We start from the raw sequence: 72,089 nt of genomic DNA, 5'->3' as shown, positions 1-72,089 counted from the left end.
GGCGGATCACAAGGTCAGGAGATCGAGACCACAGTGAAACCCCGTCTCTACTAAAAATACAAAAAACTAGCCGGGCACGGTGGCGGCGCCTGTAGTCCCAGCTACTAGGAGGCTGAGGCAGGAGAATGGCGTGAACCTGGGAGGCGGAGCTTGCAGTGAGCCGAGATCGCGCCACTGCACTCCAGCCTGGGCAACAGCGTGAGACTCCGTCTCAAAATAAATAAATAAATAAATAAATAAATAAATAAATAAATAAATAAATAAATAAATAAATGCCTAGAGTGCTAGCTGCTCAGGGCTGGCCGCACTAACAAACTTTTCTTGGTGTGCAGGTGCTCGGACACTCAGCTGGACTGGCAAAGCAGAATATCTACGTGTCAGTTTATGATTCATTCTTCCGTCATTTGGGTCAGCGTCTGTGGACCGACCCCTACAGCTAGTGCCCCCTTGTGGGGAGCAATAACTGACAAAGGAGTGGTAACTCTTTTCAATAGAGAGGTCTTGGCATGGTGTGTTCACTCTAGAGAGGGAAGCTACTCTCTGCAGGCAAGTCTTTTGGATGTCTCTGCAGGTCTCTGAAGCTCTCTGCTGCAGCTGCTGCTCTCAGCGGAGAGGGTACTGCTCTAATCCCATTGTCTGCAGCTATCAGCCCGAAGGTTACTCTTTTCTGTAGCAGACTGGCTTTTTAGTGCCTTCATAAGATCCTTCACAGAGCGGCAGTTTTTATTTTTGATGTGATCCAGCTTATCAGTTTTCTTTTTATGCCTTATGCATTTGGTTTCAAATGTAATAACGTTTTGCTGCAACTAAGAGGCTTGAATTCTCTTATGATTCTTTTTGTCTGAAAATGTTGTATAGAATGTGCTATAATTTTATATTACCCTGAAGTTCATGAGCCATTTTAAGTTAATTTCTTTGAAGTAAGGTTTATGTTAAGGCTTTATTTCTTAAATTTATGGATGTCCACCTGTCCTAGCACCACTTGTTGAAAGGTTGTTTTTCCTCCACTGATTTTTGCATGCCAGATTTATGTCATATCACTTGGCCATATCCACACCAGTGTGGCTCTATTCCTGAATTTTCTCTTCTGCTTCATTTTTATATGAATCCATCTCTATACCAATACCAAACTGTCATGATAACTTTAGCTGTGTGATAAGTCTTTGAAAGGTTGTTGATGGAGTTCTCCCACTTATATAAGTATACTTATATACTCATAATTGTCTTAGCTATCCTTGTGAGTAAGTAAGTTTGTTTGGACTGCAAAAAATCATTGCTGAGATATTGATAGGAATTGCATCAAATATAATAGATCAAGTTGCAGAAAATTAACATGATATGTTATGTCTTTATATCCATTAACAGTGTGTCTCTCATTATTTCTATTTGATTTCTTAAACCAGGGTTTTATGTTTCAGCCTACAGATCTCATACCTGTTTTCTTTTGTTTAAATGAATATCAAAATATTTGATGTCTTTGGAGCAGTTGTAGATGGTACAGTTGCTAATTCGGGGTCCTGCTGACCTGTAGTGTGGGGAAACAGCAGAATGCTAACTAGTATAGATTTATTGCAGCTATTTAGTTTCTGGGAAGGTGGATGGTGGTAGATGGTTAACGCCCCACTGAAGTCCGCTGACAGGGTAGTGTAGAGGAGGGTAGTGGGGAGGGCAGGCAAGACACACAGTGCAATCAGTCCTACTTAGCTCTGGCTTTTTAAAAACTGTTGTTGTTGGGTCAACCTGGGTGATCGGCTTGCTACTGGAGTCTGTTGACACAAGGCAGTTGGAATGCTCTCCTCTGCTTTCTCCAGGAGGGTGATAGAAGATTCTCTCTGGCTGCGAACCATGGCCCACACCTGTAATCCCCACACATTGGGAGGCCAAGGTGGATGGATAACCTGAGGTCAGGAGTTAGAGACCAGCCTGACCAACATGGAGAAACACCATCTCTACTACAAATGCAAAATTAGCCAGGTGTGGTGGTACATACCTGTAATCCCAGCTACTTGGGAGGATAAGGCAGGAGAATCACTTCAACTCAGGAGGTGAAGCTTCGAGTGAGCTGAGATTGCATACCATTGCACAGCAGCCTGTGTAACATAAGAGAAACTCCATCTTAAAAAAAAAAATTGTCTTGTACATGGCTCCACAGAAAGCAATACACTTTTTTTTTCTTTTTTCTTTCTTTTTCTGATAGTGTTTGGAATAACTTCGTTATTAACCTAGAAGTGTTTTCTGCAATTGTGTGTGGTTAGGTCATCCTCTCCCAGTCCTTTGGCTGAGAGAGAACAGGATTTCCTTGCCGTTCTTTTCATCTTTGAATATTGGAGATTCTGGATTGGAAGCTTCTACAGTCCATCATCTGGGGTACATGGAAAACAATAGGAAAACCCAGTAAAGTGACCATGTTATCACCTTCAAGTCCTAAAGTCCCCAGACAAACTGTCTTCCTCTTTCTACATTTCAAAGCCTGTCCTTGTTTTTTGTCATTATATCTGTGGTGATTTAGTTGTTCAGAGGAAACACTGGGTTGTTGCACTGTAACTGGAAATCCCAGGAAGTAAACCGTTTAGAAGGGATTTTTAAGCACCACACAAACCAAATCTCATAATGCAAAATATGGGGGGATATGATTACAGAGAATGACATGATATGATTTACCTAATATAAAGTGGTTTTATAAAATAAAGTTTTCACCCAAATTAAATAATCTCAATGAACTCTACTGAGACCAGCTCGGTCGTGGAGACGCAAACTTAGTGGAGCTAGAGGAATTAAAGACACACACACAGAAATATGAAGTGCAGAGCGGGAATCTGTGGACTGAGAGTCCTCAGAGTTGATTGTCATGAAAAGAGTTTTACCCACGTATTCACTGACAGCAAGTCAGTGATAAGCATTGTTTCTATAGATTTTAGATTCAGTAAAATGAAAGAAAAAGGGATGGGTTCTCACTAGTTATCTGAAGCAGGAATATGTCCTTGAGGCAGAGATGGCTCATGATATTGTTTGTGGTTGAGGAATGCCCTAAGTGATTTTCTGCCCTTCAAGTACTCCTGTTCCTGGCGTTAATATCAAGTATGCCTGGGATACTTTAAATATTTATTCTTTTTAGTTTCGCAATATCCAAAGACATGTTTGTAGAATATCCTTCTGGATGCTTTTTTATTCTTTCCCAAATTTTGGTCTTATTAAGATCCATTAATAGTTTTCACAAATCCTTATACATAGCTCCTTGAGCAGGCCATATGATTTGATGTTGAGGTGTCAATATACCGGCATGGTTAAAGAGGAACTCTTGCCATACTTCTTATCATTTCTACCATTGTGCTAGTTTGTTTAGACCACCTGAACATAGTGTGGCTTGGCTCACAGACTGAGAGGTACAATTTAAGTTAAACACCTTTTTAGGGGACCATTCAATAATGATTCCATAGGAATGGTTGCACAGTACCTTTGCCTGTCCTGCAATGCAATTTTCCCAAACCGGTACATTCATTTTCTCTGGTTATGTCCAATTCTGTTTACAAATAGGTCTTTAAGGGTGATATGCTTCAGTTATAGGAGCAGATTTATTATGATAAATAATGAAACTAGAAGGCATGTATAACTGTGACAGCCCTTCTAAAGGAAAACTCATGGCAATGGTGATCACTGCTATCAGAGCTATCATTAAATTAATCATTGTGACTGGTTGTCCCACTTTCCTCAGGTTTGCTTCTGCCGTTGATGGCATATTCTTGATCTGCCCGCAGGTAGATGGCTGTGTTCGATGGGTATTGCTCATGATAGTTGGGGTCCTCCTCAGCATCAATTTAGACAACACTGCCACTGATGGGTCTGTGGGATCCTCCCAAAACCTCTTCCTGAGTAGATGGCTCATAGTAGGGCGTTAGATGTCTCAACGGCACCCACATTGGCAGTTGATTTTTTCCTGGAGAAACACAAGCATAACCTCTACCCCCTTTAATTATTTTACCTATTTCCCAACTTTCTGTTATCAGATCTCTCCATCAGACCACTTTTTCTGCTTCTGTCTTTGCAGCCTTCTGTGGATGCTGTTCAGCTGGCTGATTGACCTCTATACAGGCTCAGAAAATTTAGAGTCAATTATGCTTCATTCAATTTCATATGTGGTATCTCATAATTCCTGTTTCCCCCTTTTGCTTTTGCAACTGCTCTTCCGGGAGAGATTAATTCTTTCCACTATGGATTGTCCTTGAAAATTATATGAGATACAAGTAATGTGTTTAATATTCCATACAGAATATAGCTAGAACTTGGCTAGTATAGCCTGGGGCATTGTCCATTTTAGTTGAAGCTGGGATGCCCATCATCACAAAACACTGCAAAAGGTGATGTTTAACACAGACAGAAGACTCTCTCGATTATCATGTAGCTCAGATAAAGAGAGAAAAAATGTCCACACATACATGTACATAAGCTAGCCTCCCAAATGAGGGAACATGTGTGACATCCATTTGCCAAACAGAATTAGATTCCAATCCTTGAACACTAACTACTCCTGTAAAAGAGAAGGAATGCTCCATTTGGCAAGTTGGCCCTTTCTGGATAATAGCTTTAGCTTATTTGCTGGTAATACTGTGTCTGTACTGGAGAACAATCGCATTAACATGGGTTAAATTGTGAAATTGTCTGGCATTAGGTATTGTAGTAGCAACTTGGCAATCAGCCATTTGATTCTCTGTAGTCAAAGATCCTGGAGGGGGTATATGAGCTCTAAGATAGTAATATAAAGTGGGTGCATTCCACTCCTAGCTGCTGTTTGGAATTGGGTAAATAAAGTCATCAGTTACTCATTGGTGTGGAATCATAGGTGAGCATTTTCAAAAAACTGTGTGGAATGAACCACATATGAAGAATCATAAATCACACTTATAGGCATATTAAAAGCAGTCCATACCTCAATTAAAGCTACAAGCTCCACCTTTTGAGTTGAAGTATAGGGCATCTGAAAAACTTCACCTTTCATGCCAGATTAAGAAGCTTTACCATTATGCGACCCATCTGTGAATATTTTTTAACATTTTCAATGAGGGTAAATTTAGTTATTTTAGGGAGAGGCAATTAGTTAATTTCAAAAATTGAAATAATTTTGTTTTTGGAAAATGGTTTTTGAGAATACCTACAAAGTCAGCTAAATGCGTTTGACAAGTAAAACTATTCATAAAAGGCTGTTTTATTTGTGCCTTTGTAAGGGGGACAATAATTTTTCCAGTATCATATCCATGTAGCTTAACAATCTGATTTCTCTCATTTCCTAGCATAGTAGTGATATGATCCAAATAAAGAGTGAATTAATACATGGATTAGCATTAGTCTGTGAATTAGTATGTGAAAGACAAATCCATCCTTGAACAATAACACCAGTGGTGAATCCACCCTTGAACAATAACACCAGTGGTGAATACTGGGTTGAAAAGATTAACAAATCTTGAACCAGAGCCCACATTTGTCCCATTGTTACCCTGATCGTTCTGAGCTCCCCTTCTTACTCACCATGGGGATTGCTTAAGAGTACCCAGGTGTCCTCCAGTGTAGTTCAACATTCTCTGAACATTGCTCTGGTGACCCTTTGACCTGAGTTTGAACCACCCATACGGTCACCACTGGCCAAGGCCAGCTCGGTTGTGGAGACTGTAATCCAGGGGAGCTAGTGGCACTTAAGACACACACAGAGAATTATAGAGTGCAGAGTGGGAATCAGGGGGCTGGCAGACTTCAGAGCTGAGGGCGACTAACAGAGTTTTAACCTTATATTGATTACAGCAAGCCAGTGATAAGCATTGTTTGTATAGATTGTAGATTAACTAAAACAGGAGAAAAGGATGGGCTCCAGTTAGCTATTGGCAGCAGGAATATGTCCTTGAGGCACAGATCGCTCATCTTATTTTTTGTGGTTCAAGAAAGCCTTAAGTGGTTTTCTGCCCCGGGTGTGTCAGGTTTTCCTTGCCCTCATTCTGGTAAACCAACAACTGTCAGCGTGGGCATCAGCAATCACAAACATGTCACAATGATGCAGAGATATTGTTTATGGCCAGTTTTGGGGTCAGTCCATGGCCAGATTTTGGGACCTGTTTCCAACAATAAGTTTTTATCATATATGTAAAATAGTCAATGATTTATAGCATATTAATAATATAGATCAATGAAGAAATGATAAAATACTATCCTACATTTGGAAGTAAAATAAAGTTGGCAAGGCTTCCAAAAAATATAAGCAAAAATATGTTCTTCCTCAATGGCAGAAGGGTTATAGTAAAAATACCTTTGTCAGCGGTTTTGTTTGTTAAGTGACAAATGATTTAACATAAATCAAGCACTTATTTCTAGTTCACTGAAGCAAGGTTAAGAGTTGCAAAAGCAACTCTTACAAAAGCCATAGATTATAAGTGTAAGAAAATTTTTAAAAATCACACTATCAGGAAAAGAAATATCTCTGAAGTTTGGACTCCAACAATATTAATTTGAGACTAAACTTGGTAGTTCATTGAAATGGTCAACTGAGAAGTAAATTTAAATATATTCCCAGGAAAGACACCATTTCTGTGTTCAATGGTGTTGGGATCCCTGCCTAAATAATTGGTGAAAGAAAGTGTGGTTCAGACATTTAGGTAAAATGTTTAAGTCCATACAGAAAGTCATGTCCCACAGATAATAGGATCTAACACAGAATGAGGTTTTTATTGAAATCCATCAGAGAAAAGATTTTTATCTCAACCTCTATCCTATATACGTGACTGAAGTTAGATTTTTCGTGTTACCTATAAAATATAACAATCTTAAAAGCAGAAACTGGTATAAAATACTAGATTGCACAATTAAGCTCCTAAAAAGCTGAAAAGGTTAACATAAAACTGCCCCTCTAGGAATCACTTTACATTCAAGAACTAAATATTGCTTCACCACTTCACAGACAATATTAACAGTTCACTGATGGGTGTTCCATGTCCTAAGAGGTAGCCAAGTAAGACACACTTAAGGGTCACATTCAAAGATAAAATGTTGAGTCAAAAACATCTTCATAATGAGTAGGTTTACGTGTTCTCTGAGATGAAGAAATGGAATCTAAAGGCAAAAACAGGTGGGTGGGAGGACAAAAATAAATTTTTTAAATAGATGATTATATATTATTGAAAAATGAAACATATGTTAAAGGAACTAAATATTTTTGTGTGTCTGTTTCTTATGTAGTAGATTCCACACAAATATAGAAAGAGTAAGTACTTTCCCAAGCAGATCTGTAAGCAAGATTGCTAGGCGCAGGGGGTTAATAATAAAGTTGAAGTGTCATATTTCAATTTAAAATTTGATTACTTGTTGATATACAACAAATAATTTGTTTTCAGTATGAGTCTGTCCCATGTGATATTAATAATTTTACTAAATTTCTAGAATATTGAGAATTATATGAAAATACTATTTGTTGCTTATTTAAAATGAAAATGTAACTGGTAATCCTGGTTGTATCTGGTGACCATTGATGAAACAGAAGTCAGGAAAGTTAACCTCAGTGGTGGAAGTTTTTATATATGTTTAAAGGAAAGAACAGAAGCCAAAGTGTTTATAAAAGGAAACACACAGATTATGAAATTAATCTCTACACAAAATATTTATCAACATGTTATCATTTACTAAAAATATATTTTTAACTCACAAAGATTATGCTAATATTAAAGACTTACCCAAAGACAAAGGTAAAGAAAAATAAAGGCTGTTTTATTTTAGCAAAGAGAAAAGCAAATCTCAAAATAAAAGAGGTATGCAAAAAGTTTCTTTTTTCTTTCTTTTTTTTTTTTTTTTTTGGTTTCTTTTTTGTTTCTTTTATAAACGGGGCTGGAAATACGTTTTACTTTGTTAAAAAAAATGCCAACCAATTGGGCCCTTCTGATTAACTATAGAAAGTGTAGGAATATGGTGGTTAATGTCAAAAGCAGGAAAAGAAACACTACGAGTAGAAAAGTAAATGAATACAATTAGAAAAACAGGTGGTGGGAGGGGAGATGGTGAAAAGAACAAAGACAAATAGGAGGCAAAGGCAAAGGCAAAGAAAATCTAGGGTAAATAGAGAACTGTCTAAGCAGGTATTAGTTATGTAGGTAAGAGAGTAACCATATTAGATGTTAGCTGTTTAAACTCATGTGTTAAAATATATAATACTCTAATATTAGACTGATGAAAATTGCTGTCACATAGGAAAAATAACACTGAAATATTGAAAATAAAGGTTTGGTGAAAATTAAAAAGTATTTATCAAAAAAGGCCACTGATATTACATCAGACAAAGGAGAATTTTAGAAAAAATGCAAGGAATAAGAGGGCAACTACAGATACATTAAAAGGCAACAGACAAAATATGAAATACCTAAATATAAAAAAAAGATAATATAACAGTAACAAATGTAAATTCCTCATTAGCATTGTCTCAATACACACCTGAGGCAAATTTTATAAATATCTATTTATGAAGACAAGTCCCAGTTTTAGTGAGACATGTTATATATATTACCCATCTAGACTGATGCGTATATAGACATTTAGTAGTTAATAGAAATACATTGCAATGTTTGTGTACTTATTTTTTTTTTCATTTTTTAATGTGAAGCCAGGCAGTAGAGCACATTTCCAGAATTTCACAGCTCTGCAACTGGATGAAGTATTAATACGGAATAACACTTTTCCACTTTAACGTGAAGTCCATCTAATCCAACTAGAACCATGCTTTGCCTTCTCACATGCTCTCTAGAATTCATTCTCTTCCAGATCAACTTCCTCATAATCCTGTCTTCTAACACGGCTTCCTTGGATGCCAGTATAGTACAGGCTTACCAGGATATCCAAAGAAAGAATAAACAGGAACTGCAAGATATCCAGTCATGGTAACATGAATAACTCAATTCTTACACATAAATATTTGCCAGAGTGTTTTGTCTGAAGATTTACTCTCTAACAAATCATCACACAGCCACTCTGCAGTACAGATTCCACCAAACTAATGTAGACATTCAAATACCTCCCTTATCGTCTCAAGATGCAGGGATGTATCTCCAAAGAAAACCGTCCAGTGGTTAAATCTTTTGCTTAAGAACAAGAGGTGGAGGTTTTAACTTAGCTGTTTTAAAAGGCAACACTTTTTCAAAATGATTGATCATGCTTTTGAAATTTGTGGCATGTTCTCATTTATTGCTGGAGCAGTCCTACCAAGACACTCATTGAAATATGTGATACTCCTTGCTAGGGACCTGTGACATGCCAGCATCAAGGGATGAGACCACGAATTCACATATATGCCATCTGTCCTCAAATAACGGCTATCTATATAGGAAATAAAATGGAATTGGTGTAAAGTTTCAGTTCTTACAGCTGACATTTATTAATGTTTCCTCAAAGATAATGTGATTTTTATGACTGGCTTTTCAAATTGTCTTTTCTTCTCAAGTCCAGGCCCCATTAATTTCCTCAGCTAATAACAAAACATTTTTCAAAAATGCAAAAATTAGCTACAATTTTGGTGACTCTACTACTAAAGAATTTGGATTCTGACTCATTGATACACTTTCCAGAAGCAATTTTATAATCTACTACTAAAGGATCTGGATTCTGACTCATTAACAGTCTTTCCAAAAGGAATTTTTATAACAGGTTATATTTCAACAACATACTCATCCAGTATTCGTTATCCTTGGGAAATAAATGTTAGCCCCAGCTTAAGGAATATTTGCTTAAATTTCTAAGAATTTATATCACAACCACAGACCCAATTATCTTTCACAGAATTGTATTCCATCAATATTATTCTTAATTAAAAACTGTTGCCTTACTAAAATGACCACAATTTTTAGCAATTTTGCAGTGGTATAGGTAAACAGTTTCATACCAACTGTTATAAACATAATTTCAAACTGATTACATACCACTAATCTCTTACTTTTATGGACTTGAAGACATATATAATTTGGGTTAGTGTTTATGATTTTTAATTTAAATCTTAGTTTGCTGGAATAATACTTTGATGTGCAGCAAGAAAACTACTTGAATTTACGCCGTTTTCAAAACAAGTTTGCCTTCTGCATTATTATTGTGTTCCTGACATGAAGTTACTATAGGTACTGGGTATTAGTGATGGTAAATTTTGTGTTTTTCATTATGAAATAATCTGTGTAACTGTTAGGTACATCAGTGCTTTTAAATGGGCTGCTTAATATAGGATTAACTATGTATATTCATATTAAGAGTTAACTTGTAATTTGGCTGTTCCAGGAATTTATAATACACATGTACAGAAATGTATTCAAAATGAGGAAGGAAGCACACTTTTATCAGGGTGCTTATAAACTTTATCATTAAGTATCATATATCGGTTGAGGTGGGTTTTTGTTTGTTTTTGTTACTACGTAAACATTCCTATTGGAGGTTTTTTTTTTTTATTGGGAGAAGCTCTGTTCTGTGTAGAATGGCTATTTCAAAATATCTCAGTGTTTTGTTTTCCTGTTGCATGACACATTTAACTATTTTTTTCCAGCAGTGGTGGTATGTCAGAGTACAATGTTCTAGAATAGGCTGTGAAGAGGCTGTGTCTCAACCCTAATTTTACTGTTCTAATTCTGGTAGCTACAGGAATGTTTGAATAAGTAGTCTAATATTTTGTATGCAAAAGGCGTTAAATTTTGCTATGTATAAACTTGCATAATCTAAAAGTGAATCAACATTTTTAATCCTTGAATCCCAACAATTTTGGGAGGTTGATGCAGGTGGAGCAAGAGGTAAGGAGATAGAAATCATCCTGGATGGAGGGGGCGGAGCAAGATGACCGAATAGGAATAGCTCCAGTCTCCAACTCCCAGCGCTAGCGACACAGAAGACCGGGGATTTCTGCATTTTCAACTGAGGTACTGGGTTCATCTCACTGGGGAGTGCCGGACGATCGGTGCTGGTCAGCTGCTGCAGCCCGACAAGCGAGAGCTGAAGCAGGGCGAGGCATCGCCTCCCCTGGGAAGTGCAAGGGGGAAGGGAATCCCTTTTCCTAGCCAGGGGAACTGAGACACACAACACCTGGAAAATTGGGTAACTCCCACCCCAATACTGTGCTTTAAGCAAACAGGCACACCAGGAGATCATATCCACACCTGGCCGGGAGGGTCCCACGCCCACGGAGCCTCCCGCATTGCTTGCACAGCAGTCTCTGATCTACCGGCAAGGCAGCAGCGAGGCTGGGGGAGGGGCGCCCACCATTGCTGAGGCTTAAGCAGGTAAACAAAGCTGCTGGGAAGCTCGAACTGGGTGGAGCTCACAGCAGCTCAAGGAAACCTGCCTGTCTCTGTAGACTCCACTTCTGGGGACAGGGCACAGTAAACAATAACAAAAGCAGCAGAAACCTCTGCAGACGCAAACGACTCTGTCTGACAGCTTTGAAGAGAGCAGTGGATCTCCCAACATGGAGGCTGAGATCTGAGAAGGGACAGACTCCCTGCTCAAGTGGGTCCCTGACCCCTGAGTAGCCTAACTGGGAGACATCCCCCACTAGTGGCAGTCTGACACCCCACACCTCACAGGGTGGAGTACACCCCAGAGAGGAAGCTTCCAAAGCAAGAATCAGACAGGTACACTCGCTGTTCAGCAATATTCTATCTTCTGCAGCCTCTGCTGCTGACACCCAGGCAAACAGCATCTGGAGTGGACCTCAAGAAATCTCCAACAGACCTACAGCTGAGGGTCCTGACTGTTAGAAGGAAAACTATCAAACAGGAAGGACACCTACACCAAAACCCCATCAGTACATCACCATCATCAAAGACCAGAGGCAGAGAAAACCACAAAGGTGGGGAAAAAGCAGGGCAGAAAAGCTGGAAATGCAAAAAATAAGAGTGCATCTCCCCCGGCAAAGGAGCGCAGCTCGTTGCCAGCAATGGATCAAAGCTGGACGGAGAATGACTTTGACGAGATGAGAGAAGAAGGCTTCAGTCCATCAAACTTCTCAGAGCTAAAGGAGGAATTACGTACCCAGCGCAAAGAAACTAAAAATCTTGGAAAAAAAGTGGAAGAATTGATGGCTAGAGTAATTAATGCAGAGAAGGTCATAAACGAAGTGAAAGAGATGAAAACCATGACACGAGAAATACGTGACAAATGCACAAGCTTCAGTAACCAACTCGATCAACTGGAAGAAAGAGTATCAGCGACTGAAGATCAAATGAATGAAATGAAGCGAGAAGAGAAACCAAAAGAAAAAAGAAGAAAAAGAAATGAACAAAACCTGCAAGAAGTATGGGATTATGTAAAAAGACCAAATCTACATCTGATTGGGGTGCCTGAAAGTGAGGGGGAAAATGGAACCAAGTTGGAAAACACTCTTCAGGATATCATCTAGGAGAACTTCCCCAACCTAGTAGGGAGGCCAACATTCAAATCCAGGAAATACAGAGAACACCACAAAGATACTCCTCGAGAAGAGCAACTCCAAGGCACATAATTGCCAGATTCACCAAAGTTGAAATGAAGGAAAAAATCTTAAGGACAGCCAGAGAGAAAGGTCGGGTTACCCACAAAGGGAAGCCCATCAGACTAACAGCAGATCTCTCGGCAGAAACTCTACAAGCCAGAAGAGAGTAGGGGCCAATATTCAACATTCTTAAAGAAAATAATTTTAAACCCAGAATTTCATATCCAGCCAAACTAAGTTTCATAAGTGAAGGAGAAATAAAATCCTTTACAGATAAGCAAATGCTTAGAGATTTTGTCACCACTAGGCCTGCCTTACAAGAGACCCTGAAGAAAGCACTCAACATGGAAAGGAACAACCGGTACCAGCCATTGCAAAAACATGCCAAAATGTAAAGACCACCGAGGCTAAGAAGAAACTGCATCAACTAACGAGCAAAATAACCAGTTATTATCATAATGGCAGGATCAAGTTCACACATAGCAATATTAACCTTAAATGTAAATGGACTAAATTCTCCGATTAAAAGACACAGACTGGCAAACTGGATAAAGAGTCAAGACCCATCAGTCTGCTGTATTCAGGAGACCCATCGCACATGTAGAGACATACATAGGCTCAAAATAAAGGGATGGAGGAAGATTTACCAAGCAAATGGAGAACAAAAGAAAGCAGGGGTTGCAATACTCGTCTCTGATAAAACAGACTTTAAACCATCAAAGATTGAAAGAGACAAAGAAGGCCATTACATAATGGTAAAGTGATCAATTTAACAGAAAGAGCTAACTATCCTAAATATATATGTACCCAATACGGGAGCACCCAGATTCATAAAGGAAGTCCTTAGAGACTTACAAAGAGACTTAGACTCCCATACAATAATAATGGGAGACTTCAACACTCCACTGTCAACATTAGACAGATCAACGAGACAGAAAGTTAACAAGGATATCCAGAAATTGAACTCATCTCTGCAGCAACCAGACCTAATAGACATCTATAGAACTCTCCACCCCAAATCAACAGAATATACATTCTTCTCAGCACCACATCGTACTTACTCCAAAAACGACCACGTAATTCGAAGTAAAGCACTCCTCAGCAAATGTACAAGAACAGAAATTATAACAAACTGTCTCTCAGACCACAGTGCAATCAAACTAGAACTCAGGACTAAGAAACTCAATCAAAACCTCTCAACTACATGGAAACTGAACAACCTGCTCCTGAATGACTACTGGCTACATAACGAAATGAAGGCAGAAATAAAGATGTTCTGTGAAACCAATGAGAACAAAGATATAACATACCAGAATCTCTGGGACACATTTAAAGCAGTGTGTAGAGGGAAATTTGTAGCACTAAATGCCCACAAGAGAAAGCAGGAAAGATCTAAAATTCACACTCTAACATCGCAATTAAAAGAACTAGAGAAGCAAGAGCAAACACATTGAAAAGCTAGCAGAAGGCAAGAAATAACTAAGATCAGAGCAGAACTGAAGGAGATAGAGACACAAAAAACCCTCCAAAAAATCAATGAATCCAGGAGTTGGTTTTTTGAAAAGATCAACAAAATTGACAGACCGCTAGCAAGACTAATAAAGAAGAAAAGAGAGAAGAATCAAATCGACGCAATAAAAAATGATAAAGGGGATATCACCACCGACCCCACAGAAATACAAACTACCATCAGAGAATACTATAAACACCTCTACGCAAATAAACTAGAAAATCTAGAAGAAATGGATAATTTCCTGGACACTTACACTCTCCCAAGACTAAACCAGGAAGAAGTTGAATCCCTGAATAGACCAATAGCAGGCTCTGAAATTGAGGCAATAATTAATAGTCTACCAACCAAAAAAAGTCCAGGACCAGATGGATTCACAGCTGAATTCTACCAGAGGTACAAGGAGGAGTTGGTACCATTCCTTCTGAAACTAGTCCAATTAATAGAAAAAGAAGGAATCCTCCCTAACTCATTTTATGAGGCCAACATCATCCTGATACCAAAACCTGGCAGAGACACAACAAAAAAAGAGAATTTTAGACCAATATCCCTGATGAACATCGATGCAAAAATCCTCAATAAAATACTGGCAAACCGGATTCAGCAGCACATCAAAAAGCTTATCCACCATGATCAAGTGGGCTTCATCCCTGGGATGCAAGGCTGGTTCAACATTCGCAAATCAATAAACATAATCCAGCATATAAACAGAACCAAAGACAAGAACCACATGATTATCTCAATAGATGTAGAAAAGGCTTTTGACAAAATTCAACAGCCCTTCATGCTAAAAATGCTCAATAAATTCGGTATTGATGGAACGTACCTCAAAATAATAAGAGCTATTTATGACAAACCCACAGCCAATATCATACTGAATGGACAAAAACTGGAAAAATTCCCTTTGAAAACCGGCACAAGACAGGGATGCCCTCTCTCACCACTCCTATTCAACATAGTGTTGGAAGTTCTGGCTAGGGCAATCAGGCAAGAGAAAGAAATCAAGGGTATTCAGTTAGGAAAAGAAGGAGTCACATTGTCCCTCTTTGCAGATGACATGATTGCATATTTAGAAAATCGCATTGTCTCAGCCCAAAATCTCCTTAAGCTGATAAGCAACTTCAACAAAGTCTCAGGATACAAAATTAATGTGCAAAAATCACAAGCATTCTTATACACCAGTAACAGACAAACACAGAGCCAAATCATGAACGAACTTCCATTCACAATTGCTTCAAAGAGAATAAAATACCTGGGAATCCAACTTAGAAGATATGTAAAGGACCTCTTCAACGATAACTACAAACCACTGCTAAGTGAAATGAAAGAGGACATAAACAAATGGAAGAACATACCATGCTCATGGACAGGAAGAATCAATATCGTGAAAATGGCCATATTGCCCAAGGTAATTTATAGATTCAATGCCATCCACATCAAGCTACCAATGAGTTTCTTCACAGAATTGGAAAAAACTGCTTTAAAGTTCATATGGAACCAAAAAAGAGCCCGCACCTCCCAGACAATCCTAAGTCAAAAGAACAAAGCTGGAGGTATCACGCTACCTCACTTCAAACTATACTACAAGGCTACAGTAACCAAAACAGCATGGTACTGGTACCAAAACAGAGATATAGACCAATGGAACAGAACAGAGTCCTCAGAAATAATACCACACATCTACAGCCATCTGATCTTTGACACACCTGAGAGAAACAAGAAATGGGGAAAGGATTCCCTATTTAATAAATGGTGTTGGGAAAATTGGCTAGCCATAAGTAGAAAGCTGAAACTGGATCCTTTCCTTACTCCTTATACGAAAATTAATTCAAGATGGATTAGAGACTTAAATGTTAGACCTAATACCATAAAAACCCTAGAGGAAAACCTAGTTAGTACCATTCAGGACATAGGCATCGTCAAAGACTTCATGTCTAAAACACCAAAAGCAACGGCAGCAAAAGCCAAAATTGACAAATGGGATCTGATTAAACTAAAGAGCTTCTGCACAGCAAAAGAAACTACCATCAGAGTGAACAGGCAACCTACAGAATGGGAGAAAATTTTTGCTATCTACTCATCTGACAAAGGGCTAATATCCAGAACCTACAAAGAACTCAAACAAATTTACAAGAAAAAAACAAACAACCCCATCAAAAAGTGGGCAAAGGATATGAACAGACAGTTCTCAAAAGAAGACATTCATACAGCCAACAGACACATGAAAAAATGGTCATCATCACTGGCCATCAGAGAAATGCAAATCAAAACCACAATGAGATACCATCTCACACCAGTTAGAATGGCGATCATTAAAAAGTCAGGAAACAACAGGTGCTGGAGAGGATGTGGAGAAATAGGAACACTTTTACACTGTTGGTGGGATTGTAAACTAGTTCAACCATTATGGAAAACAGTATGGCGATTCCTCAAGGATCTAGAACTAGATGTACCATATGACCCAGCCATCCCATTCCTGGGTATATACCCAAAGGATTATAAATTATGCTGCTATAAAGACACATGCACACGTATGTTTATTGCAGCACTATTCACAATAGCAACGACTTGGAATCAACCCAAATGTCCATGAGTGACAGACTGGATTAAGAAAATGTGGCACATATACACCATGGAATACTATGCAGCCATCAAAAAGGATGAGTTTGTGTCCTTTGTAGGGACATGGATGCAGCTGGAAACCATCATTCTCAGCAAACTATCACAAGAACAGAAAACCAAACACCGCATGTTCTCACTCATAGGTGGGAACTGAACAATGAGATCACTTGGACTCGGGAAGGGGAACATCACACACAGGGGCCTATCATGGGGTGGGGGGAGGGGGGAGGGATTGCATTGGGAGTTATACCTGATGTAAATGACGAGTTGATGGGTGCTGACGAGTTGATGGGTGCAGCACACCAACATGGCACAAGTATACATATGTAACAAACCTGCACTTTATGCACATGTACCCTAGAACTTAAAGTATAATAATAATAAATAAATTTAAAAAGAAAGAAAGAAAGAAAGAAATCATCCTGGCTAACACGGTAAATTCCTGTGTCTACTAAAAAGACAAGAAATTAGCTGGATGTGATGGCAGGTGTCTGCAGTCCCTGCTACTGGAGAGGCTGAGGCCACAGAATGGCATGATCCCAGGAGGCGGAGCTTGCAGTAAACCCAGATCGCACCAATGCACTCTGACCTGGATTACACAGCGAGTCTTCTCCCCCCGCCCCCCCAAAAAAAAATTATAAAAAGATACGGAAAAAGAAAAAAAGAAAAAGAAAACATTTTCTTTTCTTTTTTTTTTTTTTTTTTTTTTTTGAGACTCTGTCGCCCAAGCTGGAGTGCAGTGGCGCAATCTCGGCTCACTGCAAGCTCCGCCTCCCGGGTTCACGCCATTCTCCTGCCTCAGCCTCCCGAGTAGCTGGGACTACAGGTGCCCGCCACTGCGCCCCGCTAATTTTTTCTATTTTTAGTAGAGACGGGGTTTCATCATGGTCTCGATCTCCTGACCTTGTGATCCGCCCGCCTCGGCCTTCCAAAGTGCTGGGATTACAGGCGTGAGCCACCGCGCCCGGCCAAAGAAAACATTTTCAATCAGTGCCAAGGACTTCCCAAAGTAATAATCAACTGTTACAAAAAATATTTGTAGATAATAGTCAATAGTTATGCATGCTTACTTTAAAGACCTTTTTAGATGCAAATAGCTGAGGACGTATTAAGAGTAATGAAATAAAATTATAGCTTCATTTACTTGCCTTTTTACCATATACAAATCCTATCTTTCTATGTCCTCAGCATGGTGTCACTTCTGAATAATGTGCCTAGTAAAGATTTCACGTTGTTATAAAGTTCAAGTCTGTGAATGCTACTTGTTTTGTTTCTGGCCAAAATCTCTTCTGCAATTTAAGAAAATATAATCCACTGGTGCTGTATTGGACATAAAATTACCACTAGCACTTTGCAGCTCTCTGTATAAAGTTATAAGTTTTCTGACTTGTTTTGCAACAAATAAAATCCATCTACCTATAAGATAAACAAGGCTTAAACTTGGGCAAAGTACAACAATAAGGACCGCTGTGTGGTTGGTTATTTTTTCAAATCAATGGTACAAAAGTCTGTGAAAATATTTACTCAGGAATACAAAGAAAACTAGTTCTAACAGTTACTCTCTAGAGTAGCAGAGCTAAATATCTTACTAAGGATTTTGTTTAGTAATCTGTTTGAACTCCTTATCTGTCACTGTGATTCTAAATGTGGAATCTCTGCATCTGACGTTTCTTAGTGAGTGCTAGTCTTTGTCACTGTTGACACATGACCATTCCTAATTGAGGTGCTGACACTGGATCATCCCCCTTCATTCATGCATGGCAAGAGAAGAGTCTGCAGTTCAATCGTTGTCCTATTTGTCACACTACTTATTACCTTCTCTTTAGCATGTGGTGCAATTATTTAATTCACACAAATCAACATAGGAAACTGTAAATAATAGCTAAGATCACCAGCGGTCTCTAAATTGTCAAAAGTGATCTTGCTACACAATCTAGGACCCTCTTTAAGTTTGAGTGTAATTGTTTTTTAATCCAGGTCTGCCTTGTAAAACTTGATTTTTAAGGGATGAAAATTAAGGCCATTATAGGGGAGGTATCTTGTATTTATAAATTAATGAAATACCTGAAGCCCATTCATGAAGTAGGAGAACCAAAGTTTCCACAGTACAGATGCTATCTCACTATGTCCCTGCTGCTGTAATTACACAATACCTTAGACTCATTACGTTATCAAACCAGAAATGTCTTTCTTACAGTTTTAGAGGCTGGAAAGTCCAAGATCAAGGCTCTGTCGGGTTTGATGTCTGGTGAAAGCCTGATCTCTACTTATAAGATTGCACCTTGTTGCTGTGTTTTCCAGAGAGCGCAAATACAGTTTTCTCAAATGGTTGAAGAGCAAAGGGCCTAGTTAATTCCATTAAGCCCTTTTATAGGGTTGCTAATTACACTCTTAATTGCCCCCAAAAGCTCCCACCTTTTAATTCGATCGCACTGAAGTGTTTAAATTCCAACATATGAATTCTGGAGGGACACAAACATTCACACCGTAGATATCAAATGTAAAGACCATTGGCAATATCGTACTATTAATAATGCTTAGGAAAATCTGTGTTTTTATGTTGGTGAGAAAACAGAAAAGTGCTGGGAAGAAATGACCTCCTGTTTCACAGAGGGCATTCTTTCACAGGAGAGGAAAGAAAATAGCTTAACCTTCAAATAGTAGGCCTTCAGTTGAACAATATGACAGGTTATACTCATTTAAAAATTTAGGAAAAAATAATAAGGTTAAAAAAATCTCTTTTTACTGTAATGATTATTAAATTCTGTGATTAGAGGAGGTGTCTAACATGGCTAGATTATTCTTGGTTCATACACTATAGTACGAAATAAAATTATGGAAAAAATCACATTGGATTGCACACATTTTTATTGAGAGTTTTATCTTATGACAGAGAAACATTTACAGAGGAGCTAATGTTATGTAACTTCTTATCACAGGTAAGTTAGAAGCTGGGCAGTAAATGTGGTTACCAAGAGTCATCTGATTCTTCATGAGAAAAACCTGTGGAATTATTAAGGGAAAGACCACAGATATAGTATTAAAAAATTAAAAATGTGTTCAAGGTTTATTTGGTATCTTCATAATGTTCTCAATTTCTTCCCTGGGGAGTTTCTGCCTTAGCATACAAGTTATACTAAGATCAATTTCACAAGTTTAAAAAACTCAGTTGTTTTTATAGTCAGCAATTCTTAATGATTCCATAATTTCTTTCCAGCAAATTTATAATCATTTCTCTTGACTGACAAAATGAATGATTAACAGTTTCTTTAGGGGACATAGTATGTTGGGAAAATAGGTGCGTTTTGACTCTGTTACTAGATTGAAGCATGTCCATAGGGAGACTTCTTGGAGCATCCTTCTTGAGCTGTGATTACATGAGGGAAAGGGAAGAATTTTGAAATTAGGTATGCATTAATTTTATAAAATACTGTGATTTAAGAACCATTATTGTAACATATATGTGATTTAAGAGCCTAAAAATTGTGGTGACTTATAAAAATGAAATTTAGCAAGCACATCAAAATAAACCATCAGGTATGCGTTTAACCCCAGGATACTTCAGACTTACATAAAATATTAATGTCAGTACTCGTGTATTTGTTATATGATGATAGATCTTTTCTTTCTTATTCCTAAAAAATGAGCCATCCCAACTGATACAAACTTTGACAAATCAAAATCTCTTATGTATTTTACCTTAAACAAAAAGCTATAGATTTTTCTTAAAAGAGTGAAACGTTTTAAAGACTCAGTGATTTAAATAAACTTTGGATTTCTAATGCTTTTTACCTTCTTGTCTTCAATTGAGAATAACAATTCCCATTCCAAGAAGTTAAAATAAACCACAGAAGGTCTGGGTGTCTTCTACCCACAGATTCCCCTGTCCGTGGGCATTGGCAACTTGTCTCCTGACTCCTGGTCTTGTTTCCACTGGATAATTTTTATATATTTCTCTAAAGGATTTTCACTGTGAGCAGATTTGTCTTTTATTTCTTCATTATGCATTCTTAATTTTTTAAAATCTAATTCATTTTTATTCAATCTTCACTGATTCCTGAATCAGCCTCTTTAAAACAGATGGGCAAAAAAGCAGAAAATACACAAATACATTTATAAAACATTTTAAGTGTTTAAAAATGCAGTTATAGAATACCATTTCTTCAATTACAGCATGTACGCCAGATAAATAATTTTTAAAATTGAAGTCATTGTTATCATCAGTGCAAGACAAATAGGTCACCTCAATGAAGGAAGTGATTAATTTCCCTCAAGTGTCCTGTGCTTTTGATTTGAATTAACCAGGAATCTAGGGAACATGCATGCATCTGGTGCTGTAATTCAAGCAAGGCTTAGCAGGTGTGTTAATTGGACAGAGAAATTTGTCTGCTAGACCAGACTCAGAGCACAGAAGGGAAGCAGAGAACCAGAGGAAGGAGGGAGGCAGTGTAAGCCCCTAGAAGCAAATTTGGACTGGCAGCCACCTCTGCCCTTGGGTTCTTCTACTGCCAGCTAACTGACGTTGACAGCCTCTTATTTAGGCACTGTTTCTTGTTTATTTGTTTTTGTTTTTCTTTTTTTGTTTCTTTGTTTTTTGTTGTGTTTTGTTTGGAAACAGAGTTCTGCAAATTGATGGCAGCACTTCCTAGGGTTTTAGAGAATACTCAGATGTGGATCCTTTCCATATCTTTTACTCTACTGATCTCTACACCTAGCCTCACATCCACATTTCTGATAGTTTATTTCCATACACATGTAGAAACTCCACAGCAGCAACTTCAACCCAGGCATGATCATTCCAGTTCTTCGATTACGCTCTATCTTCCACCCACCCAGTAACCAGCACTGGCACATTTGAACTCCCTGCCCTGTGGCTGCAAGAGAGGTCTTCCTCACCATCTCCTGGAATACTGAAAAACCCTGTCAAGGCTCTCCGTGAGTACAGACTCTGCCTTCCAGAAACCGTTCGTCATCTGCACCAAGCATTCCCTGAGTGGAAAATGTGTATCTCATGTGTAGTGTCTCTGCTCTGGTAGAGTCCACTGCCATGGTATTCTGGGCTCCGATAATTTGCCTTTTTCTTTCCAGACTGATTTCCTTTAACACCACCAACATTGTACTACAAATGTTCCACCCGTACCAACCCACTTGCTGGGGTCTAGCTGCATCTGTATCTTCCTTGTTTGACATTTGCCTTCACTGTCTCCTCAGTCTGTGGCACTCCCATTCCATCAAAAAGGCTGATATGCTGTTGGAAACCCAACCAAAATTCCATCTCCTCCTTATTTCTGACGTGAAAAGTAACCACTCCAGCACCTTACTTGAACAATGTTTTGTACCTGTTTCTTGAAAACATACACATACTTGTTTCTCCTGCTTATATTTTGTTCAAGGCAAGGCTCATATTTCAACAAGTTGTCTGTTGCCTCTGTATTTTGGCATCTGTCCCTATATCTCAAATGTTTAAATAGACCTGATTCTCAGAGACAATTATGCTGACCTTTCTCTTCCAGTTCTCAGCCATAACCTGTTTTTGTTTGTTTGTTTGTTTTATAAGTTAGCAATGCAAATAAGCAGAAAATTTTATAGGTTCACCAGAGGACTCTGAAGCTTTGGTGTCGTGTTCTAAAGTTATCATCAGGGACTTAGTTCCAAAAATAGGAGAAAATCAACACAGTTTTCTCTCTATCTCCAACCGCCATCTCTTCTCAATCCTTCTCAAGAAATTAAAATATCTGAAGAGACAGTTGAGCATTTCTGAAGGGAGAAATGAAATTTCATCTGTACGAGAAGAAGAAGAAAAAAAGTTACTGGTAAATGAGATTGCTTTCTTATATGGAATAGTAATTTCAATATAGCAATTTTGTTTAAGTACCTCTTTATTATGAAAGAAAGAGGAAGAAAAACTACTTCTCTGCTCTGGTGTATATTTAGTACCTTCATGGTGGAACACTGAAACCTCTTAGGGCACAACAGAATGAAATGAAGTTGTCCATTAGGCACTTTATATCAGAGGCAGAAAATTTCAGCTGTTTCAATTTCCTTTGAGCCCAGATGAAAAAGTGAAATGATGAATATAAAAATTTCTCAATAACACCAATTTTACTCATATGTTGCTTAATAATTTAATATTATTATTGTTGTTGTTGTTGTTGTTGAGATGGAATGTCACTCTGTTGCCCAGGCTGGAGTGCAGTCAAGCAGTCAGCTCAATGCAACCTCTGCCTCCCAGGTTCAAATGATTCTCCTGCCTCAACTCTCCTGCCCAAATAGCTGTCACTAGAGGCACATGTCACCACACCTGGCTAATTTTGGTATTTTTAGTAGAAATGTTTTCACCATATTAGCCAGGATGGTCTTGATCTACTGACATTGTGATCCACACATCACAGCCTCCCAAGTTGCTGGGATTGCAGACATGAGCGGCTGCACCTGGTCAATAATTTTTAAAGTCAATATTATAATCTACATTCCTTCTCAGAGGCAGAACACCAAGTTATTCAGTTGAATTCTCTTATCTTATTATATAATTTTTACTCCCTTTCCCAGGTGTGTGACAAATGGCCGCCTGTCATAAACTCCCTCTTGTGGCCATGACCGCTACTCATCTGCTTCAGCCCTTCCCTGCTGCTGTCCTGGGTAATGGCTTGCTGACCATCTGCCTCAGTGACTAGAATTTCAGAATGATACGAACTTCGTTTAATTCACTGTTGTATGATCAGCCAGAAGGAAACTGCCCAGGCTCTAGATTGTGTTTTACAGACTGCTTTCCAAAGCACATTTACTCTGGATTTAGCAAAATCAAACTTCCCAAAATTCCTTGCCTCTAAGTAATTGTGTATGTTCCTGAAGGCCATGAGTATAACCAAGAAACTGCTAACCAGATGTTTTGGAAATGTTTTTAAGATGATGTATTTCCAATGTCTGGGAGGGACCAAGACGGGGCCTTACTTGAGAAAATTTATTTCATGTTTGAGGATTAAACACTATGGTCCCAAAAGAAAAAGGTCTGACTGTTTGTTCATCCCTAGAACAAAAGACAAAGCTCCCACTTTTGTGGGAATAAAGGGATTGGAGAGACCAATGGGTGGAACAGAGGAGTTTATGGGGTGTGCCTTGACTTAGTGGAATAATATTTAAAGGCTGAGCACTGAACCAACACAAGATTTGAATTTTATACATGCTACTGAAGAGTATTGGCCAACTAGTGGCATGAAATCTGCAGGATGGGCAAACAAGCTTACAGAATCAGAAAAAACGCAGTTTTTTAAAAAGTGACAGGTGTTGTAACTCAGTATGTCTCCTGATCTTTGCAATAATACATGGATTGGAAAACAGGAACTTAAAAAATTTTTGTGAACTTCCAGATGTAGTTATAAAAATATCTGTGAGAGCAGAATAAAGAATAATAGTATGGGGCGAGAGTTCTAAAAGGTGAAACTGATAAGAAGAACTTGTTTTTCTCATTCCTGCTTCTAGAAACCATTATTTACAATCCCTGGCTGTGCTGCTCATGCCATCAGAGTCCCATCAGGGTCTGACTTATTGCTGGGTTTTGGATTGAGTCAGCTCACCTTTTTTTTCTTTTTTAACATTCTCTGCTTCTTTGCCACCTTCGATGGTTTTTATAAATGAGATTTACCAGAGAGTGTCATCTCAATTTAATTCTTCAAGCGGGGGATAGTTCCATATTTGGCAGGGGTTGATATTTAGTTAGAACCATTAGTTGAGTGGTCGTGTGTTTGTTCACAAGAGCCTCTATGGCAGCTTGAATCTTTTTTTCAAGAAGGGTAAGAAACAAGGGAGAACAAGGCAAAGTGCTGGTATGGCTAGAACTATTTTTACTAAAGTCTTACTTTCCTCATGGGATGAAAACCAGTCCCCTAAGAGAAACGCTTCCCATACATACGCTTTCCATGTATGGGCTTTAACATGGGCCAATTTTGGTATTTTGGCAGTTACATTCTGATGACCTTTCAGTTGGTATTAGTTTCTAAGTAGCAGTTACATTGAATTCTCTGCTTACTCTCCTTCCTGGACTAGGAGGTAGTTTTTAAAACCAGGCTATTTTAAGGAGTAGCATTCTTCATTTTTGTGACTTCTTGGGCCAGCAGATGTAGGGCATTTGCAGTATTATTAGTAATTATTTTTGGCACTGCCTGTAACCTTACGATGTGGTAGAGCATGTAAATAGGAGTGCATTATCCCCAAATTCCATTTTCCACCTAGGTGACTGGGCCATTATTTTCACCCCAACACATAGTTTTTCCTAGTGTTTTATTGTAAAATTGTTGTTCTAGGCAAGTTGACTTTCTTACTGGGTGTGTAAAGGTTTTTCCCCACTGAGCAATGCAGAATTTTTTTATAATGGAGATCTTTAAGAACCAGGTGCTCTAGCTTGTGAACACAGGTTCAAGTGAAGAGACAGTAAGAGTCAAGTTATCTTGGGGCATTAGCTTTCTTGCCTCCCATGGCCATTTGTGCCCCATGTTTGTCCCCAACAGACATTGAATGAGGAGATATGTAGGCTGCTGCTATGCTTTCAGCCAGTTGAGCAAAGAGGATTCTGGTTAAGGGAGATGGCCCAAAGAGTTTCTGGTTGATATTTTTACAGAATGATTTAAAAACTCAGAGTTTTTGGATGGAATGGGTATGAGCTTTCTTGATAATATATAAATAGACTTTTTAGTCTGTTTTCTGCCCACTAACTTGTTTTCCTAGTGGAGCCTTTAAACCTGTAGTCCATATGGGCAGATCCAGTTTTAAGGTGGTGAGATTTACAAGATTGCAAGTGCTTGTCTCACGGTTTGTTTTTGCTGGTATTTTGGTAACATGACTAGCCCCAGGGGTTGTAGGTTATAGGACTGAATTATGCAGTTCCATCAAGTTGTTCTCTGAGAAACTGCAAAGCAAGCAAGGAGTGCACATATATATTTGTGGCAACTATTATAGTATTCTTCTGAATTGGAGATTACAGGAAAGGTTGATCCCATGAATGTTAACTGGCACATATTAAAGGATAAGGAGATAACTCCCCCGTGGGAGGGTGAGACCTTGGTTTGTTGTAGCAGGTTTCCTTGTTTTGACACATGAATTTTAAAAGAGGTCCCAGGTAGTAATCTGGGGCTATAATATTCATAACACTGGTCATTTCCTGGGTCACAGACTGTGTGGGGCTATTGACTCCTCAAATTTTAGCTAATCATAGACTGGTCAGCTTTTTGAGTGACCAGAGCAGGGCTGTCATCGTTTCTCATGGCAACTTGGCCCTGTTTTAGGATTATTTGGCTCAGATGGTCTGGGTCATGTTGGCCGGTCCACGTGTCTTGAGCTGCCAGTTTTAGTCACCTTTGGTGGATCCAACACAGAATTTCTGCAACTTTAGCAGAAGTGGAGGTGGACAATGTTACAGTATGGGGCCCATCCCATATGCGTCCTAGAGTGGTTGGATTTTATTTCTGACATACACAGAGTCCCTGGGTCTAAAGTGGTGTGCTGGGTTTGTTAGGTTTATGGGCAACCTTTTCCATACCCATTCATGTACCTCTTGCATGGCTGTCTTTAAGACCTGCATTTGCCTTCTTAAAGAAAATTTCCCTACTTCTCAAAGGTCATGTGTAATTTGAGCTATGATTTGGGATGGCTGGTGGAAGCCCTCTTAGGACTCTGATACCTTACCTTCTTTTAACTTGTTTGTCTCTCTTAGCTGAGATAGCCAGGCAGACTTCATTTTTGTTTCTTCACTTGCAGCCCCCTTATCCACCCACGTCCATACATATCTAGTGCAAGGTAACTCCAAGCTCATCCAGGAATGCACTTACTGATAAGATATTGAGACCAGCTGAATCAGCAGTTTCTGGGGATGCACTCGGGGGATGGTACCCAAGCCTCTGCATTATCTCTTTGTGATAATTTGAACCCCTGTGCCTGGAACTGTTTCCTTTTCTGTAACTGTTACCACTTAATCTTTCTTAATTGGTTTGCTTGTTCTGCTTCTGCAAAAATTGCTTTAGCTATACCCCCACTCCCCTATTTAGACCACAGTATAAAAAGAAATCTAACACCTTCTGGGGGACGAGAGAATTTTGAGCCCTAGCCGTCTCTCAGTAGGCAGCAATAAAAGGGCTACTGAATTAGTCTCAGAGTGTGGCATTTCTCTATAACTTGCTCAGGTACAATAGGACAAATATCCAGTTTATTTTGTGGAGATTTTTACATAAGAGCCCGGTACTGAGTCATTCTCAGATTTGATAACTAATGGTACCCTGTCTAATCTATTAAAGTTAGAACTGACTGACAAACCCAATGGTCAGTTGTTGTCTTTGAGTCAGTCTTTTAGCTTCTTGTTTCAATAGGGCAGTGGCAGCTAGTGCCCTAAGACAAGGAGGCCACCCTAGCACCACGGAGTTCACTTATATGGATATGTACATCACCAGGTGATGTCACGATTTCATGACTCGAGTCAGGACCACTATAACCAATCCCTTTCATTCTTGGACATATAGAAAGAAAGGCTTACTTATATTGGCAGTTCTATGGCTGGGGCCTGAGTTAAGGCTTCCTTGGTTCATTTAAACACCTGCCTCTCCTGGAGAGCCTCGACAAGGAGGGGTCCCCTTCCTCTGCTCTTTGTGCCTTTTTATAAGGGCTTGGCCATTAATAAGAAATTTGGGATCCTGATATGGCAGGACCCTGCTTTCCCCAAGAATTTTCTTATTTGGCACTGGGTGGTTTGGGTTGCGAGTGCATAAACATATTGCTTTTGCTCACTGCTGAGCCAGTGTTCCCCCTGGCTTACTATGAAACCTAGATATATGATGTTCTCTTGGCAAATTTGGGCCTTCTTTGTGAATTACCTTATAACTAGTTTTCCATAAAGATGGTGGAGGAAGTCTTGGCTTCCTTGATAGAAGTCCCCGGGGTTAGGGCTGCCAGGAGAAGGTGGTTTATATATTGTAGCAAGGAGCAGTTGTCTTTTGGTGGGGTGTAGGCCTGAGGTCTGATGCCAGTGTGTCTCCAAAGATTGCGGGAGTGTTTTTGAATATTTGTTGAAGTCTAGTTCATGTGAGCTTCTCCTCCGTGCCTGTGACTGAATTGTCCCATTGAAATGCAAAGATGGGATGACTAATTGATACCAGGTGAAGAGAGAACAAATTATTCTTTAAGTCAGGGAAGTAAATTAGGCAGCACTTGCCAGAATGAGTCCTATTAGCGTGTATGGTTCGGTACCACTGGGTGGATGGTTGCAGTTGCCTGGCTCATGTCATGTAAGTTTTGCACTGGCTTATATGTACTAGACCCTGGATTTTGTATTGGTAGGAGTGGAATGTTCCAGGGTGACTGGCACCAAACTAAGATTCGCTTTAAATGTTTGTGAATACCCCTTTTGTCTTCACAGGGAAATGTGTATTGGTGAATTTGAACTGGAGTTGTTCCCGGTTTTAGCTATAATTCTGGTGCCTGATTTACAGCCAGCCCCAGTGGGATATTCTTAGCCCATACTCCAAAATTTTTACTAAGTAGCCGAATCAGTTTCTCCAGCCCTGGCCAATGGGACAGTTCCAGTGACTTTTTTTGTATATTCTTTATTCCTCAGCCTGTGGAATGATGAGGGTTAACACCATCACCTTTGGATGAGTTAGGCTTAAAGTTATATCCTCATGTGGACCAAAACAATCTGCGCTTGCAGTTTCTGGAGGAATTCTCTTCCAAGTAGGGAAACTGGGTAATTTGGGAGGTATTCATGTTGGACTTCTTGTCCCCCTGTGACACACTTCCTTGGCTGGTGAAATGGATTCTTTTCTCGGACCCCTGTTGCCCCAATAATAGCTGTGTCATGTTTAGATAGTGGCCCTATGGGCTGTGTTTAGCGCTGGTGTTAAGCGTAAAGTCTATCTGTTGCTCCTCTACTTCTACTGTGATCGTGGGCTTCTGGGGGCCTTGGGAGATGGAACCTGGTCTTGCAAAATCTGCATATTTTTCAGTCCCCACCAGCCTGATCAAGTTGACACCTAGCTGCCTCAGGGTGTGGTGGTCCTTCGCTGGCCATTTTATAGTTTTATGTCCTCTGCTATTTATTTTACTGCCCTCTAAATACTTATTTTTCCAGTGTCACCTTTTTTTTTGCATTGCCCACATTGATCCCTATCTAGACTCTACTGACTTTTGGGTCTCTCCCCTGCTTCGTCGTTCCACAACTGCCTCTGCATCTGCATTCACTTGCCATGATGACTTCTCTTTCCATAAGGGCTGCCACTAGCAAATTGGCCTTCTTCCTGAGTCTCCAATCAGCCACCTTTGTGCCTCCTGGTCACGGTTTACATACAACTTGGTGGCCACTTGTAAAAGCTGGGTAGCATTCATGCCTGAAAAACCATCTAGCTTTTTCAGTTTTCACCTGAAGTCTCCCTGGGCTTGCCCTACAAATGTTGCTTTTGCCATCTGCTGATTCTTAGTATCCTCAAGATCAAATGGTGTGTAAAGCCAGAACACCTCACAGAGTTTCTGATAAAACTTGCTAGGGCCCTCATCCATTTCTTGAAGCACTTTTGAGCTTTTACCTATATTGATTGCTGGTTTTCTGCCTTTCTTTAGTCTTTGCAGGAGGGCTGTTCATTACTTCTGCAGATGCTGAAATTGGGTCAAATCACATGGGTTCCAGTGGGAGTCTGCTTCTGGGAACTGGACCTGAGTGTATGCCTGGAAATGTGCCTTCTGGCACATTGGATTCTAGCCAGTGGAAGGCTGACTGAGCCATCCTTTAGTGCTCTTTGATGTTAAACAGCATCAGGAGAAGCTGTTTACTATTTGGCCAAGTCGGACTATGTGTCTGGATACTGGACTGCACCAGATCTACGAGGGCCTGGTGTTTCTCCATGTGTGACAGAATACGGTGTTTCAAGTTTAGGGGCTCAGTAATTGAAATAGGCTGGTAGGCAAAGGTCCATTGCCCCCCTTGAATATGGCCATGTTCATTATAGTAGGGGGTCCCCAAGTCTCCTTGAGAGGTATCTGCAAAAGCAGGGCATGGCCAGACCAGAGGCAGATCACTTGATTTTTCCAACACTCTTCCTTGACTTCCTGGGGCAGGGCTCTCATTTTTCCCTTTGGGGTGAAACCAAAGATGTGTCATTATCTGGCTTTACTCCTCATGGGCCATTGGTCTTGGAACAGCGGGAAGATTTGGGTATAGGGAGGAAGGATTTCTGTCTCCTCTGGTGGTTTCTGTTAAGCCAGTTTTTCTTTCCCTTCTTGTGGCTTTCCCTTTCCCCCCATAGCTGCTGGTGAAGCTGATTCCTCTTTTATTTTAGGCTCCGCTTGAGCCACAAGTGTTTGGCAATAAACCATCAGGAAGGACTGTAGCCATGATGGTCAAGGTTGGATGATATTTAGTCATGAGTCAATGTAAGAAAATTGGTCTGGATGTCCTGGCTGTCCTCCAACCCCGGTCACCACTCGATGTACATGGTCAATTGTCTCCCTATCTATTTTTCTTTCAACTGGCCACCTGACACTAAAACAGGGCCCATCTATTTCACAAAGTCTTTTACCTCTGGGGAGTCAACTTGATCCTACAATTCCCAGTATAACCTTTCTTAAAATTTTTAACATACATTATAATGGGGTGTGTTTTGTCAACTTCCCTCCCATTTCCTCCCAGTTATGGCTCTATACACTTATTCTTTTACTTTTGTTTCAGACTGATTAGACTGCCTCCCTTGCAGGAATATTTCAGATGCTGCATAGCTTTAATGGTGGGTTTGTACAAACCCTGAATCCAGACCCCCACAATCATTAAATTGTGGGGTGCCTCACTAAGCCATATGTGGTAGTTCTGGAGAACGTTTGCCAGTAGTCCCACATTTCACTCAGGATGTATGACCTATGCTAAGAGGGCTGCAGCACCACACACATCACCCCACTCTTGCACACGCATTCACACACTTTCCCACTCCAAGTTCCTCTTCATAGGTTGGGGTGTAGGTTTTATCTGAATTAGTGAGCAAATTGTGCATCCTGGATCGGATAACTAGATACACCATGGGAGGTGATCAGCCTCCCCTTCTGTCTTTATGGGATGGATCCTTCCTTGGGACCCAAAAATTCCCATGGTTCAGCAACATGCTGTCCCTGGAATCATCCTGTTGCTTCTTACGCTCCATTGTGTTCTCAGGGGGTGTACAGGGTCACTGGACAGCTGATTTCTCTTTTGGGTTGAAGTTCTCAAAATGGTGCATCCAGGGTCATGGGTCTTTCCTAGCCTGGGGCTCCAGTCCAACAGGCAAAAGAGACAGCAAACCTGTGGTCTCCAATCCCAGATGAGCTTCCAAAATGTTGCAGGAATTAAGGAACAGTAGAGACCAGTGGTTGGAAATTAAGATTGTATTGTGTGCACCCTGATTGAGCAGATTAACATTTAAACATTCAGTCCCGATCAAAGACTGGGCTTGACTTTTGAGTAGCTTGGCTATTATTCCTTCTGGAAGTGTTTTTTGGATTTTTGTGTGGGTAGGTTATCCTTTCCTGGTACTTTGACTGGGAGATAACAGGATTTCCTTGAAGCCCTTTTTATCCTTCCCTATTGGAGATTCTCTATTGGAAGCTTCTACAGTCCATCATCTGAGATACACGGAAGACCTAAACAAACAAACAAAAAAAACAGTAAATTTATTATACCATCCCTCTCTAAGTTGTGAAGTCCCTAAAGAAACTATCTTTCTCTTTCTATGTTTCAGTCTGTCTTTGTTTTCTGATGTTATGTCAGAAACTTTGGCATGTTGCATTGTAACTGGAAATTCTAAAAAGTAGAAGTTATAGACAGGCTTTTAAGGTACCATGCAAAGCAAATCTCATAATGTGAAACATGGAAAGATATTATTATGTAGAATGACATGATTTGATTTACCTACAATAAAGTGATTGTATCAAATAAAGTCTTGACCAAAATTAAATAATTTCAAAGAAGTCTTTATAATATATGTGAAATAGCAAATGATTTATAGCGTACAAATAATAGAGGTCTATGAAGACAAGATACAATATGTGCCATACACTTGGAGAAATAATATGGTTGGCAATGCTTCCAGAAAATATAAACAAAAATATGCCTTGCCTTAGTTGTATAAGGGATATAATAATAAAACCTTTCTCAGAGGTTGTATTTGTTAAGTAACAAGTGATTTAATGGAAATCAAGCACTTATTTCTAGCTCTTTGGAGCAAATGGAAAATTTGCCAAAGCAAGTCTTATAAAAGCCAGAGATTATTTAAGTGTAAGACAATTTTTTTAAAAAAAATCAAAGTCCTATCAAGAAAGAAATCATTTCTGAGGTTTGGACACCAATAACATTAGTTTGAGATCAACTTTGGTTGTTTGTTGAAATAGTCAATTGAGGAGTAAAGTTGGCTGTATTCCCTGGAAAGGGACCATTTCTTTGTTCAGTGGGGCTGGACTCCACGCCTAAATAATTGGTGAAAGTAGGTGTTGTTCAGGCAATTTAGTAGAAACATTTGAGTCAATACCGAAGACCATGCCCACAGGTACTAGGATCTAACACAAAATGAGGCTTTTATTCAAAGACGTGAGAGAAAAGATTCATATTTCAACCTCTATCCTGTGTGATATTCTAGACTGAGGAGAGGATTTTTGTATTGCCTAAAAGATGTAACTACCTCAAAATCAGAAACCACTATAAAATATTAGCTTGACCTGTTAATTTCTTAAAAACCTGGAAATATCAACAAGAAACTGCTGGCCCCCCAAGAAAAACTTTACCTTGAAGAACTTAAGATTGCTTTACCACTTCAAAGACAACTTTGCTAATTCAATGGTGGATGTTCCATGCCCTAAGAGATACTCAAGAAAGACATTTAGGGGTGACACTCAAAAATAAAAGTTCACTCAAAACAGTCTTCATAATAAGTAAGCTTAGGTGTTGTTTGAGATGAAGAAATGGACACTAAAGGCAAAAATTGGTGGGTAGCGGGGCACAAATAAATTTTTTAAATAGACACTTACTCATCATTGAAAAATGAAGCATACACAAAAGGAAGTCAAATAATTTTTTGTTTGTTTCTTATACAATAGATTCAGCATAAATATAGCAAGAATAAGTAATTTTCTAAGTAGATCTGAAAGAATGGTTGCCATATGTAGGGTGAAAATACACAAATTTAAATGTCACATTTTAATTTGATATTTGAAAATTTATTGAGAAAAAATAATCATTTTTTCCTATAATTCTGTCCATGCAAATTTGAGAGTATTACTAAATTGCAAGAAGATTGAGAATTATAGTACAATGTTGTTTGATGTTTATTTAAATTGAAAAGTTAACTGGGAATCTTTCACTTGATAACCATATATGAAATAGAACTTATGAAACTTCAGCTCAGAGTAGGAAGCTTTCATGTACATTTATAAAAAAAACACAGAACAAATATGTGCAGAAAGGGCAACAGGCAGAATACAAATATAGTCTTGACACAGAATATTATTCCACATACTTTATTGCTACTTAAAAATACATTTTCTAACTTACAAAGATTATGCAAATATCAAAGACTTATCAAAAGACCAAGGAAAAGAAGAAAAGTTCCTTCTTTCTATTTTTAGCAAGAAAAATAAATCTCCAAAAGAAAGAGGTATTACGAGAATTTTTTTAAATGGGGCTAATAAATGTCTTACTTTGTTAGAAAAAAAAGTCATCTAACTGGGTCCTACTGATTAACTACAGAAAGTGCAGAAATACCGTGATTAATGTCAAAAGCAGGAAAAGAAATAAATATGAGCAAGAAAATTAAATCAACACAACTGGGAAAACAGGTGGCATGTGGGGAGAGGGAGAGAAGAACTAAGGCAGATAGAAAGGAGGCAAAGGCAGAGACAAAGAAAATCCTGGGTAGAACAACTGCCTAATCAGATATTAGTTATGTAGTTAAGAGAGTAACTATATTAGATGTAAACTGTTTAAATTTTTGTGTTAAAATATAAAATACCACAGCATTAGATGAGAAAAAATTGTTTTTACCTAGAAATAATCACACTGAAATATTGAAAATATAGGTTTAGAGAAAATTAACAAGGATTTATCAAAAAAGTAAGGTCACTGACATCATATGAGAAGAGGAGAGTTTTCAGAAAAATGCAAGCACTGAGGGATATTAATATATAACTTATAAGGTGATAGACAAACTAAGAAATATCAAAATATGAAAAAAAAATTAAAGATAGTATAACAGTCACAAATTTAAATACCTCAGTAGCATTGTCTCAATATATACCTGAGGCAAATTTTATGACTATTTATGTAGAAAAATCCAATTGTAGTGAGAGGTGTTTAATATATTACTCACCTAGATTGATGAGTATAGACATTTAATAGTTAATAGAAATACTTTACAATGTTTTTGTATTGACTATTCTTCAGTTTTTTCATACGAAGCCAAGTAGTAGAGCACATATTCAGGATTTGGCAGCTCTGATAGTATAGTGAATAGGAATACAGAATAATCGTAGTCCCCTATTTCGTAAAGCCCATCTAATCTAACTAGTACCTAGCTTTGCCTTCTCACATGCTCACTAGACATCATACTCACCCTTCTCTTCCAGATATACTTTCTCATGATACTGTCTTCTAACTGGGCTTACTTGGATGCCAGCAAAATGCAGGCTTACCAGGATATCAAAGCAAAGAAAGAACAGGAACTGCAAGATACCCAGTTTCAGTAAAAGGAGTAGCTCAATTCTTACACATAAATGCTTGCAGGAGTGTCGCATTCAACGCATTTATACTCTGACAAATTATCAGACACCTGCTCTGTGTTACAGATGCATATCCCAGTAAACTAATGTAAATGTTCAAACATCTGACTTTCTGTCTCAAGCTGCTGGGATGTAGCCCCTGGAATACCTTCCAGCAAGTAAATCTTTTTCTATAGAACAAATATTGGAGGTAATACGTTAGCCATTTTGAAAGACAACACTTTGACAAAATGACCTTTCACTCTTTGGAAATTTATGGTACGTTCACATTTACTGCTAGAACATTTCTCTCAAGACACTCAGTGAAATATGTGATACTCTTTGATACAGACCTGTGACATGCCAGCATCAAAAGATGAGACAATAACTTCACATATATGCCATCTATTCTCAAATGAGTGTTATCTACATAGGAAATTAAGTGGAACTTCAATTCTGACAGCTGACGTTCATTAAACTTTGGCTCAAAGGTAATGTGATTCATCTGCTTTGAATCACATTTTAAAAGGATGACTTTTAAAATTAGTTTTCTCTCCCAAGTCCATGTCACTTTAATTTCCTCAATTAATAAGAAAATATTTTTCGATAATGCTAAAATTAGTTACAATTGTGCTCAGTCTAATATTAAAAAAACTGGATTTGTATGAATGTCTTCTTTTGAGAAATGTCTGTTTATATCCTTTGCCCACTTTTTGATGGGGTTGTTTGTTTTTTTCTTGTAAATTTGTTTGAGTTCTTTGTAGGTTCTGTATATTAGCCCTTTGTCAGATGAGTAGATTGCAAAAATTTTCTCCCATTCTGTAGGTTGCCTGTTCACTCTGATGGTAGTTTCTTTTGCTGTGCAGAAGCTCTTTAATTTAATTAGATCCCATTTGTCAATTGTGGCTTTTGCTGCCGATGCTTTTGGTGTTTTAGATATGAAGTCCTTGCCGATGCCTATGTCCTGAATGGTACTACCTAGGTTTTCCTCTAGAGTTTTTATGGTATTAGGTCTAACATTTAAGTCTCTAATCCATCTTGAATTAATTTTCGTATAAGGAGTAAGGAAAGGATCCAGTTTCAGCTTTCTACTTATGGCTAGCCAATTTTCCCAACACGATTTATTAAATAGGGAATCCTTTCCCCATTTTTGTTTGTGTCAGGTTTGTCAAAGATCAGATAGCTGTAGATGTGTGGTATTATTTCTGAGGACTCTGTTCTGTTCCATTGGTCTATATCTCTGTTTTGGTACCAGTACTATGCTGTTTTGGTTACTGTAGCCTTGTAGTATAGTTTGAAGTCAGGTAGCATGATGCCTCCAGCTTTGTTCTTTTGATTTAGGATTGTCTCGGAGATGTGGGCTCTTTTTTGGTTCCATATGAACTTTAAAGCAGTTTTTTCCAATTCTGTGAAGAAAATCATTGGTAGCTTGATGGGGATGGCATTGAATCTGTAAATAACCTTGGGCAGTATGGCCATTTTCATGATATTTATTCTTCCTATCCATGCGCATGGTATGTTCTTCCATTTGTTTGTGTCCTCTTTTATTTCACTTAGCAGTGGTTTGTAGTTCTCTTTGAAGAGGTCCTTTACATCTCTTGTAAGTTGGATTCCTAGGTATTTTATTCTCTTTGAAGCACTTGTGAATGGAAGTTCATTCCTGATTTGGCTCTCTGTTTGTCTGTTACTGGTGTATACGAATGCTTGTGATTTTTGCACATTAATTTTGTATCCTGAGACTTTGTTGAAGTTGCTTATTAGCTTAAAGAGATTTTGGGCTGAGACAATGGGGTTTTCTAAATATACAATCATGTCATCTGCAAACAGGGACAATTTGACTTCTTCTTTTCCTAACTGAATACCCTTGATTTCTTTCTCTTGCCTGATTGCCCTAGCCAGAACTTCCAACACTATGTTGAATAGGAGTGGTGAGAGAGGGCATCCCTGTCTTGTGCCAGTTTTCAAAGGGAATTTTTCCAGTTTTTGCCCATTCAGTATGATATTGGCTATGGGTTTGTCATAAATAGCTCTTATTATTTTGAGGTATGTTCCATCAATACCGAATTTATTGAGCGTTTTTAGCATGAAGGGCTGTTGAATTTTGTCAAAAGCCTTTTCTACATCTATTGAGATAATCATGTGGTTCTTGTCTTTGGTTCTGTTTATATGCTGGATTATGTTTATTGATTTGCGAATGTTGAACCAGCCTTGCATCCCAGGGATGAAGCCCACTTGATCATGGTGGATAAGCTTTTTGATGTGCTGCTGAATCCGGTTTGCCAGTATTTTATTGAGGATTTTTGCGTGGATGTTCATCAGGGATATTGGTCTAAAATTCTCTTTTTTTGTTGTGTCTCTGCCAGGCTTTGGTATCAGGATGATGTTGGCCTCATAAAATGAGTTAGGGAGGATTCCTTCTTTTTCTATTGATTGGACTAGTTTCAGAAGGAATGGTACCAACTCCTCCTTGTACCTCTGGTAGAATTCAGCTGTGAATCCATCTGGTCCTGGACTTTTTTTGGTTGGTAGGCTATTAATTATTGCCTCAATTTCAGAGCCTGCTATTGGTCTATTCAGGGATTCAACTTCTTCCTGGTTTAGTCTTGGAAGCGTGTAAGTGTCCAGGAAATTATCCATTTCTTCTAGATTTTCCAGTTTATTTGCGTAGAGGTGTTTATAGTATTCTCTGATGGTAGTTTGTATTTCTGTGGGGTCGGTGGTGATATCCCCTTTATCATTTTTTATTGCATCTATTTGATTCTTCTCTCTTTTCTTCTTTATTAGTCTTGCTAGCGGTCTGTCAATTTTGTTGATCTTTTCAAAAAACCAACTCCTGGATTCATTGATTTTTTGGAGGGTTTTTTGTGTCTCTATCTCCTTCAGTTCTGCTCTGATCTTAGTTATTTCTTGCCTTCTGCTAGCTTTTGAATGCGTTTGCTCTTGCTTCTCTAGTTCTTTTAATTGTGATGTTAGAGTGTGAATTTTAGATCTTTCCTGCTTTCTCTTGTGGGCATTTAGTGCTATAAATTTCCCTCTACACACTGCTTTAAATGTGTCCCAGAGATTCTGGTATGTTATATCTTTGTTCTCATTGGTTTCAAAGAACATCTTTATTTCTGCCTTCATTTCGTTATGTAGCCAGTAGTCATTCAGGAGCAGGTTGTTCAGTTTCCATGTAGTTGAGTGGTTTTGATTGAGTTTCTTAGTCCTGAGTTCTAGTTTGATTGCGCTGTGGTCTGAGAGACAGTTTGTTACAATTTCTGTTCTTGTACGTTTGCTGAGGAGTGCTTTACTTCCAATTATGTGGTCAATTTTGGAATAAGTGCGATGTGGTGCTGAGCAGAATACAGCCAACAGACACATGAAAAAATGGTCATCATCACTGGCCATCAGAGAAATGCAAATCAAAACCACAATCAGATACCATCTCACACCAGTTAGAATGGCGATCATTAAAAAGTCAGGAAACAACAGGTGCTGGAGAGGATGTGGAGAAATAGGAACACTTTTACACTGTTGGTGGGATTGTAAACTAGTTCAACCATTATGGAAAACAGTATGGTGATTCCTCAAGGATCTAGAACTAGATGTACCATATGACCCAGCAATCCCATTCCTGGGTATATACCCAAAGGATTATAAATCATGCTGGTATAAAGACACATGCACACGTATGTTTATTGCGGCACTATTCACAATAGCAAAGACTTGGAATCAACCCAAATGTCCATGAGTGACAGACTGGATTAAGAAAATGTGGCACATATACACCATGGAATACTATGCAGCCATCATAAAGGATGAGTTTGCGTCCTTTGTAGGGACATGGATGCAGCTGGAAACCATCATTCTTAGCAAACTATCACAAGAACAGAAAACCAAACACCGCATGTCCTCACTCATAAGTGGGAACTGAACAATGAAATCACTTGGACTCGGGAAGGGGAACATCACACACCGGGGCCTATCATGGGGAGGGGGGAAGGGGCAGGGGGAGGGGGGATGGATTGCATTGGGAGTTATACCTGATGTAAAGGACGAGTTGATGGGTGCTGACGAGTTGATGGGTGCAGCACAACAACATGCCACAAGTATTCATATATAACGAACCTGCACGTTATGCACATGTACCCTAGAACTTAAAGTATAATAATAATAAAAAATAAAAAAATAAAAATAAACATAAAATAATAATAATAAAATAAATAAATAAATAAACTGGATTTGGACTCATTAACAAGAATTACAGAGGCACTCTTATATAGGTTTTATTTCAACAAAATAGTGCTCCAGTTTTTATTTCCTTGAGAAATAAATGTCAGCTCTGCCTTAAGGAGTATTTGGTATACATTGCTCAGATTTTATAACATAACCAAACAGCCAAATATCTTTCACAGGATTTTGTGCTATATATGTTTTTTAAAATTAAGAATTTTACCTTACCACAACGACCACCAGTTTAAACCATTTTTCCATGGTCTGGGTAATCAGTTTCATATTAACTATCTAAAACCTAGTTTCAAATTTTCCGCAGACTTATAACCTCCTACTTTTATAGACTTGAAGATGTAAGTAATTTAAGTTTGGGTTGGTATTTCGTTTTTTTCTTATTTCAATCTTAATTGCTTGGAATAAAAAAATTTGATGTTCCGCAAGAAAACTGCTTGAGCTTAAGCCACTTTTAAGAGAAGTTTGCCTTCTGCATTATTGTGCTCCAGACAATAAGTTACTATAGGTGCTTGGCGTTAGCAATTGTAAACTCTGTGCAGTTCTTTATGAAATAGTCTATATCACTGTGCATCAGTGCTATTCTAGTGGGCTGCTTAATTTAGGATCCACTATGTATATTCACGTTAAAAGTTTACTTGTGATTTAGCTGTTTCCTGGATTTTAGAATACCATATGTGCAGAAACATATTCCAAATTAGGAGAGGAAGTACAGTTTTATCTGGATGTGATTAAATTTGAACATCAAGTATCATATATCAAATTTTCCTTTTTTTGGTTAACCCATAAAAATGCCTGTTTGGGATTTATTTTTTTAACTGGGAGAAGCTCTCTTCTGTAAAGAATGACTATTCAAAAACAGCTATGTGTTGTGTTTTCCTGTTGCATGACAGATTTAACCATTTTTTTCCCAGCAATGGTGGTGCATTCAAAGTCCAGTATTCCGGAAGAGGTAGTGTCTCAAGCCTATTTTTACCTTTCTAATTCTGGTACCTATTATCAGAAACTTTTGGAAGTTTTGTTTATGTTGCCTAATATTTTTTATTAAAAGATAGTTAAATTTTACTATATATATATTTTTGTAACCTAACAGTTAATTGATATTTTCAATCACTGTTAAGAGTTTTTAATTTTATTTTTATTATTACTATTATACTTTAATTTCTAGGGTACATGTGCATAATGTGCAGGTTCGTTACATATGTATACTTGTGCCATGTTGCTGTGCTGCACTCGTCAACTCGTCAGCACCCACCAACTCGTCCTTTACATCAGGTATAACTCCCAATGCAATCCCTCCCCCCTCCCCCCTCCCCATGATAGGCCCTGGTGTGTGATATTCCCCTTCCCGAGTCCAAGTGATCTCATTGTTCAGTTCCCACCTATGAGTGAGAACATGCGGTGTTTGGTTTTCTGTTCTTGTGATAGTTTGCTAAGAATGATGCTTTCCAGCTGCTGCATCCATGTCCCTACAAAGGACACAAACTTAAAATATAATAATAATAATAATAATAAATAAATAAATAAATAAATAAATAATTTAAAAAAATACCAAAAAAAAAAAAAAAAAAAAAAAAAAGAAAGGCTGTGGAAAGAACTACACAGTGGAATATTACTCAGCCTTTAGACAAGGAGGAAATTCTGTCATTTGCAATAGCATGGCTGAACCTAGAGGACATTCTGCCAGGTAAAATAAGCCAGGCACAGAAAGATATATACCACACAGTATCACTTCTATGTGAAATCTAAAAAAGTCAAGTTCGTGGAAGTAGAGAGTAGAACGGTGGTTACCACAGGCAGGAGAAGAGAGGAAGAGAATTGCAGGGGGAAAAGGGAGATATATTTGTCAAAGGGTACAGAGAATCGGTCAGAAAGGAGGAACAGGGCCTGGTGACCAGTTGCATAGCATGATAACTACAGTTTGTGTCTTGTATATGTTAAAATAGCAAAAAGAGTGGATTTAAAGTGTTCTCACAACAAAGACATAAGAAACATGTGAGGTGGTAGGTATGTTAATTACCCTGATTTGATCATTTTATGATGTATACGTGTACTGAAACATCAGAGTGTACCTCATATTATGTACAATTATTATTTATCAATTTAAAATAAAAGAAAGCTTAAAAAGAAAAAAGAAGAAAAGAAAAAAAAAAGAGTTTCCTATAGTTCTATTCCAGGGTCAAAATAAATATTTGTAGATAATAGTCAATACTTGTGTATGCTTATTTTAAAGACCTATATTGGTGAAAATAGTTGTGGATGTATTAAGAGAAATGAAATAAAAATATGGCTTCATTTACTTTCCTTTTTACCATATATAAATCCTATCTTTATTTGTCCTCACTCTGGTGTTACTTCAGAATAGTGTGCATAGTAAACATTTCACATTGGTATGGAAATCAAGTCCGTGAGTACTCTTGGTTAATTTCAGACAAAAATCTCTTCAGGAGTTTTAAGAAATCATTATAATCTACTGGGCTGTATTGGACATAAAAGTGCCACTAGCACTTCTGTAGTTTTCCGTATAAAGTAAGAACTCTTCTGACTAGTTTTAAAACAAATAAAGGCCACCTACCTATAAGATTAGCAAGGTTTAAACTTGTGCAAATTACAAATGATCGGGGCCCATGTGTACTTGTTTATTTTTCAAATCCAAGGTACAAAAATTCAAAGATTTACTCAGAAATATGTAGAAACTCAGTTCTAACAATTACTTGCTAGAGTTGCAGAGCTAAATATGTTACTCAGAAATTCATTATGTAATCTCTTTGAACTCATTATCTGTCAATGTAATTCTGAATTTGGACTCTCCCTATCTGACCTTTCTTAGTGAGGCCAAGCCTTTGTCACTGTTGACACATGGCCACTCCTAATTGAGGTGCTGACTCTGGATCATCACCCTTTATTCATGTATGACAGAAAACCTATCAGCAGTTCAGTTAGTGTGCTATTTGTCACAATCCTTACTGCCTACTGTTTAAGTAGAGCTTTGTGCAATTATTAAAGTCACATGAATAGACAGAGAAATCTTTAAATAATACATAGTTGAGATCACAAGCAGCCTCTAAATTATCCGCATTGATTCTGTCACAAAACCTAGGACACTCAACAGATTTGAATAGGTTTTTTTTTTTCCCCCAGTTCTATGTTGTAAAACTTGATTTTTGAAAAAGAAAAATGAAGTCAATTGTAAAGGAGGAAACCCTGTGTTTAAGAACTAATGAAATACTTGAAGCCCATTCAGAAACTATAAGGACCAAAGGTTCCACAATAAAGATGCTATTTCAGTATGTTCCTGCTGCTGTAACACAATACCTTGGACTCGATAACTTATGAAATCAGAAATAAATTTCTTAAAGTTTTAAATACTGGTAAGTCCAACATCAAGGCACTGAGAGGTTCAATGTCTGATGAAGTCCTGGTCGCTGTATCCAGAATGGCATCTTGTTTCTGTGTTCTTCACAAGGGACTAATAGAGTGTCCTCTAATGGCAGAAGGGCTAAATAGCCTAGTTAGTTCCATTCAGTTTTTTTTAAATGGTTGCTAATTGCACTCTTAATCACCTCCCAAAATCTCCACTTTTTAGGTCTATCACACTGGGGCATTTACATTCCAACATATAAATTTATATGTTGGATTTATAATCCAACATACAAATTCAACATATAAATTCTATATGAAGCAACAGGCATCATATAGAAAGCAGAGAGGCAATGTTGTACTATTTCCAATGCCAGAAAAATCTGTATTTTAATGTTCAGGTAGAAATCAGAAATGTGCTCGGAAAATAACCTCTTCTTTTACAGATGGAAGCCCAACTCTTCAGACGAAAGAACACAGCTTCACCTTCCAAAATGTAGGCCTAGATTTTACCAGTGAGATAGGTTAGACTTATCTAAAAATTTAAGACAAAAATAAGAAGTGTTTTAAAAAAGGACAGCTCCTTTTAGCGTAATGAATTTTATGACTGGAAAAGAGGATTCATTTGATTCAATTTTTTCTTGGTTCGTACATTATAGTACCAAATATAATCAGGAAAAAACAAATACCCTGGATTACACACTGCTTTCTATTGAGAGTTTTGACCAATAACAGATAAATGTTTACAAAGGAGTAAATGTTATGTAACTTCTCATCACATTTGAATTAACAGCTCAGGAGCAAACTTGGTTAACAAAAGTCATCTGGTTCTCCATGAATAAACTCTGTTAAATTACCAAAGGCAAGACAAAAGTTAAAATATAAAAATGTTGAAAATGTGTGTCTGATTTATTTGGTATCTTCATAATGTTCTCAATTTATTTCCTGGGGAGTTTCTGGCCTAGCTTATAAATAATATTAAGATCAATTTCACAAGTTAAAAACCTCAAACCATTATTTTTATAATCACTAATTCTTTCTAATTCAGTAATTTCTTACAGGCAACCTCAAATTTCCAACCATTTCTTTTGGCTGACAGCATGAGCACTTAACTGTTCACATATAAAACACAGTGTGTGGGGAAATCAAGTCCGTTTCAACTTTGTCACTAGATTGAAGCATGTCTACAGGGAGCCTTTCTGAACCATCTTTCTTGAGCTCTCATTACATGGGGGAAAGGAAAGAATTTTGAAATTAGGTATGCATTAATTTTATGAAATACTTTTCTCTAAGAACAATTTTTGAAAAATATATGTAATTTAAAAGACTAAATAAGCAGTGACTTACACAAATAAAATTTAGCAAGTGCATCAAAATAAACCATCAGGTATATTTAGCACCATGATAGTTCAGACTTATATTAAATATTAATGTCAGTACTGATGTACTTGTGATGTGATAATAAATTTTTTCTTGCTCCTAAAACAATAAACCACCCTACATTTTCAAACTTTGACAAACCAAAATCTTTAAAATATTTTATCTTAAGAAAACAACAGATAAATTTTCATCAAAAGAGTAATACTTCTAAAAGAGACTCAAGGTTCTGTATGAACTTTGGATTTTGTATGCTTTTCACCTTTTGTCTTCAGTGGAGAAGAAAGATTAATCGGATGTGGATTCCTGTTCCAAGAAGTTAAAATGAACCACAGAAGCCCCGTGTTGTTCCTCCCGCCCACAGAGTATATGCCAGTGAACTATTTTTTTATAATGGAAGTCATTGCTATTATCAATGAAAAACAAATAGGTCATCTCAATGAAGGAAGTGATTAATTTCCCTCAAGTGTCCTGTGCTTTAGACTTGAATTAACGAAGAATCCAGGGAGCATTCATATGTTACAGTAATTCAAGCAAGACGTAACAAGTGTGTTAAGTAGACAGAGTAATCTATGTGATAGGACAAGAATCAGAACATAGAAGGGCAGAAGAGAACCTCAGGAAAAAGGGAGGCAGGATATGCCACTGCAAGCAAACTGGACTAGCAGCCGTCTCCACCCTTGTGTTCTTCTAGTGTCGGTTAGCCGACATTGACAGCCTCTTCTTTCAACTCTGATTTCAAAGCATCATTCGGAAGCAAAGCACAGGTTACTTTTTTGACAGTCTTATTTAAGGATCAGATAAGAATGCACAAAAATTAACTTCAAAAATAATCATTTACTACTAAACTCCTAAGCTGCATATTCTATGCAGCCTTTCTCACTACTTCTAAGACAAGAAGAAGACAGGGATGCTGTTTAGGGCCCCTGCCACTCCTCTGGATTTTGGACACTAGTTGACTCCCTTCACTCATCCCAATGTACCTATGAAAGGTATACAATTCAGCAACTTGCACAGAGAATTAAGTCATCTTATTACCCTTTCTTGATCCAGTTTTTCTAGTTTCCTTTGTTGCCTTTCTAAAATGTAGGTGACTCTGCCTTTTTTCTTCTCTCTGCCTTCGTTCTTTCACTTGCTGTTTCCATATTTTTTTTCTTCTTCCTTTTGTTCTTCAATGTGTTCCTGATCTACACCTAATAGGACAGAAAATAAAGAGTTGCTGCCCATATCAGATTCTTCAAATGAATGTGAGACAAGTCTGCAGGAGTCCTTGCAAAACCCAGGAGAGACCCTGCTTGGCGTTTGCTTGACATCTGACCTGCTTCAAGTTGCTGTTCCACGTTCATTGACTTCAAGCCCCCAATCCGCTCCTTGACACTGCATCCCACTTCACTTAGTTGACATAAATACAGGTCAGCCTCATCACGACCAACTCCAACTGACATATCCTCCCTCCATGTCGCAGGTTCTCGTCTTTTGCACAGATCTCCTTTCTCTTTTCAAAAACAAAGTCTACATTTCTGCCTCTGCTTTTGATTATGATCCCTCTCTTTAGGACTGTGACCGATCCACCAATCCCTATTTATGTGCAGAGAAGTTTCATAACTCTTACTCACATAAAGATGCTCAAGTCTATTCTGCCCTGAAAAAACAGAACAGACATCACACCCCTTCACTCCCCCAGCTATTCGAGCCATCTCACTGTTCATTTCCTATTTCCTCTGAGTGGATGGCAATCCTTTCTGGGGTTTTTGTGATTACTCGGATGTGGATTTTTTCCATGACTTTACCTCTACTCCTGGTCTCTCTACCTACCCTCCCATCCACAGTTCTGACAGTTTCCTGCCATACACATGTGAAAACTCCACAGCACCAGCTTCCACCCAGACGTGATCATCCCAGCTTTTTTGATCATGCGCTTTCTATCCTCCGTCATCCCAGGAACAAGCTCGGGCACATTCACATTCCCTGTCCTTCAGCTACAGCAGAGGCCTTCCTCACCACCTCCCTGGAATACTTAAACAGCCCAGTCAGGACTCTCCCTGAAGTCAGTCTCTGCCTTCCAGTAACTTGTGGTCATTTGCACCAGGAATTTCCCAAGGGCAAGGTGTGGATCTGCTGTGCAATGTCTCTGCTCTGGTAAAGTTCAACATCATGGTAGTCTGGGCTCCAATACTCTGCCTTTATATTTCCATATTGAGTTCCTGTTACACCACCAACTTTGTACTAGCAATATTTTGTCTGTGTCAATCCACTAACTGGGGCCTGGCTGTGGCTGTGTCTTCCTTGCTTGGCATTTGCCTTTACTGTCTCCTCAGCCTGCAGCACCCCTGCACTGTCATGAAGCCTGATAGGCTATTCAAAACTCAACTGAAATGTCATCTCTTCCTTATTTCTGAAGTGACAGATAACCAAACCACTCCAGCACCTTACTTGTATAATATCTTGCACCTGCTTCTTGAAATCCTACACAGACTTGTTTTGTCCACTTCTATTTTTTCCAGGGAAGGCCCGTATTTTAATAAATTGTCCCTTACCTCTGCATCTTGGCACAGATACCTACATCTCAAATGTTTAATTAGAACTCATTCACAGAAAGAATTATGCTGACCTTTCTGTTCCAATTCTGAACCATAACCTATTTTTTAAAGCTAGTAATGCTAATGAGAAAAAAAATTCATAGGTTTACTGGAGGACTCAGAACCTTTTTGCTCTGCCTTGTTTTAAAGTCATTAGCAGGGACTGAGTTAGTTTCAAGAACAAGACAGAAGCAACACAGTTTTTCCTCTCTTTCCACCCACCATCTCTTCCCAATCCTTTTCATGAAATTAAAATACCAAAAGAGACACTTGATCATTTATGCAGGCAGATATGTAACTTTCTTCTTGTTAGAAGAAACAAAGGTTACTTTAAAATGAGATTGCTTTCTTATGTGGAATAGTAATCTCAAAATGTCAATGTTGTTTAAGCACCTCTATATTGAGAAACAAAGAGGAAGAATAAACTATTTTTCTGCTCTGATGTATATTTTGTATCTGCATGGTGGAATACAGAAACCTCTTTGGAAACAAAGGCAAAGAAATAAAGTGTGTTTATTGTGCACCTCATATCAGAGACAACAAATTTCAGCCTTTTCAATGCCATTTGTGCCCAGATGAACAGGTGAAATGAGAAATATAAAAATTTCTTAATAGCTACAATGTTACTCACTATGCTGCTTAATAATTTTAAAGCCAGTATTATAACATACTTTCTCTCTCAGAGGCAGAACACCTCATTACTCAGTTGATTTTCTTTATTATATCACCTTATTTTATTCCCTTGCTCAGGTCTGTGACAAATGGCTGCCTGTCAGAAACTCCCTTTTGTGGCCATGTCCCCTACTCGTCAGCTGCAGCTCATTTCTTCTGCTGTCCTGGGTAATGGCTTGCTGACCATCTGCCTCAGTAACTAGAAATTCAGGAAGACAAGGGCTCGGTTGGTTCACTGTTGTATGTTCAGCCCCAAGGAAAGTGTCCAGCAGAGACAGACTCTATACCAAGTTTCACTGAATGATTTTCAAAGCAGATTTATTCTGCAATCAGCAAAGTCCAACTTCTCAAAATTCCTTGCCCGTTAAGTAATTCTATATGTTCCTGAGTGACATGACTATAAGCAAGAAACTGCTAACAAGAGGTTTTGGAAATGTTTTAAAGATGATGTATTTCCAGTGTTTGGGGGGAACTAAGAGGTGTCTGAACTTGAGAACCTTTCTTTCATATTTGAGGATTAAACAATTTGATCCCAAAAGAAAAGAGCGTGGATGTTTGCTCAGCCCTGGAACAAAGTGAAAAGCTCCTACAGCACTCTTCCCATCTCCCTCCACTTCCAGCAAGTAAAGTAGGTAATCTGAAAGAAGACTGGAGTGAGGAAGTGGGCCAGACAAGAGAAGTCTGATGGCCAAGTTTTTCTCCAGTGTTAACTCACTGTCACGGCTTTTCCAGAACTTGAAATACAAAGTGTTTTTCCCTAATTTCTTAAGACATGAAGGAAGCATATAGATAGAAAAAGAAATAATATTTAAATATTTGAATAACATTACAGTTATATAATGGGATTTAACTTTTATTTCAGTGTTTCCTCATGATTTCTCAAGATGATAAGGCCTGCATGAAATAGTTTTTGTAGCAGAGTTTTAGGGAGAAGTCCACATAGTATGCTGGACACTGAATAGTTAATGGAAACACTTTTAAGCAACTGACATGGGAAGCCTAAATAAGAAGTCCTTCATTGCAATGTTTCCTTTCCTCAGCAGGGTCTTTACATGTTAACATAGAAATTACTTCAGAAATGTTATTAACCACATAATGACACTATAACCCCCATGCCAATACTTTTGACTAATTTACACCTGCAAAAAGACTGTCAGTGATACATGAAGTAATTCACAGAGTACACAGATGTGACCCTGTTGACTGTTAGCTATAATAAAGAAGTTACTTGCCTGCTGATATGAGATGAGCACAGCAGCTGCAGCAGCGTCCACATGAGGCATATCTCTACATATGCGCCCACATGAGGCATAATTCCAGAAGTGAACTCATCTGTTTCAATAAGCCAGGCACATTTTCTGCATCTGCATGAGCCAAAAATGGTTTTCCCATGAGCTCGTCCTTAACAATAACAACAAGATAAAGGAGAGCAGAGTCATGTGGGGGCAACTGCCTGAAGCAGGGGAACTGCAGCCAAAGTAGCTAGGTGCCCTTTTTTCCTAAGAGGATTTTGTGAAGTTCCAAACATAACTCATTGCCAATGTATTTGCTTGTCAGAGTGTTCTTGTACTTGAAAGAATTAACTTTGTTTACAAAACTGGATTTCCCAACAGGAAAGTCAACTCAGTGACAGTGAAGAATTCAAATGACTTGTTGATAATCATTTGAACTCTATTGAAATGTCAATGATTTAACACAAAGACTTTAACAAACATTCACAAAATCTACTAAGCCCTCTCATTTAACTTTTCAAAATACTATACTTCCTGATTTGAAGATGACTTTTACAAGACTAGCCAATGGGTTACATACAAATATAAAAATTTCTCAAGCTGGAAAGAACATTAGAGATGATAAGCTCTACATACTTATTTTACACTTACAAAGTGACTACAAAGTGAGACAGTCTAGGGCAAGGCCATATTCAGGACATCAGTTTCTGGATTCTTAATATTCTTTTATCTCCACTCTTTCCCTAAAAATGAACTTTTCTAGAACTGAGAAAATAGATATAATCAGTAAATTAAAAGAAAAATAAGATCCTTATATTCCATATAAAGGAAGAAATACATTTTTAAAAATCACTTGTTTTAAATCTGATAAGTTAATGATGTATTTATGAGCTTAGCTTAAATTCTGAAATTAGTCATGCAGAAATTTTTAAAATGAAACAGATACAACCATAAAAAGCTTCATGAAAGGAAAAGGAAGTGATATAGCTCTACTTGTAGTTTTATCATAGAATAAAAATATTTCAGTTTGTAACTGCTATATATATATATATGTATGATATATATGATATATTTATATATATGTATATATCAATAGACATGTTACACCTGAACTAAGCTTTCTAGACCTTCAATTTAAGAAAACTGGTACTTATGTTGAAACTTACATTCAAAAGATGAGTCAGATTACTTACTCTCTGTAAAAGTTAGCTTGTCCATATCTGAAAATTCCCTTTTGTCTTGAAGTTCAGTCTATCTCTGGTAAAGACTAGATGGGAAGAATAAAATTCATGAATATGAAGTTTTAATAGTGGAAAACCCAAGAGCATCACATGGCAAAAAAAAAAAAAAAAAAAAAAAAAAAAAAAGCCTCTGTTACTCAGTAAAATGCTCTGAAATATTCCTTTTCTGCTTTTCTTGCAAAGATTAGCTCCACCTTACCAAGACCATGGGACATTGTTCACAGCAATTAATACCTGTTTACACAGTTACTCCTTGTAACTATGATAGGCTGTGAAGTAGGTAATACAGTTGTTAAAGAAGAATAGTGTTGGACTCTGAATGCTATTCCTGAGTTTAATTTTTCAACAATAATAAAACATTTCCAGAAATATCTGCATATTACAGCATGAATCAGACAAACAGGCAATAGCACAAACTTGAGTGAGCAGAGTGCCCTACACAGGATATGTGTGTCTTATCCTTTCTTTTTGCTTATCATAGTTACAAAAAAAAAAAAAAGACGAATCTGGTCATGTGTGGTGGATCACACCTGTAATCCTAGCATTTTGGGAGGCTGAGGCTGGCAGATCACAAAGTCAGGAGCTTGCAACCATCCTGGCCAACACAGTGAAAACCCGTCTCTACTAAAAATATAAAAATTAGCTGAGCATGGTGTTGCATGTCTGTAGTTCCAGCTATTCAGGAGGCTGAGGCAGGAGAATTGTTTGAACCCAGGAGGCAGAGGCTGCAGTAAGGTGAGACTGAACTCCAGCTTGGGCAACAGAGTGAGACTCTGTCTCAAAAAAAGAAAAAGCATTGGGAACATAACTGGTGTTGCAGGAAACAGAGGATCAGAGAAGCTGATATGAGGAAACAGGAGGATTTATTTAGGTGCACCAGCTCAGTGAACTTATATCCAAAAAGTTGAGTATTGAGTAAAGACTGAGCAGAGATTTTATAAGCAAACTTACAGAAGCAGAAGTAAAGCAGCTAATTATACTATGAAGGTTATGTAATTTATAGCATAACTGTTCACTTAGCATAACTTCTTGCCTTGCATAGCTGGGGTTTGCAGCTGTGTTGAAAGAAAAACAAGAACCTACAAATTTTTACTACATACAAGCGTTGGTAAGCATAGTCATAATTTATGCTTCAGAGAAGGAGAGAGAGTAAAGTAATTCACTTTCCTTTTCAACTTTACTCGAGTAGGGGGTATTTGCAACCCAATTCCTTGGTCTCAGCTTTTTAGACTGTTATTTTATAGCTCTCCTTGGAGTGAGCTAGCTACACAGAGAAAATTTTACCCCTTGTCTTGCCACATGTTTCTCTCTCTCTCTCTTTTTTTTTTTTTTTGGATGTCTTTTATAGGAGAAATTTAATAGAAGGCATTAGTATTATTTTATTCTTTATGGGAAAACATGTTTTCTTCTTTGGGCAATGGTTGATGTTTAGTTAGAGCTATTACCTGAGTAGCAGTGTGTCTGGTTATATTGTTTTTGGACTATGTAGTATGTGTAAAGGGTTGGCTTCCTTTTGTGGGTAAAGCATTCTTTAACATTAGGACTGTAAATCAGGGAACACTTGCTGGAATGAGATTTATTAAAATATGTGCATTTTGTACCACTGGGAGGATGGTCACTGTGGTCTGGTTTATGGCGCACAAGTCCTGCACTAGCCTATGCTTACTAGACTCTGGGCCTGACAATGGTTTTCATACTGGCAAAAATGGAGTGTTCTAGAGAGACTGGCATCCAACTAAGATTTCCTGCTGGTAAAGCCAGTTGAAATGCTTACAGACACCTTAAATAGCTTCTTGGGGGACTGGGTACTAATGAACCCAAATCAGAGTTTCTTTTGGTTTTAACATGACTACCACCTGTGCTTGATTTACAGCTAAACCAGATGAATTGTCTTTGGCTCATACTGCAGGAATATTATTAACTAACTGAAAGAATAGCTTTTTTTTTTTTTCATTCCACCTACAAGTCTAATCTGCTGCTTGCACTTTCTTTGTATCAAGTTTCCATTTCTTAGCCTACAGGATGATAAGGGTTAACACCATGGTTTTGGGGTGAATTAGATTTAAAGTTATATATGTATATATTTTTTGCAGCTGAAATGGGTAATTTGTGCTTTCAGTTTTTGGAGTAAATTTTTTATTTTAACAGGGTACTGGACATATTGGCAGGTATAGAAATTTGTGTTTCACTTCTTGTTCTTTTACAATGGACTCCTTGACTGATAGAACAGCTTTTTCTCTGAGACTTCCATGGCTTTCATAATAGTTTTGTTGGTTTTGGATAATGGTCCTAAGGGTAGAGTCACTACCGAATGTGTGGCCCTCCTATTTATCATAAGGTCCATTAGCTGGCCTTCAGCTTTTAATTTGACCAAGGGCTCATAGAGATGTAATAAGAAGGAGCCTGCTCTGTCCTAATTCCCACATCCTTTAGTGCTAGCCAGCCTGGTTTCCCACAGTGAGGCAGCCTTTAGCTGTTGAGTTTTTTATACCAAAGTCCTTATTATATTTTTTATTACCTTCTGGACATTTATTTTTTCAGTATTTTTCTTTCCCATCCCACACACTGTTCTCTCTCCAGCCTTGGCTGACTTTTAAATTTTTGACTAATTTGAACTCTTTCACAAGCACATGGACACCCACATCCTTGTATATTGCTAGTCACTTTTTTCCAAGGATGGCTGCTGTGAAGACATTGGCCTCTTCTTCAAGCCTCTCATTATTTTTTCTTTCTTTTTTCTTTTTTTGATTTTTGGTAACAGTTAACATACATTTTGGTGGCCATTGCTATAAACTGGGTTGTATTCATGCCTTTTAACCAAAACCCTGTAGCTTTAGCAGCTTCTGCTTGATGTCACGCTGGGCCTGTCTTATACATACTGTGTTTACTATGCATTGATTTTCAGTAGCCTCAGTGTCATATGAAGTGTAAAGCCAGGATATTTTACAGAGTTTTTATAAAACTGGCTTTGGTTTTTGGTTTTTGTTATCTTTCTGAAGCATTTTGAATTTTTTTTATATTAATTGCTTTTTTTTCCAAACCTTTATCTCTCCCAAGTGTGCCTCCAGGTTCCTCTGCAGGTGCTGCTGCTGGCTTGCATTATCTGGATCTCAGTTGGGTCCTGCTTCTTGAAACTTGCCCTGAGTATGTGCCTGAGCATTTTTCTGTGTTTGATGGTGCATGGGCTTTTCTCCAATGAAGGCCTGCCTGAGCTATTCTCTGGCACTCCTCTACGTTAAACAATGTTAAGAGAAGTCACCTGCAATTTAGCCAGGTTGGGTTGTGTGTTAGAAAGTTGGACTGCATTAGATTGATGAGAGTTTGGGGCTTTTCCGTGTAGGAGGTAGATGTGGCGCTGGCCATTATAATTGTTGAACCCTTTCATTTCCCTGAGAGGCAATTGCGTAGCTTGAACATGACCAGATTTGAGACAGCCTGACTGCCTATCCTGACTTCCTTCCCTGGCCTCTGAAAGCTCTGATTCTTCCCTCTAAGGTGAAACTTGGGGTGTGCTGGCAATGGAACCTGGCTCCTAGGGGGCTGCTGGCCTCAGCAAAGGGAGCTAGGCTGTGATATATGGAGGAGAAAGTTTTTCTCCTGTGGTTTTTGTAAAACTGGTTTTCCTTGCTGTCCTTGGGACTTTTCCTTTAACTCAGTGTTTGCTAGTAAAGCTGCTTGTATTTTCACATTTGGCTCAGCCTGCACTACAAGTGTTTTGCAGTAAGCTGCTAAACAGGGCTGGATTCACGCTGTTCTTGTCTGTGTTATATTGAATTATGACTTAATTAAAGAAATTGCTCTGGTGCCCTAGCTGTCCTCAGACCCCTGTCATTACCGCAAACCCATAGTCAATTGTTTCCCTGTGTATAGTTTCTTTGGTCATCTATTTAAAACCAGAAGAGGGTCATTTTAGTTTACAGAGAGTTTTTCACCTTTGGGGAGTTAGCTTAATTTTATAGATCCCTGTACAACTTTTCTTAAAGTGTTTTTTTTTTTTTAACATGTATTTGAATGGTGTAGGTTTTGATAACTCTTTTCCCATTTCCTCCCAATTATGATGCAGTACACTCAGGCTCACTTTTAACTTCTGTTACAGACCAGCTAGATCATCCCCTCTAATAGGGGTTTTTAGATACTACTTTGTTTTGGAGAGTTTATTAAGCCCACCACATTTTCTGAAGTTGCGAGGTAGCTTCTATTAGCCATATGTGGATTGCCACTAGTCTTGGTTGGCCCCACACTTGACTTGGAGCACAGTCACGGCTAAGAGAATTGTGGTTCCTCACATCATGGCTGATTTGCCTATTTAGGCCTCTCCATTCACACACTTTCACACATCACCCCACTATCAGTTCCTGTGTTCCTAGTTGAGGTGGTGAGCCACTTTCACCACCTCCAGGTTCCTTCTGAGCTGAGGTAGCAAGCCACTCTCACATGCTGTGTTGGTTGGGGTGTAAATTTCTTCTGAACTGGTGAGCCACTCTCACCACCTGCATCCCCTCTCAGTCAGATTACCAATTACATCCTAGGAGGTGATTAGGCTGCCTTTCAGTCCTTATGGGATGTGTCCTGCTTTGAGTCCCAATATGTTACTATGGTTTCTGAAGTGAGTTGTTCCTGGTATCATCCTGTAGCCCCTTAGGTACAATTGTACTGCTAGGTAGGGGCACTGGGTTGCGAAGGCCCTGACCTCTCCTCCAGGCTGAAATTCTCCTGATGATGCTCCTGGGGTCACAGGAATCCTGTGTTCCAGGGCTTAAGTCCCTAAATGTGAAGGAGACAGTAAATCTGTCATCTCCACTCCTGGCTGGCTGGACAGTAATGTTGTGAGAAGCAGAGGACCAGAGACACTGATATGGGGAAAAAACAGGATTTATTTAGGTGCCCTGGCTCAGGGGAGCTATATCCAAAAAGGCTGAGTATTGAACAAAGACTGAGCAGGGTATTTATAAGTGAAATTACAAAAGCAGAACAAAAGCAACTGAATACACAATGACAGATTACCTGATTTATAGCATAACTGATGACTTAGCATAACTTACATCCTTGCATAACTTGTAGCCTTGCAGCTGCATTGAGAGAAAAAACAGTAACCTTCAAAGCATACTAAATACAAGCATTGGGAAACACAGTCACAATTAATGGTTCAGAGAAGGAGATACAGTGTAGGTCTTCATTTTTCTTTTAAACTTTGCTCTGGAGTTGTGTGTTTGCAACCCTTTCCTTTGGCCTCAACTTTCCAAAAGTGTTATCTTATAACCATCCTTGGAGTAAGCTGAATAAGCAGAGGACAACTTGTTTTTCTTTTCTATTTAACCCTAGTCTTGCCACACTGGCACTTGTGGAAGAGAAATATATTAAACGTGCGGACACTGAAGCTCACACCTGGAACTTTGGAATCAGTTCTGTCTGCTGTGGGACCCAGGTATGGGTAGAAGTCTGCTCAAGACTCAAATCACAGCCTGGGTAACCCCATGGTCTAGTTTCTAAAAACATTCACTCATTACTGTTTAAACAATCAGGCTCTAGAGTCCAATGCCATGTATGAATTTGTTGCAATGACATGGAATTGAGAACCTTATCCAGGCCAGGCACTGTGGCTCGTATCTATTAATTTCAGCACTTTAGGAGGCAGAGGTGGGCAGATTAACTGAAATTAGAAGTTTGAGATCAGCCTGTCCAAGAGAGTGAAGCCCCATTTCTACTAAATATACAAAAATTAGCCAAGTGTGGTGGTCCACACCTGTAGTCCAGGCTACGTGGGAGGCTGAGGCAGGAAAAACACTTGAGCTTGGGAGGCAGAGGTTACAGTGAGTAGAGATCATGCCACTGTACTCCAGCCAGGATGGCAGAGTAAGACTCTGCCTTCACTCACCAAAAAGAAAAAACAAAATCTTATCTGTTTATATTTCCATTCCAAAATATTTTTAAATGACATTTTAATGATCTGTATAATTGTTCCAACTTTAGAAATAACCTCCATTTATTTGCTTTCACAGATTTTGTACATTTTTATCTTAATAAATTGATTCTATTCACAGAATAATGAAGATCCTTATTAATGCCATATTGCATGGTCTATGTGTTCATTTTAGCAGATATGCATTATCTACTTATTTGCTAAAAGCCATCCTTTTTTCATCCTCCTAATTTAGATGATTCTGAAAGATGACACATCCTTTTTCAATCTGATTCTAACTTCCATACTGCCATATGGTCTGCAAAATTTATCTCAAAAAAAAAAAAAAAGAGTAAAATGAGTGAAGGGTGACAGAGCAAGTAACATGATTCATCTGAAGCCAGTCAATCAGAAAGTTGCATTGACAAGAACTTCTGGTCTGGAGGGATGGAGAGGCTGTGCCTTGACTCAGTGGGTGATTGCTGGGCCATTCCTTCAGAACAAAAAATGGGGGAAGCACCATGTGATCTGCCCAGGCCTAAGGTTCAGAAGGAACCAAAGCAAGAATATTACCAATTCCATGAAGATACCAAGAGATTTCTAAAGAGCTCTATTGGTTCAAAAATAAATTATCATCATTGCAAATAGCAAAGTACGATGCATAAGATCCACAAAAGTAATGATTCAAGCACCCAAGTTAATTGCAGTGGCAATCATAAAATGTATAAAAGCAACAGGCAGCAAAGGAAAAGCAACTATTAGTATGTAAACACTAGGACTAGTGATAACACTAGTTATCACTCGCTAATCTGTCCCACTGACCCTCAAAGCAACCCTGTATCATAGGTGGGAACACAGGAGGGTAGCTACCCAACTCCAGTGCAGCACACAAGGCTTTGTCTAGGTGGTAACTTTCCAGATACATTATACTTTCAAGGCTGCTTTTTGCTTTTGGAAAGGGTATGGAGAAGAGTTATATGGAGGAACTGCCCCTGTGTAGCCTCGAGACTGCACTGCCTGTGGGTGCTTCCAAGTTTCCATTCCTTTATTCTTTAAGTGTTTTCACTTGAGGCGGCTCAGAGACAACTCTGTCCTCTGCAAATATATGTCTTTCTGGAGAACAGGGCGTAATGGAAGTAATGTGTTTGAAAGCTTTCAGCAAGTGCAGAGGTGGTGAGCTCTTTGCAGGTAGTGGGCTTTTGGCAGTGATGTTAATGACTGTCTGATGGCAACTTCTGAGAGTCTTTTCCAAGTGTCTGGCCTCTTGCTTAAGCTCTTTGACTCTCGCTTAAGTTTTTTGACCCTTGCTTAGAAGTAACCACAAACTCAAGGCCAGACCTCAAAAAACTATCTTCCACACCTCCATTTGGATAGTTTGGGATCCTTGATGTAACCATCCTTCTAGAACACTTTTCTGTTTAAAAGACTTGTTCAAGAAATCCTGATGTATAGCACCATTACAAGGCACCATATTGCCACTTATTAATCCACTGACAGAATGATCGATCAGAGACTGTTTTGGATTGCAGGACAATCTGTTCTCTAGGACTGCACAGTACAAAAAGCTAATTTCAGAGTGAGTGCACAAGGAAGATTAAAAAATTCATATGCTTGAGAATATCATTTTTTTAAAAATTGAAGACAGCAATAATAAGGACAAACTTGCACATTAAGCAGTTTCTGAAGCCATGGTAGTAATAACCAATAATATTTATTGTGGGCTTATTGTACCAGCTACAGCTTCATATGTATTTTGTTACATGGTACAATTTCAGAATCCATTATGCACAAATTTCACATCCCAAAAGCTCTGAAAAACAAAATTTTATTCCTAAGTTATTTGGTGGAAAAGCCTAGCCAGACTTGAACTCATTTGGTTAAATAGTTTGACTTGAACTGATGTGAACCGATATATTGTCTTTATTTACCCAAGCATGAATATTCATACAGCTGCCAGGAAAATAATGAATGCATTTAACTACAATAGGAGCTTCAGAACTCACGTGCTGTGAATTTCATATGCTGTGACATCCATGGCATACGGCATGAGTTTCAGGCAAGGAAGTAAGAACCTGCATTCATAACAACGCTGTGGTCAAGGAACTATCACAGCTCCCATTTTATAGATGGACTAAAGCTTACTGAGGCTGGATCACACAGTTAGCAGGTCCAAGACCTACTGGACTTCCCTAAGACAAAGTCAGTACATGTGTCCCACTCTCCTGCAATGCCTTCCTACGATGCTGTCAGAAAGAAGCTTGCCCTCAGCAATGCATGCTCTTGCAAAAGTTATATTCTCATTCAATTATTTGTATTAACATAAGACTATGGTTTCAGTTGTGAGAAGTTTCACAGACAGAACTGAAAAAAATATGAAGAACATAAATAAGTAGAAATGAATAAAGGCATAACAATAAGTCAAGTGTTGGTAGAAGGGAGCAAGGGACTGATAGGGAAAATGTGAAAATGGGAACGAGGAAGGCCCAGAGCAAGTATGAGAAACCAGTTGAACTGGTAACATGTACACACTTTCTTTGAGCTTGAAGGCAACTGAAGAAGAAAGCATCAAAGCTTTCCTCATGGCTCAATAGGTATTAGTTTCCCCATTACAAATGAGGAAACTGAGACCCAATGAAGTTATGGTAACCTGTCCAAGATCAAACAAGTAACTTTGGAACTGGGATCGAAAAGAAGAGCAGCTCTCTGATTCTGAGGACAATGTACTCTTTGCTAAATCACCCTGCTTCTCCTGTGTATGCATATATCTGTCCATCAAGGAATCCATAAAAGTACTGAACTGGTGTTAACAGTGGGGTAACAAATAGAAAATGAAATTCTAAGATAAATTGGGAGACTTCTATGTCACCACCATGCCTTTCCCATTTGGGACATGAGGCTCTCCCAAGCCATGAGACACCTATGAAGCAAGTCACTTTTGCTGATTATCCAGATGGTATTACCAAAGTGGATAAGGAGTTTTACTTCTAAGACGACACATATTTCTGTAGCATTTACTCTAACATAATAATTACTTAATATTCAGTAAATTAGGATCATTACATTTTCACAAGCTTCAGTTGTAATTTTAAATTGGCCACTTGAATAGTTAACTTTTTTGCCGAAGCTTTCTAATCTAGTATCTGGGCCTTCAGCCATGCAGAATGCTCAATCTGAAAAGATTCAGAATAGGAAAAGAAATTATTGTAAAACAAATCACAGTTTGCTTCAAAAGGGAAACTTTTCTTATCCTGTTTGTATTCTTTTAGTCAAGAAGATTTATGCCGGTAAACAACAGGGTCCTTATTTTAAAAATGACAAACAGAACAAAAGCAAGATGTGTTTCCCAGATTTCCCCATCTTTTTCAGTCACGTCAAAAAATTGTGGGGCATGCAGACAGGAGGCAGAGTGAACGTTTTTAATCCTCAGGTTGAGAATAAAAGATAACAGTGAATACAATCAGGCACTCTGAAAATTTATATTTAGGTGTGTTTGCTTTCTTCTCCATGTTATTACTATTATTAATATAAGATTATGTTACCACTAGATACTTTTTGTAGATGACAAATTTTGCAGCATACTTTTATTATATTTGAGGGAGTAATGTTTGATGTTAAAATCAATCTGATTTACACAGGTGTGACTTGGGCCAAGTTTACTTATTGACAAAATATACTGGTATCCATACTGGAACTGGCAAAAAACACAATACTCATTTCATCTTGCAATTGTTTTGCAGAGCTGGCCTCCGTTTTTTGAACTCCTTATGCTCAGCTTTGATAGCATTTCATTTTTTCCACAGTTCTTTCTAAAATAGAACAATTTCATGAGCCAACTAAGCTAGACCGAAGAACATCAAAAGAAATCCTATTCATTATCAATCTTAAGTTTTCTTATTTCATTTAACAAAAATATTTATAGGAGATTTACATAGTTGTTTCTTTTCTTGGTACTCATGCAATAAATATAATATTAATTCTATTTAATGAGCTCAAATTAACCCTGACACTCAAATTTCAGAACAAAAGAATTTAGTGCATTTTAATGCAAATGGTATTGCTCTTGGAGTCCTACTCCAAGTAAAAGAACTGTTTCAAATTCTCAGATTAACCTAAAAGGCTGTTTCTCTCCTCTACCATGCACAGAAGGAGCTCTCTTATCTGATCTACCTGTTGATGACATCCCCAAGATCCAATATAATCTGTGCATCTGTCAGCAGCAGTTGGGATTCAGGCAGAAAGCAGATGGCTTCCACAGTCAAAGTAATTTAAGGATCCTCTAATAAAGAGGGACTTATGCAGCATGCCCACAAATGATGGTGAAGTTCCCTGAGATAGTAACAGGCCCACTCTGTTAGCACGCTTTGTGCCTGGAGTATCAGAGTAGGGAGATATTCTCAGCACTGGAGACAGAGAGAAGGCACAGAGCACTGGGAAGAAGTCATCACGGGCACTATGACCTGACTTGACTGTGAGGTACAATGACCAGTCTTGGGCCACTGTATGTGGAAGCTGGTATCCTTACTGGACAAACCCAATCAGTTAGCAGAGGGCAAGAGATGCCTTGACACCACCTAGTGCCATGATTGCAGAGTTTAATTCAAGGATCTTAATTTTATAAATCTTTCCAATTTAACCCTCCCCTTACAAGTAGAAATCATAGTTTTAAAATACTGTCTTAATGTAAATTACTAAAACACGGAAATCCAGGAAAAAGATATATGGTTTAGGAAATGCAATTTTTCATTTCTACTCTCTTTTAATTAGTCAATAATCACTCTTCTCTTCAACCTTTTCATTCAGCACAAGGTTTTGTTTTGTTATTGGCCAGACTGGGCTCTGACACACTCTAACTCAAAGTAAAATTTAAAAAGGAATATTTACATTGAGTAATCACTTTACAGTGCTGCAAAACTAAAATCTGGCATGCTCCTGTAAGCATAGTGTCACAATTATTTAAGGTCACTAAAGAGATGTGTGAATCTCTGCAATAAGGCCCAAACTACACTAAAAAAATTATCTTCTGCCCTGGAGTTGAGGAAGAAAGCTTATAGACGATATCCCATGAAGCATATCCTTATAAGACTATCACACCATTTTCCAGAAACAAGCAAGGATGAACAACAATCACACATTATAGCAATGTGTATTTTTTCAATATAAAAAGGTAAGGTAAAAATGGCCAGGCATGGTGGCCAATGCCTGTAATCCCAGTGATTTCAGAGTCTGAACTGGCTGACTCCAGGAGTTTAGATGAGCCCGGGCAACATGGCAAAGCTGTCTACTCAAAGACAGTCGGGCATGGTGGCTCATACCTGTAATCCCTGCACTTTGAGAGGCTGAGGCACGCAAATCACTTGAGGTCAGAAATTCAAGAGCATCTTGGACAACGTGGTGAAATACCATCTCTACTAAAAGTACAAAAATTAGTTGAGCATGCTTCCAGGCACCTGTGGTCTCAGCTACTTGGGAGGCTGAATCAGGAGAATCACTTGAAATCAAGAAGCGGAGTTTGCAGTGAGCTGAGACCAGGACATTACACTCCAGCCTGGGTGACACAATGAGACTTCATCTCTGGGAGGGTGGAGGCAGGAATACAAAAATTACCTGGTGTGGTGACACACTATTGTAATCCACGCTACTTGGGAGAGTGAGGCACAAGAATCACTTGAAGCCAGGATGTGGAGGTTGTAGTGAGTTGAGATCATGCTGGTATACCCTAGCCTGGGTGACAGAATAACACTCTACCTTGTAAGAGAGAAACAAATATTCTGAACATGTGAAATGCCTCCATTTTCTTAATATACCATATCTCATATTTGATTATGAAAGTCTACAAAGTTCTCTCATAAACCAAAGAAGCAAAGATAAATTTTATATGTAAAATATGTTGTAAGTACTTAAAGTTTTAATTTCCAACAACAAGCACATGAATGAAGAGAAAAGCTGCTGATGGAAAGAGTGAACAGACTGAGGTAAGAAATAATAGTGTTGGTCACCTACTATGAATGATGCATGTCAGTTAGCTCACTAAATTCCCTCAACAACCCTATAATGTAGAAAACTTCCTAGACTTACAGTTCAGGAACCTGCACTCGCAAACATGCCCCAAAGCACACAAGCAGTTAGACACACAGATAGGTTTGAAGCAGGACTTCAGGACCCAAGCACTATCTCCATTTTTCTGTGTGATCTTAATTGAAAATAAGTATTACTAAATTTATGTCAGTCATCATCCTCTTAACCACACAAATAGAAACACAAATGTCTCTAGGGGATGACTTAGAATAAATATTTTATCTCTAAAATTTCATATATTGCTTAAAATCTATTTCAAAAAGCAATAATTAATTCTTCCTTTGCTTTCACCTTCAATTAGTTGATTAGTACTAATGAGGTAGTTATCTTTTAATTCAAGTTGTTACCTGAGAATCAAAATGACTTTCTCAGTTTTCTTTCTAGAGAGCCCATTATCAATGCGGGAACTTTATAAAGCTCAAACACACAAAATGGACAGTCATGTTATCACAAGGTTACTGAAATAATCACTTTTCAGTTGGTCTCAATGGACACAAAGAGCAAGAAGAAAATCAAATTTACACAGCATACAATAGACTCAATCGCGAATGATAATTAGATAGTTATTTCCAACCCTCTGTACTATCAGCCCACCCACAACCAACTTAAGAATTTTTGTGCCAAGGGACTAAGAACAATCCTGAGAGGCAAGTGCCAAGAGCATTATATCTGAATTAGCAATACCCAAAGACACATTTTTGCAGTTTCATTTCTCTTTCCAAGACATTACAAACTTTCCTTTTTGTTCCAAAAGGGAAAAGAAACACTCTTGTGGTGAACAGCCTCCAAACTCCAACACTTGCCAAAATCATATGAAGATTTTGCAAGCCAGACAGACACCATTCAGCCTGTGGAAGATGTCACAACAGAACCAAATAGTTCACTAGCTCCAAAACTATGTAAAATTAACCCACATACTTTATTTATTTCTAAATATTTAGCATCTACAGTAACTTCCATGTCCATTGTTCTAGTATAGGAATCAACATAGAAGATGTGGGTAAAATACATCATTTAAAAATCGATGAAAAAAAAAGCTCTTGTATGTTTTTAAATAGAATTTGTTTAAAGAACAACCTCAAGAAATCTTTGCACCTACTATGTAATGAAGTATCAATGTCAAATCATGAGGAATGCAATAAAAAGAGGCCAAATAAACGCCCAAAGGACCCGAGTTGAGTCACTTCCTCATGTACATTTACAAAAAATATTAACTGGGCACTTTTCATGTGCCAGTTCATTTTTCCACCCACTGAAATGTTACCACATGGGCACAATGTCTTAGCCTTGTGACATTTTCCATTGTACAAAACAGTGTACAGAAAAGCCAAAGTAACTGTAGTTGCCCTAATTTTCCTTTCCTTATAACACATTTGCCTCACATAGTTAATTTTAGCTCTTTTCTTTTCATTCCTGCTTTGCAGAATTGTGAAGGAGTAAAAGGCACACGCTCACTGACAAATACTGTGACCACTAATATAATTTCTATATTGTTAGGTATCACCATCTTTGTGGCAGTATGAATGGGGTAGAGGAAAAAACACTAAGTGATTATAATTCCAATTTTACAGCTTATCAACTAGGCGAGCTGAGCAAGTAACAAGGTGCCCTGAAAATTAAAGTAACTGACTGCCCTCAATAAATGTTAGAGAATCCATGCATAAGAAAAGCATTTTTTATGCATGGATTTGCATCTCTGCACCTTATGTTTTAAAGCTAACCTAACTCAAATGCAGTAAATTATTGGCTATTGATGAAAATAAGTATTTTTTTCAAACACTACAGTTTGCATAGGATGTGAATCACAGATTACTTCCTCAGTTTTCATTATATTTACATTAACTTAATTTAAACATATTACTTCTTCAAAAGTGTCAAAATTTACATTAGCAGTTCATTTCTAAGATTTTGGTCATAGGTCTCCTCAAGATTCTTTATATTCTGCTCCTGTCTTCTAAGTGCCCGTGTCAATGGTGTTATGTTTTTCTTCCTGAAACTTCTGCTTTCTGAAAATAGCAAAGGGATAAAAAGTAAACAAACTGCAATAGCTGAGGTAACACATTTAGAAAAAAAAATGGGTCATTTTTGATTCAACTGACTAAAACTGCTACATGACTATTACTACTGGGAAGCAGATGAAAAGAGTAGAAGAACTCATTGTAGTTTATGAACTAATCTAGTTGCAGTGTATTGAAACTAGCAGAGACAAGACTGTGGTATCTGACTGACGGGGGTAAGTATGAGCGTCTCAAAAGGGAAGTGATTTCCCATGCAGACCAATTAAAACTTAAACAATAGTTACAGGTGCAAAATGGCCAAAGTAAATTGTGGGATGAAAGAGTGGTCCTATTAGTTACAAAGAGACAAATGGGGATTTTTGTACTTGAATTTTATAATGCTGTTTCTAACTGTGAGCTTTAATTAATTATCCCATAGATATTTAAGGTAAAATATTAATTTTTGTCATTTAATAATCTATCAGCGGTAACCAACTGTGGTTGCCAGCACCTATAATCCCAGCTTTTCAGAAGGATGAGGGAGGAGGGTCACTTGAGCCCAAGAGCTTGAGACCAGCCTGGACAACATAGCAAGGCCCTGTGTCTTAAAACAAAGCAAAACAAAACAAGCAAACAACTAAAACCTAGAAAAAACAAAACAAAACAAAACAAAAAAACTGTTGATTAAATAAGGAAAAAGTACCCAAAGAGAAAGCCAAAGTTGGATGAACCAGTATGGGCTTTCAAATACTTAAGAATAGAATGCTCCTTATAGTAATACTTCAGATCAACCATAACACCAATTTGCAAACCAGGGAGGTGGGTTCACAGGTGCTGAGATCCAGGCATTCTGAGAAGTACTACAAAACACTGACTAGTCTAAGGAAAGTTAAATGCTCTAAGTAATAGATCTCTTTGATGGTATTCTGGAATGCCATCTAGAGGTGAAAACTACATTTATTTTTTTTATACGTGGAGAAAGAGGAAACAGCGTAGAGAAAACTGAGGTAGGGAAGTGATAAACTCTCTCTGACAAAATGTTGTTCTTTATTTTTTTATCTCTCTTGACTAATTTACCTTTTCATTATTGCCAAAAGCAGAGTAAGGTAGGCAGATGTTGGAATCAAACAAATCAAATCTATAGAAGTGAGAAAATAACATTAAAGAAGATGGAGGCACATTCTTTAATGAACTAAGATCCCTGGAGTATCTGCGTGCATTAATTAACAAAACATTCCCAGGTGAAAATAAGACTTATTGCACAAACTATAGACAGATGAGCTGGCTGTTAATCCCAGGAAAGATCTGAAGAATGAAATATTTGTAAGCACTTAGAGAAAGTGAATAACGCAAGAAAAATTGTTTCACCCAGTGCAAGTAAAGTCAGACTGCCATGTGTTCTTCATTGAGCACAGAGCTGGTAAAGCTGCAAGTGTAGAAATATGGAACTCAGTTCTTGTATATAAACACACACAACTATCAGACCTGAAGGACTGAAGTTAACTGCAAAACATATGAACTGTTCAAATATTAATAGTCTCTCCAAAATTTCTGTCTGGTCACCCATGTAAGCTGGTGATAGCATCTCATTCTCTTTTCCATCTTAATGTTTAATATTTCAAAAGCAAAACCCTAGTGTTCATTCCTCTTAATTTGTCCTTTCTAACTCACCTTTATAAGCAACAACTATACTTGGTAGTAAACATTAGAATATTTCGACATATATTTAGTAATTATTTTACTCTCATAATTCTGAATATCAAAAAAAAAAGATGTGCATACCTACAATTCAACAGATTCAACCTCTAATTTAGTTCTGCTTCTCTTCCTCTTAGCAAATCCATGGCTTTTACTTAAAGTTGCCTTTGGTCAGAAATTTCTTTTATTTCCATCTACATAGCAGATAATTAATTTTTAGCAAGAAAACTGATGAAAGCCAAGCCGCTGTAAATGAATATACTGTTTCCTAAATTCCACAAAGCAAAGTACAGACATTGAGGATAACAATTTCACTTTCAAGAGAGTCCAACTTGGCTGGTCACTGTGGCTCACAACTGTAATCTTAGCACTTTGGAAGCCCATTGTGGTCAAATCACCGGAGATCAGGAGTTTGAGGCCAGCTTGGCTAACACTGCAAAACCACATCTTTAGCAAGATGCAAAAATTAGCCAGGCATCGTGGTAGGAACCTGTAGTTTCTGCTACTTGGTAGGCTGAAGCAGGAGAATCACCTGAACAGGGGAGGCTAAGGTTGCAGTGAGCTGACAATTACCACAGCACTCTAGCCTAGGTGACAGTGTGAGACTCCATCTCAAAAACAAACAAACAAACAAACAAAACTCCAGCCTTGAGTTCAAATCTTTTCAATCTGTTGGAAAGCAAAGTTTCAAACTTATTCAACTAGATATTCTAGCTGCAAACAAATTGACTCTCCTAATTACTGTTAAACTATATTTTCATATATTCCTAGTATCCCTTATGTAATATATGCTACTTAGTGCTTTACCATTTCTCAGTCGTTTATCTAAAGTATTTTTTTTTTTGATAGGGTGCTGCACTATTGCCTAGGTTGTAGTGCACTGGTGAGGTCTCGACTCACTGCAACCTCTGCCTCCTGGGCTGAAGGGATCCTCCTATCTCTCCCATGTAGCTAGGACTACAAGCACACACCACCAAGTCTGGCTAATTTTTTTGTATTTTTTGTAGAGATGGGGTTTTATCATGATGACCAGACTGCTCTGGAACCTCTGGGTTCCAGTGATATGCCCACCTTGGCCTCTCAAAGTGCTATGATTACAGGCATAAGTCACCATATCTGGCCCCATTAACTAAAATTTGATAAGTTCTTCAGGAAGAACCATTGAACAAAATGTGCATTCAGCAATAAAACTCCAAAAGAATATAATCCCACAGTTTAGTGTTTGTGCTGTCTGAATGTTTCAGTTCATGGGTCATTCTGACTCACAGTTAGCAAGCTCATACGAACTTCCGTTCCCCTGGACTTGCCTTTTAAACACTTATTCTGTTTCTTTCTAACTCCTTGGTCTCCCCCAGACTCAGGGTATCCTCTGGGTGGTGTGGGGCTGGTTTCCCAACAGTCTTTTAAAGTCTTAATGTTAGGTATATAAAACAAATCTAGACATTTTAATAAAAATTGGAGACTCTCTTATTGTGCACACTGTTTTTATTTCTGTTGACATTTGTTTATGCCTTTTGAGTAAGTCCTACAAATACAGTGAGTGAGATAAAACTAAAGATGAAATAAATGTAATATATTTGGCAGTACAGCAGCACTATTTGCAATACGATCTTCCCAGGTTAGCAGCTCTAGCCTTTCAGATCATTTAGTGCCTTGCCTGGGTCAGGGCTTCTTATTAGGTTTAAATTTATTAATCTGGTGATGTGTCATAACATAGCCATGGTCTAATAGTGTCGGAAGATTGAAATGTTCTTCCACTGATTGCATGAATAGACACTTTTGGTTCATTATGTGCAGGGACATAAAACATACAACTTTGTTTATCACAATTTAAACATCCTGGTGCCAGGCCCACACAGATGGGAGGAAAGCAATAACCGATGGAAACATTCATTGACATTCCCTCCTCTTCTGGAAGAGTAGGACCTTGGTTATTTGTTGGTCCAGGCATCCAGGTGCTATCATTAACATAAACCTCCACTGGGGTGTCTAAACATGTAACAGGCTTAATCAGGGGTGGGAATGGAATAGACTCAATAAGTGTAATTTTGATCTGCCTCTCTCTTAATAGGTCTAATTGCTACCTGACATTCTGAATTAGCATTTCATAAGAAAGAAGCAGAACGGTCAATTTCCTGGCATGAGAATCTGAAACAGCCTTTTGATTCGCTTCTTGCAAATGGATGATAAAATCTGGATAAGTCTCCCTTGGACCCTTTCAAACTGAGTTAAAAGAAGGATAAGTAGTACCAGGGTTCTGATTTTTTTTTTTTAGGCTCCTAGGCATATAGTTCTGAGCTGATCAATAGCCTCATCACCATTACCATCTGTTGATTTACAGTAACCCATGCATGTCTGATTCCAAGCAATTGATCAGATATTAATGGGAGTTTGAACTTGAGCATTTCTGGTGTGCCTGATACTTTGCTTCATACATCCACCAGGTTATAAATTGGAGAAATTGAGAGATGGACAGGGTGGATCGGCCTATTGACCCCTAATCCATGGGTATTAAATGCCAGTTATAAGCCACAGATTGTAACAAGTAATGAACATAAGGCAAATTTGGCCCATATTGTCCAATTGCTTGCTTTAGGTGTTTTAATATTTTAAAAGGAAATATTTCCTGTAAAAGGAAATGGCTCGCAGCTTGCCTCAGCATGTTCTCTGGGCTCCTCAGCTGGCAAAATCATTACCAGCAACTGCCAAGCATCCAAATTCCCAATCTCTTGTGCATGGTAAATGAATTTCTGAATTGTCTCTGCACCATAATTTGCATGTGGGCTGGCTCGCAGCATTCCTTTACTATCATTAACAGGTGGACAAACCTAGATCATTCCCTCACCGTAGTTGGCTGGTGGGCGAGCCTGAAGCTTCCCTTCACCATAGTTAATGGCAGGGCATGCAACAATGGGAGTGGCAAGCTGAATCTCAGGCTTCTGTATCATGAATTCACAAGGCTGAGGAGCAGGTGGCTGTTTCAGACCTTCCCCTAAATATGCAGTAGTTGGCACTGTTTCTGCAGTAGGTGGAACTCTTTCTTTCATAAGTTTTTTGGAATTAACATATATACCTTCCTGTTTCTCCCCCTTTTTAAACTAGACTCTGAAGTCTCACTTTGCTGATCATCAGACACCAGATTATTAAAGGTTTCTATGTCATCCTGAAACTCCTCCTCCTCCTCCTCAGTGTGGAAGGTCTCAAGTGAAGTTTTAATAGCCAAACACACAGACCAGGTGGAGAAGGGAATATTGTGGACCTCTTGTTGTGCTCGTTTTAAGTCTGATCTGTCCTTATCCCAATCTTTTACATTCATGGTTCCATGTTCTGGGAACCAAGAAGAAAATTTTTCTATGAGATGGAACGAAGATGAGAGATTTGGGGTACTCACAATTACCCCTCTGCAGCAGAAAAACTGCCGCACCAGGCTTAAGTAACTACCAAACTTACTTTCAGCCTTACCCATATTTTCCTGAGTTTATCCTGGAATTCTCTGAGTGCCCTGCTTACCCTTAGAGCTTGAAGTGAAAACGTACTCGGGCGTCCTCCACTTTCCACCCTCTGGCATTTCTTCATCAGTATAATTGTAGAGATTGCGGGGAGCACCGTGTTGGGCATCAGATGTGGAGGAAAGCAGCCCAACACCACCCAATGGGTATCCTGAGTCCGGCAGAGACAAAGGAGTTAGAAGGAAAGAGAATAAGTATTTAAAAGGCTTGTCCAGGGGACGGGAGCATCAGAGGCTTGCTCACCAACTACAGTTCTCAGCCTCCACCCAATTCATTGGTTTACAAGCTCTTTGTCCTTAGGGCAGATGCCGGGGGTGGGGGTAGGGATGGGTGAGGAAAAGGACTAATCAGTGCAGGAGAACCCATGAGTCATTCAACAAGATGTATAACAGCAGTAGTTTCTGTGAAATTCCTTGAGCAAAGGACTGTGTCTAAACTACTTAAGATGTTTAATGTGTGGGGACTGAAACAGGTGGGAGCTGGTTCCAGGAGGGGCCAAGATGTTTGATTATACTCCTCTGGGTCAAGGGAATGTTACCTCTCTGAGCAACCTGTGGAATGCCACTGAGTGTTTATGCTCTTGAGGCATAAAGACATGAAGGCAATAAGGAGATTTTTCTCCTCAAACTACGCCCATGGCTGCCCATGGATGTACCACACGGGGAGACCAAATCAACTGGCACCACAGAAACTCTCTTTCCCACAGAAGTCAAACAAAATATCTCATTCATATTTTTTATATTTAATATATGTTGAAATAATATTTTCACAGCATTGGATTAAATATATTATTTAAGCTGATTTTACCTATTTCTTTTAACTGTTTTCAGTGTGGCTGCTAGAAAACTAAGCATTATGTATATGGCTCACCTATTGGACAGTACTGTTTTGATAATTTTCAAGTAATATGTTGCTAATAGAATTAAACCTACATTCAATTAAAGGTGTAATCATATACTACAAATATCCAATTTATCTTCTAAGTTGCTACTATTACTATTTAAGAATAAGGAAGGTCAAAATATCCATTAAGTACATCATGTTACTCTACTGAGCACAAAAATGAAGGGCAGAATGGCATTGTTGACCGGCTGTATAGTACAAAAAGCTCTAGATCTTGGATGTGAGAATTTGGACTTTACTAATTGCTCTTATGCAGACTAAATGTTTTCAATTTGCTCTCTTTCTGAGGATTTCCATTTCCTAAACTATAAAATGAAGCAATGAGCCAATGACTTCGCTAGTTTTCTGCAAAACTAATAGTCTGTAATATTCTACCTTGGTGGCTGTAAATTTAAGACAAGTCACAAGGAAGGACCTCCCAGTAAAGAGAGGTAAAACTCAAGAAACAGGGATGATTCTGGGCCTTTGAATCCCTTCAGTCTTTGGTCAATGTAGCACTGGCATGCATGAGGCCAGGAAATGACATTGGAGAACTCTTCCTGGGCCCACAGAATGATTCCAGAAAAAAGGAATTTCCCTTGTTGCCTGCAGGTTGCATCTATCTAGTTCGAGAAGCAACCACACAATGTAGTAAAACAGGTAACTTCATTCAAAATGAAAACAACAGAATTGAAATTAAGAAAGAAGACTATAATTACCTAGAGAATCTCTGACAAATGTCGAAGTTGTCTGCATTTCCATGTTACAAACCTTTTTAGCTTGATGATATTCTGCCAATTCTTTTAATAAATGCATACAAAAACCTAAAAAACACAATGCATACAATTGTTTTCAGAGCTTTCAGTCCCTGCTCAGTCACTGTTTACACAATCTTATTTTTATGATAATATCATTTTATACATCATGTATCTTTCTTTTTTATAGAGGCAGAGACTTCTGTCACAAAGGCTGGAGTGCAGAAGTGTAATCATGGCTCACTAAAGCCTCAAAATTCTGGACTGAAGCAATCCTTGCACCCATTAGAAACTGGGTCCACCCAAACATGGCTTCCTGCCCTCTTCTCCTTGATCTTGCCCCTACACACACTGCATCTGCATATTAAAAGTCAAGGGTGGGACAGCCAGTTTTTTAGGGGTCACGTGGGTGACATGCCAGGTCAAAGCAATCCCTCAAGCCTATGCGAACCAGGAACCACCTCCTCCACCCTCCTCATGTAACTGTCTGGTTTCTGCCTCCCTTGGGATTTTCTCTCTAGGCTTTGGAGCTCCTCCTTCCCTCTCTCTCCATATAGAGAAGCTTTTTCCTTCTTTCTTCTTCCTTCTTTCTTTCCTATTAAACTCTCTGCTCCTTAAACCACTCCACATGTGTCTATGTTGTTCACACAATTAGCAGAATGCAAAAGCCCTAGTGTTTCTCCACACATCAGAGCTGAATCATTTTGGTACAGTGCCTGAGAATCCAAGGTAGAGTCTTTGTCTGAATGGTGAGTATGCAAGCAAGCTTAAAACCTGTTTTATCATTGTGAGGTGCTCTTAGCCTCTATATTAAAATAATTCCAACAAATCAATAGGAATCCATCATCCTACTACATATGGTTAGTGTTGACTGCCATAATAAAAGCACGGATGTAAGGCTTGCTGGGGAGAACATGGAGAATGCCACATTACACGTGGCTATTGAATTTCTGGCCAGGGCACACCTGGGCGTGTTTCACAGGCCTGTGGTCTGAACACAGCCTCCAACAGTCCATTCAGGGTGTTTGCAGAGAATCCATAACTATCCTTTTGTAAAACTCTTCCTCTCCATCTCCAGCCTCTTACTCCTTCTCTGCATGAAACGGTCAGGGATAGTTACAGTCTAGGAACAGAATTTTCTCCTTTTTTCTCTGCGGTGAGATTACTTGCTACCACTTCTCTGGTAAGCATGTAGCATTTCTAAGCCAGCACCACCACCTATTGAGAAAGGAAATCCTCTAAGAAGCATACATTGTTCCTCTTTTTTCAGTACAACCCCAAAGATTTATTTTACACTGTTAGAAATCAGACTCTAGGTGTCTTCTTGGATGGGCAGTTTCTGCCTGTAGCAATTAGGAGTAAAATATTTTCTGTAGCCAGATTTTAGTCTATAGTGTCCCACTAGCAGGTAAATAATCTGCCTTTTGGTTCCTATAATACTTTAAAGCATCCTTTCTCTCTCCTGTTAAGACAATACTAAATTAGTAAGAGGAATTTAAGTCCAGAAGTTAATGGGAATCATTTCAGTATGGGTAAATGCTTTAGTATCTGCCGTAATAGTAGAATATAGAGTTCAATCTAACAGACACTTCAATTAAAGGAGTCTTGCCTAATTGCATGGTTATTCCTGAAATATTTTCTTTAAGAAAGGCATACAGGTCCCACAATCTAAGAAATAAAAGAAAAATAAAAGACAGAGGAATAAGACTGCTTGTGAAGCCATAATTAAGAACCAAAAGTTTAGTTTCTCTGGTGTCATGTTTAAATTACTGTCAAAATTCAGGGGCAAAGAAAAAAATATAGTTACAGAGTGCCCTAAGCCAAACCCTAACTTCAGCTAAAACAGGCAGCACTGCAAGGAAAATAAAATTGTGGAGATGAGCAATACTTTTTCCATAGTAGGCTAAAAGGGAAAAGAGAAAATAGGGTAGACAAAGAAATAGGGGAAATACACTTCCCAATAGGAAATGGGGCAACACTTCTTGAAAATCCTAATTTGAACCACTTTGTATAGTGTTTTTCCTTTTTTCAAGATTTAAAATAGCTTCGATCTCTTTTATAATGTTCGTCCAACGGGGGAAATGTTTACTTTCGAAACTTTAAAATGCTTGGCTTAGAGTTGAGCTGGAGGAAAGGAAACTTAGAAACGTGATATGCTGGCAAAACGGTAAAAATTTCTTACCACTTGGGCTTTTGACTTCTCTATCCCTACACAAACAGGTAAAAAAGCAAATAAATATTATTTTTATATT

General features: G+C 38.4%; 1 pseudogene; it reads right to left on the bottom strand.

The window, feature by feature from the left end:
* Window positions 1-19,560: 19,560 nt before the first annotated feature.
* Window positions 19,561-47,832, bottom strand: LOC106995428 (centriole and centriolar satellite protein OFD1-like; annotated as a pseudogene).
* Window positions 47,833-72,089: the final 24,257 nt, after the last annotated feature.

This window comes from Macaca mulatta, chromosome Y (assembly GCF_049350105.2).
Source record: "Macaca mulatta isolate MMU2019108-1 chromosome Y, T2T-MMU8v2.0, whole genome shotgun sequence".
Classification (NCBI taxonomy): domain Eukaryota; kingdom Metazoa; phylum Chordata; class Mammalia; order Primates; family Cercopithecidae; genus Macaca; species Macaca mulatta.
This window is presented reverse-complemented; position numbering and strand designations above follow the sequence as displayed.